Raw genomic sequence first — 72,089 nt, forward strand, 5'->3', positions numbered from 1 at the left:
CCTTTTGATTTCCACTTTTATTCCTAAACTAGGTATATCCCATGGGCTAGTCCCACAGGATAGACGTCAGTGCTTCAGCTTACTGGAGCTAGCCTCCAGGGAGGGCTTGTTTTAACTCCGTTACCCAATTTGAGAACTCTGTGGTTTAGCAAAGCCTTCAGCGCTTAATGACACAAATTATAGTTGTGACAGCGGGTGAACATCTTCACATGGGTGTTCACTAGAGTGCACAACTTTTGTTAACTCATTTTATTCGTTTTTTACACATAAGCAAATAAGGATTACAAAGCATTAAGATTTTAAATGCAGCATAAACAGCGAAGTTTAGCAATAATATTTGGAATAAAGCTTGAATTATATCCTGGCATAAATCTTGGCATCTAGATAATCAGTGGCTTTTATTAATTTTTTCCACATTTGCATAAGCATTGGATAGAACTTAAAGCAATTATAGCATAAAAGCAAAGATATTTTAACTTTTTTTTTCATTTTAAAATTCTAGTAAATGCCTCGGTCCATATGCAATTATTATTCCAGCTGAATAACCCCTGATGGGTAAGGGTAGGCCTAATGATCCTCATTAGAGATGAGCGAACATGTCCGTTACGGACACATCCGCACCCGGACACCGGCTTTGCCGAACACTGCAGTGTTCGCGCGTAAAGGTCCGGGTGCCGCCGGGGGGCGGGGAGATGCGCGGCGGCGCGGGCGGCAGTAGCGGGGAACAGGGGGGAGTCCTCTCTCTCTCCCTCTCCCCCCCACTCCCCGCCGCACCCCCCCGCGCTGCCACGGCGGCCCCCGAACTTTTTTCGCCCGAACACTGAAGTGTTCGCAAAGTTCGGTGTTCGGGCGAAAAAGGGGCGGGGCCGAACGTGTTCGCTCATCTCTAATCCTCATCCTTTCGGCGAATGAGAATAAAGGTCTTATGGTTCTCCATTGGAAAAGACTGCTATCGCTTCATTAGATTGCCATAACAGACACACTGTCAGACCATTTTAGGCTGTGTCTTAAGACATAATGTACAGTTGGCTCTGTCTCTTGGTTGGAGATGAGTCCTCTTACAAAGAGGAGAGGTGCTTGTAAGTATCGAACTGGCATCATTGACAGATCTACTGTAATGAAAAGCAAACCCAGGTGTAAATATTTCAAGTATACATCTGATAAACAATCTAACAATAACCGTGAAGCAGACTTGTGCTGTTATCAATGTCTGAACTAATATATATCTCTATCCCCTATCTATCCCCTATCTATCCCCTATCTATCCCCTATCTATCTCCTATCTATCCCCTATCTATCCCCTATCTATCTCCTATCTATCTCCGATCGATCGATCGATCTATCTATATTATTCCAGAAAATCATCTTGCAATGCCCTAACCCAATTTCATAGGTGCTTTGTACCATTCTTCTGTGTATGACCTGTGTCTGTTGTGGGAAGCACAACACTATACCAGGGACCTGGCCAAACAAAATCTCAAAGGATTAAGTGACATCTTTCCATTGGGTATATTCCTGATAGAGTATAAAGTAATGGGTAGACATTATCTATGGTTTCTGTTTCTTCTTTTTGGCCTCGCTAATCTTAAAGGTTGAGACTCCCATTGAGTCTATCTTCCTTGCCACTAGTTTGTGAACCGTGAAGTATGCCACTTGTACAATCATCAAGACATTCTGAATCTTCTCAAGAACTCCATTACCAAATGTGGTCACCTATCACTCTCTATTACCTCAGGGAACTCCGTACTGACATACTATCTCAGACAATAGCTTCTTAGCCGTATTATTTTCTGTTTCTGTGTGGTCACAACCTAAAAAGAGATCAAAACAGACAAAGATACACTTGTATCAGCCTGCCTCTTGCACTTGGATGAGGCTCACTTGCAGTCTCTGAAATGGGTAAGATGATTATACAGTGGGTTGGGTCGGTACCTTTACTATTTTACCTGGGCTATGACCGGCACAGACAATACCGGCCTGCACAAAAACCTCTGTTGCGACACAAACCCTGGGGCATTTCAAGTAAAAGACACAATGCCACACATTGCCTACTTTGACTGATGTGTCAGTCCATGGATTAGATGCGTCATTATGGGTTAGAACACTCATGGTAGACAGGTCAGTGTACCTCTACTCAAGATACCATTATCTTCCTGTTCAGCTCCTTTTACTTTCCACTCCTCTACCTCACTATGTGATGCTTATACCTGCAAGACAGATAACAAGGAACGATTCACCCCCCTTTTAAGGGGGTGCTAGAGCAGCCATTGCTACCTCTGTTAGAAGCAAGAGAGCTGCAGCCTTAGCAATTTCATCTGTCCTCCTGTTTCCTCTCACCTCTGGAGAGGTCTTGTTCGTGTAAGCCTGGACTTTGACAATTGCAACCTGTTTGGGTAGAGTTGGTGCTGACAACAAGTCTGATACTGCTTCTGCATTTCTGATTGACTTGCTCGAGGACCCACAAAGCTTCTACTATGCCAGTGGGCCCATAATTGTACACAGTGCTCAGAGTACCTGGACCTTGTATGTAGCTTACAGTCTTACCTCCAGCCATCTTACCCATGCCTTTAAGGAGTGCTGTTAGCTCCACCTCCTAGGCTGATGTCTTGATGGGAGTGGTTGTCTGTATTAGTGTATCTTGATGCCACCAGGAAGTCCTGGCATCAAGACTTCCTGGTGGAGACAACAGTGACAGGCAGGTGATGCCCCCTGTAGCTGATTGGTTAAAAAATATGGGTTGGCTGCAGGTCATGGCTGCTGTGTAGAACTGTTTTGTGCCTGCTCCCAGGCCCTTAAATGTTCTCCCCGGATCTCTGCAGCGAGCTACAGTACTTGATTACCCGACGCTGTGTTCTTTTGTCCCAATTGGTCTGCTAAGGCCTCCTGCTGTTGCCTCCCCTTCGCTCTGCTCCCACGTGTTTGAGCTTTATGAGTGGTGCTGCGGTAGCGGCACGGTAGTCTTGTCCCCAGCGCAGTGATCCCCGCTAGTGCAGAAGCCTTGCCGCCCCTCTTGACAAGCATCTGATCTTGGTTAATTACCCGCGCTATGATCCCCACCGGGCCAGTGCTCCCCGCTCCTGCTCCTTTGTCCCCGCCGCAGAGCTCCCTGCTCCTGCAAATTACTCACCTAATGTTTGCCACTGAAGCTCCTCATCTCCCCTGTGTGCCAAGTTCTCAACTGGCGTCGCGGCTCCTCTAGGCGCTTGAGGCTGCAGCAGTGTATTTGTCTCCGCTTGCCGCTGCGGAAGCTCATCCCCGGAGACCCTGTCCCCTCTGACGTGCCCGGCGGTGGCGGCTGCAGATCCACAAGGCAGGTTCATGTGTTGCTGCTTAGTGTGTCTTCACTGTTGGCTGCCATGGACTCTTAGACTTACGGATGTTTTACCTGTTTGCCTTACATTCTTACCTGATTAACTCACAATGTAAGGCAAACTGGTGAAACATCCCTAACCTTAAGGGTCCACGGTAGCCAACAGTGAAGACACAGCTTGCTGCTAGGACCTTAAATAAGTCACTTAATAGGAAGCTAGGGGTGTGAAAGGAGCATTTCTCCTGTCAAACCCCTAGCTTCCTGGTGGCGTCAAGGTACACTAATACCGTAGTTGTCATAGTAGTACCTGACGTTGCATGGACAGTGCATATCCTGTCTTGTATAACCTGTCTTTGAAATATCTGAAGCCATCTACAAAACAAACTTAAAAACTACATTGGCAATGGAATTATCTAACATTTCTTAATTTTTGTGATGTCAGAAGTTAAAGAAAGTTGTGATTTTTACCATTTTTTGCTTACTCTCATCTCCTCCCCCACCCCCCACTCCCTTTGGACCCATAGAACGCTGCTTCTATGACCTTTGGACAATTGTATAACAAGTGTAACAACTTGAATAACAAGTGTAAGACAGAATACTTTCACATAGTCTACAAAATCTACAATCAGAAGATAAAAACAGATTGGATTTCACTATGTATTTTTCATTAATAAAAAATATGTGATACATTCCCTTGAACATAATTGTTCATCTGTGCACTGCAGTAGTATTAGTAAAATTAGGGCTATATTTTAATAGCCATTAAAGGGTTGTGCCAAGATGGCATCCCCTGTTCATGTGCCTTATTAGGGCATATGAAAATCATTCAGTAGAGTCCCCTGCTCAAGACCCCCTTCTATATCCCAGAATGGAAGTTTTGTAATTCTACATTTCTGCTGCATTGGCTGCCCTCTCTGGTTCCAGCAAACCTTCTGCAGTCATGTTATTACAGGACCACCATTGATGTGAATAGCCACCCTGCAATATGACATTTCCCCTACAGTGACTGCTGCAGGGAAAATATGTGACAGGCCAAGAGGTGCATCTTGGCACAACCACTTTAACCCCTTAGTGACCAAGCTTGTTTGTGCCTTAATGACCAGGCCAAATTTTGGAAATCTGACATGTGTTACTTTAACATGGAATAACTCTGTAAAAGGTTCACATATCCAAGAAATGCTGACATCGTTTTTTCGCCACATATTGTAAATCATTTAGGCTGCCTGCAGACGGCCGGGTCGGATCCCGCTGCGAGAATTCCTGCAGTGGGATCCGACCCGAGCCGATGCAGGGACCAGCGCGGCACTCGCCTCTCCCGCGGCTTCGGCTTTTTGATGTGCCGGCTGCTGGCCAGCGGACGCATGCGCAGAGTGGAGCCAGCGGCCGGGGAGTGACACTCTGCGAGCCCCGCACAGAAATAGAGCATACCACGGTTTGCTTTCCTGCGCGTGATTTCACGTGGACAAATCGCGGCCGTCTGCCTGGGATTGCGTTTTCTAATTCAATCCTATGGCAGCTTCCACTGGCGGAAATTCTGCGGGAAATCCCGCTGCAGAATTTCAATCCGTGTGCAGGGGGCCTTAGGTGGTAAAAAAAGACCAATAGAATTTGTGTACATTTATTAAAAGTGCCATAGTTGAGAAAACTTTGAAAATTTGTTTATTTTTTTCACATTTTCAACTGCAATATGTGCAAACATACTGTACACATTTTTGATAAGATATATATTTCCATCTGTTTACTTTATTCTGGACGTACATTTGAAAAACTTTCATTCTTTTTAATCATTTAGGAGACATACAAATTCAACATTGATTATAAACATTACCCCAGTTTGTCCAGTGTTCAGAAACATACCCATCGTGACCCTAATCTTATGTCCGTATGCACAACGGGGCCCAAACTGAAAGAAGCAGCCGGTGGCTTTCAGAACAGACATTTTGCTTGAACTTGTTTTCGGCCCCATTGCACACTGGCAGAGCCCTTGAGCAGTCAAAACGACAGAGAACCCCCACAAATGACCCCAAAACTAGACCCCTCAACAAATTCATCTGGGGGTGTACTGCGTATTGTCACCACACAGTTTTTTAATGAATCTAAGCAAAGCAGGAGGAAAAAAAATTACGATTTTCGTTTTTTTGGCAATTGTGTCATTTTAAAAGTTTTTTTTGTACAGCACACATATGAATAAAGACTTTCCCCTCAAAATGGATACCCCTGTTTCTCTGTGTTCAGAAACATTCCCATTGTGACCTTAATGTCCTGTCTGCATGCACAATGGGGCCTAAACCGAAAGGAACATCAAATTTCAACTGTCTTAACTTTTACATGATGACTATTATCCATTGGATAACGGCGCTCACATGATCAGGGACCGCTCACAACAGCCCTCAGTCACTGTTCCACGCTCTCGGGTACCTTTAGTAGCCAGGAGCAAGGAGATTTTAAATTTCCTGAACCCTTCCCAGCTTCTGTGCTTGCGTCCGCCATTTTGGCGACAGGCGCATGCGCCTAAGCTGGGGAAAGGTCCGCAGATAAGGATCCCATTGGGGGACATCGCCGGAGGCTTTAGGTAAGTAATTTCACCTCTCCTCACGGATCGGATCTATGACAGGAGATGAAACTTTAACTTTTTTTACTTTTATGTGATCGCCGTTATCCTTTGTATAACGGCGATCACATGACCAAGGACTGCGTACCGCGGCCCCTCCATGAGATCTCCAGGCTCGCAGTTATGTTTGATAGCGATGAGCGGGGAGATTTGAACCCCTTACGGACATGGCTTATTTTGGGCCTAAGGACGCAACGATTTTTGGCAGATTTTCATCTCCATTTTTCAAAAGCCATAATTTTTTTATTTTTCCATCGACACAGCTGTATAAAGCCTTGTTTTTTGCGTGGCGAACTGTAGTTTTTATTGGCGCCATTTTTGGGTACACAGACTATATTGTAAAACTTGTATTAATTTTTTTATGATAGGAGGGAGAGAAAACGCATAAATTCTGCCATCGATTTTTAGGGGTTTTTTTTAACAGCGTTATTCATGCAGCATATTTTTTTAGGGGTCTCCACTGTTTCGCAATAAAAACCCTTTTTTGGAAATTATAACTTTATTCTAAATCACTGCATTCAAGGTCCAATAACGTTTTTATTTTTCCATGGATGGAGCTCTACAAGCTGTAGTTTCTATTGGTACCATTTTAGGGTACATACGGCTTTTTAAATCACTTTTATTGCATTTTTATTGAGAGGCAAAATGATAGAATTAAGTATTTTGCCTCAGTTTTTTAGGGTCTTGTTTTACGCTTTTTTGCTGTGCAGGATAATAAGTGTATTAAATGTATTGTATTCATCGTTACTGTAATGACAATGCCAAATATGTGGGATTTTAATTCTTCAAATAAAAATTTTATGCTAATATGGGAAAAAGCACAAAAAAAAGTTTGTTTTACATTTTTGTTTTTTACATTTTTCTTTTTTTACATTATGTTTATCTTTCTTTTTTCCACTTTTTATGTCCCTGTAGGAGACTTGTACAATAGCAGCTTTTATTGCTATGATAAACTATTGCAGGACTTCTGGAACTGGCAATGCAAGACACCTGTAGCTGGCGTCCTGTTGCAATGGCAACCCATCACTTCCCCCGTGATTACATCGCGAGAGTCCGATGACGTCAGAGAGAAAGCGCGCTCCCTCTATGAACCCTTTACATGCCACAATCTACTTAGATCGATGCAGGGAAGGGTTCAACAGCGGTGGTCGCTGTCCCGATACACCCCCGCTGTTGCAGGGGCAGGCCAGCTATCGATGACAGCCAACTCCCACTGCCGGATAGTGCGGGATCTCTTCTGATCTCGCACTATCCTCAGGGCATAACTGTACATCCTGTTGCATTAAGTACCAGGGAGCTGGGATGTACAGTTACGCCCAATGGTGGGAAGGGGTTAAATTACCCCGGTAATATGCGGCTTTTGCACATGCGTCCTCCATTTTGGCGACAGGTGCATGTGCACAAGCCGGGGTAAGGTCCACAGACCACCGCGGTCCATCATCATCGAATGTATCTCAAATCCCCAAATCCATCTCTAGCATCCTCTAGTTACTGAAATCCCCTTCGCAGAGTTGATATAACCTAGAAAAGCAATCGTGGAAGGAAAAGAGTGAGAGATGAGTCACACCATCGACGCCACACTTTCTGAAATTTATCTGGGCGTTTGCATGCCTTATAGACCAGGTTATTGAAGGGAATAGTTGTGTTGGTGAGTTTTCTCCACAGCGCCAGGGAAGGGCCCCTCGGATCCATCCACCTCAGCACAATTACTTTCCTAGCCAGGAACAGGACCTCTCGAAGAAAGACTCTGTCATGGTGTTGCTCTTCATCAAGGATACCGAAAAGACAGACCTCTGGGGTAACAGGAACTGGGATGCTAAGAATCTCAGAGAGCAGACTTATGACCTCACCCCAGTACGACTGGATCGATGGACCGTCCCAGATCATATGCCAGAAATCAACAAAAGTACATGTGCATCGGATACAATGTGTAGATGGATTCCTGCCCTCACCGAAGGGACAAAAGGTTTCAATAATTAATGAGTTATGAAAAACCCTGTGAACCCTCCATGTAGCTGACAAATCAAGTTCATAAGCAAGCGGGTTTACTACACGCGGAATGACAAAGGGACCCAGGTAACGCAGCGCTAGTTTCAAAGCTGGAACCTTCAATTTGAGATTTCTAGAAGACAAATATACCTTCTGTCCCATCCTTTAAGGTTCAGATACTGACAGACTCCTCCCACTACGCAACTGCATACGAGCCCCCGTTGCTTCCAGGTTCTTCTGTACTTCTTTCCAAACCCCCTGCAACACATCTGTGGTGACATCAGCTGAAGGACAGGCAGACGGCGCAGAAATAGCGATAAGTAAGGGAGGATACTGACCATATACGCAAAGGAATGGAGATACCCTAGTGGAAGAACAAGTACGGTGGTTTAGCGCAAACTCTCCCAATGGCAGGAACTCTGCCCAGTGATGAGCCTTTTTGCTAGCAAACAACCGTAAATATTGCACTAAATCCTGGTTCTTCCGCTCAGTCTGACCATTAGTTTGCGGGTGGAATGCTGACGAGAAGAAAAGCAACGTTCCCAGGTTTCTACAGAAGGCTCGCCAAAATTGCACAACAAACTGAACCCCGCGATCAGATATGATGTTCTCGGGAACCCCATGGAGACGAATAACTTCTTTTACAAAAATCTTGGAAAATTCTATCACAGAAGGTAGCTTCTTTAACGCCACGAAATGTGCCATTTTTGAGAAAGTCAACCACTATTCTAGTTGTTGTAAACTTCTGTGACTCAGGTAGATCGGTGATAAAATCTACCGATAAATGCGACCACGGATGAGAAGGCATCGGTAACAGTCTCAGAGGACCCTTCGAAGGACGCCGCCGACTTTTACTGCGTGCACAGACAAAGCATCCCTTAACAAAGTCACGGATCTCCCGAGACATGCCTGGCCACCAGTAGTGTCTAGTACAAAGATCCAGAGTCCCCTGAACCCCCGGATGGCCTGCGAGAACAGATGAGTGAGACTCTTCAATGACTCTAAGACGCAGGGTCTTTGGCACAAACCATCTGCCATCCGGCACCCCCGAGGGAGCGTCCTGCTGACAATTTTGTAGATGAGGAATGAGATCAGATTCTACAGCTGCCACCACCACCCTAGGTGCCAAGATATTCTCGGGAGCCACTGTCTCACTTTCCGGCAAACCGAAACTCTGTGAGAGGGCGTCTGCCTTCACATTCTTCTCCCCTGGAATATATGTAACGACAAGGTTAAACCTGGAGAAAAACAACGCACACCTGGCCTGACAAGCTGTGAGTCTCTTAGTGTTGGCGAGATATACCAAGCTTTTATGATCAGTATACATGGTAATGGGATGCCTTGCCCCCTCAAGATGGTGATGCCACTCTTCTAGAGACCACTTAATCGCCAATAACTCACGATTACCCACGTCGTAGTTACGTTCCGCCGAACTGAACTTCCGCGAGAAGAACGCACATGGACTATACCCAGATCTCCCGCTGACTTCCTGAGACAATACAGCCCCTGCCCCCACCTCAGACGCATCGACCTCAATGAAGAATGATCGGCGCGCGTCAGGCTGTACTAGCACCGGGGCAGTAGTAAACGCCCTTTTGAGATGACTAAAAGCCTCTAGGGCCTCTGGCGACCATCTTACCAAGTTGGCACCCTTCTTTGTAAAATCGGTCAGAGGTTGAGCAATAACAGAATAATTCTTAATGAATTTACGGTGAAAATTTGCGAAACCTAAAAACCGCTGGGGAGCTTTCAGGTTATCTGGTCTGACCCATTGGGAGATTGCTGCCACTTTATCAGACTCCATTTGAATCTCCATGGGTGAAATCACATAACCAAGGAAAGACACTTGTTTAGTACCAAAAATGCCTTTCTCCAACATGATGAAAAGTTGGTACTCACGCAAACGGGTCAGAACCATCCTCGGGTGCCGCACATGTGAATCCCAGTCTGGGGAATACACCAGAATATCATCGAGATATATGACCAAAAATACCTACAGGAAGTCATGGAAGACCGCGTTCATAAACCCCTGGAACACAGCGGGGGCATTACGAAGTCCAAAGGGCATGACTAGACATTCAAAATGTCCGAACGAGGTGTTGAATGCAGTCTTCCACTCATCTCCCTCTCGAATGCAAATTAAATTGTAAGCCCTCTTTAAATCCAGTTTGGAAAACCAGTGGGCCCCTACCACCTGATTCAACAAGTCTGGAATCGGGGGCAAGGAGCACTGGTTCTTCACTGTGATTTTATTCAAAGCCAAATAATCCACACAAGGCTTTAATGTCCCATACTTCTTCTCAACAAAGAAGAGACCTGCCCCGGATATGTCGCTTGGCCAAAGACTCCGAGATATAGGACTTAAGAGCTTCATGCTCACGCCCCGACAAATTGAAAATGGCTCCCTTAGGGATGGAACTGTTGGGAATCAGATCAATACCACAGTCCCACTCCCTATGGGGAGGCAAAGTCTCAGACAGTTTTTTTGGAGAATACGTCCTCAAAATCCGACAAATACTCCGGGGCCAGCACGGTATCTGCTGAGCACGCAGCTATAGTAGTTAAGTAATTATGACAGGATGACCCCCAATGTGGCAATTCCTGGGTGGACCAATCAAATTGGGGGTTGTGCAGTGCCAACCAGGGCATACCAAGTACCACATCAACAGACATCTTTTCCATAAGCAGGAAAGACAATTTCTCAGAATGGAGAGCACCCACAGTGAACTGTAGAATGGGAGTCCTCCATTGGACAACACCTGCGGAGAAAGAGGTCGAATCAATACTGATGAAGCGTATGGGGGGCTTCAGCATGGAAAATTCTATCATCAGAGGTCTAACAAAATTTAAATTAATCAGATTGGCGACAGCACCCGAATCAATAAAGGCTTGACCGGACCGAATAAAATTCCGGAAGCCAACCTAACAAGGCGCCAACAACTTAGGGAATACCTGTGATCCTAGTTCCCGAAAAAACGAATCAACAGACTACAGGCAAGCCAAACTCTCAGGTAAGGAGTATGCCCATGTCTGGGGGGGACCCCGCAGTAGGGACATAATCAAACCCCACCTTCTGGGACTCTGAGCCGGAGGATCCGGGCCGCATCCAGAAATATAGTCTACATGCCTGCTGAAAAACAAAAAACTTACTTCTCTCCCCGGAAAACACCTCAGGGAGAGGACACTTAGGCTCAGGACTGGAAGGTTCGGCAGAAACATGCACATACTGCCGCTGCTCCTGCGCCACCATACGACTGGACAGGTCTTGGATTATGCCCACTAAACCCTGCAACTGACTTGCGAGGTTACTCAAGGCCTCCATTGGAGAGAACCCCTGTCCCTGCCTACTTGCCTCCATTCCTGGCTAACCCCAGGCGGGCAACAGGGCGGCGGTCCCTACTCTCGCTAGGGACTGAGGAGGGAGGCTGGCATATCAAGATAGAACAGGGTAGAATACCGACAGGAAGAGCAGATGAACAAACCAACAGAAAATACAAGCAGACCAAGGTGGATGGGAAAACCAGGCAGATATAGCAAAAGCTGAAAAAACAGGAGACTGAAAGAGGGTGGATGCTAGCACACTGAACAGAAACCAATAACTGGCAGTGAATGGACCTCACTGCCAGCCTTATAAACAGAAGTCTCCACCCAGGGGCGGAGAGAGGGAGGCGACTACCTCCCAGCAGAATCCCATAACCAGGGCTCATGCATAGAGCTGCACTCACAGGCGCGCGCACGTCGCCGCCCGGACCCGTGAGTGCGCGCACCGCGCCAACCAGACACCCGGGCCCCCGGCAGCCGCCGCATGGTAACAGTCCTGTTCCCAGTACCCAGCTGATTTTGCTGCAAGAACTTATGGGCAGTCAGGCATTTACCCTTCGATGTAGGGAGCGCACAAAAATGAAATCATTTACCTGTGGCTACATTTTTTTTGTATCCAAATGCACAATGCAGAAATTATGAGAGTTGTTATATTAAAAGGCATCTTCAAATCCCAAAGGGGCAGGTGACTGTGAGAATACAAATTTATGACCATATTTATAAACTGAACACAGGACTGAACTTGTCCCAAAGATTTAGGGAAAGCTACATCATCTAAAGAATCTACTTCAGAGATAGTAGGGTCTTCAAGGCCCTGAACTAAACATCAATTTAAAGACAGTAAAACTCTAATACTTTTATCTGTGCACCAATTAAGGATTTACTCTTCAAGCTCGTTCTGTTTTTTTAAATGCATTTTTACCATGTCTCTGATGTTTAGTGTGTATATACGAGGGGCTGCTGATAAGTCTTTGGCTTTACCCAGAAAGAAACGAGATAGAAAGATGAAACTTTACATTTATTCCACATACTCCCCACTGATGTCAACACACGTCTTACATCGGTATTCCAAGTTCTGTAAGCCTTGCAATAAGAAGGATTTCGGTTGTGCCTCAAACCAGTCATCCGTAGCACCCATGGCATCAGAAATGGTGTGAGGTGTTTCTTCAGGTTTGGAAACAGATGATAGCCGGAGGGAGCTATAACTGGTGAATAAGGTGGGTGGTCAACCAGCTGGAAGCCTAGCGCCACCAGTTTTGCTGTGGTCACTTGTGCAGTGTGAGCGGAGGCGTTGTCTTGCAGGAACAAGACTCTTTTGGACATCTTGCCGCGCCTTTTGGCCTTCAGAGCTGCCTTCAATTGGTCCAAAAGTTCAATGTAATACCTTGCATTTATGGTGGAACTATTTTGAAGGTAGTCCACTAGCAGCATTCCCTTCTTATCCCAGGACACAGACGCCATCACCTTAGTGGCTGATTTTTTTCACCCTGAACGTCTTTGGGCGAGGAGAACCACTGTGCCTCCATTCTTTTGACTGCTCCTTGGTTTCAGGGTCATACAAATAAATCCAGGTCTCATCCATAGTAACCAGTCGATCCAGGAAGTTCTTATCAGTCCGGAAACGCTGACAAATGGACAGGGAAGTTTTCACTCGCATGCTTTTCTGATCTGTTGTCAAACATTTGGGGACCCACTTTGCAGATAGCTTCTTCATGTTCAAATGTTCATGGATAATGACACAAACACGTTCACGAGAAATGCCCATGATGTTTGCTATTCCTTTAGCTGAAATTGGCCGATTCTCCAGTATGAGGTTGTGCATAGCATCGACGATCTCCGGAACAACAACCTCTCTCGGTCGGCCAGGACGTTCCTCATCATTGGTGCTGAAGTGGCCCGTTTTAAACTTGACAACCCAGTTCTTAACTGTAGAATATGAAGGACATTGATCCCCCAATGTCTGCGACATCTCACCATGAATATCCTTTACAGACTTTCCTTGCAGAAAACAGAATTTTATCACTCCTCTGCTCTCATTTGCTGTGAATACTGCCTTAGACTCCGCCATTTTGTTTTCCCGCGTGCCTAGATCACTGTTGCCATAAGCTACAAACACAAAATTTTGAAAACATATATTAGACACATAAGGCTTTCATGTGACGTAACATTCGTTACCATAGAAACAAAAAAAGAACACAAAGCCAAAGACTTATCAGCACCCCCTCGTATATAAAGTATGTGTGTGCGTTTCTTCAGAGACGCTATTATACCATGCCCGATGAAGAGACCTAAGCAGTCTCAAAAGCTTGCAGTTTTAACATCACTTCGTTTTGTTAGCTATTGAAAGTTGGCTACGAGATTATTCTGCTTCTCTTAACAGAGCAAGAACAATATTTTCTACTGGCTAACATGTACCAAACTTTTTTCTTTTCATCTGAGTCCACCAAAACAGGAGTTGCTCTCACAGAACGGGCCTCAGTTTGAGTTCATAGAGGGCGAGTTTCAAGTGGGGAATCTCTCTCTATGACATCCATATGCCCTAATAGCACAAATGAACAGGGGTTGTCTTCTTCATACAAGCTCTTTTATAGGATAAAAGGAACCATCAATAAGGTACTGTATACTACCTAACCTATAACTTATTAACAACTAATCTCCCACCACCAGCATCCACTCCAAATATGCAGTACATAATGCAGAGTCAGACAACTATAAAAACATGTATCTGCAGTAGGGTCTATCAGCTTCTGCTGCTCCTCTACTAAGAACATTGTTCACCTCTCTCAGGGCTGTTTCAAACATGTCTGGCCCTCCTGTCTTTTTTTCACTCAAGAGAAGTACAATACCGCTAGAGGTAAAATGATGACACAATGGATCCTATGGTTTCCAATACGGTCAATTATATATCTGCTTGCATGTCAGATTTCTTTGTCCAGCTTGACACCAGAAAAGGGAACACAGTGTAGGAATTTGCCATCACTTATACCCGGAAGGCACAACTGATATATGCAGATATAGTGATAATATATAGTGGGTCCAGAAAGTTTTCAGATACTTTTACCTTTTTTTGTTATTTTGTGGCCTTGTGCAAATTTAAAAAAAATTCACGTTTTTCCCCATTATTCTGCATTCAATACCCTATAATGACAAAGTGAAAACAGAATGTTAGAAATCTTTTAAAAAAAAATAAATATATGAACATTTTGTATTGACATAAGTATTCAGACCCTGTACTCAGTATTTGGTTGAAGCAGTCTAGTCTTATTCGGTATGATGCCACTAGGTTTGGACACCTGTATTTGGTAATTTTCTGCCTTTCTTCTCTGCAGATCCTCTCAAGTTCTGTCAGGTTGGATGGGGACCATCTGTGGCCATTTTCATATCTTGTGCTTAGGGTCATTGTCTTGTTGGAAGGTAAACCTTCTGCCCAGTCTGAGGTCCCTTCTGCCCTGGATCACGTTTTCATTAAAGGGGTTGTCCCGCGAAAGCAAGTGGGGTTATACACTTCTGTATGGCCATATTAATGCACTTTGTAATATACATCGTGCATTAAATATATGCCATACAAAAGTTATATACTCACCTTCCCTGCGCTGGCGTCCCCGTCTCCATGGTGCCATCTAATTTCAGCGTCTAATCGCCCGATTAGACGCGCTTGCCCAGAAGGGTCTTCTCCCTTCTGGTCGGTCTGGGCACGAGTGGCGTTCTGGCTCCACCCCCTTCTACGCATCATCGCGTAGCTCCGCCCCGTCACGTGTGCCGATTCCAGCCAATCAGGAGGCTGGAATCGGCAATGGACCGCACAGAGCCCACGGTGCACCATGGGAGAAGACCCGCGGTGCATCGTGGGTGAAGATCCCGGCGGCCATCTTGGAGGAAAAGAAGGAAGAAGTTGCAGAGAGGGGATTCGGGTAAGTAAAAAATTTTTTTTTAATTTCAACACATCCCTTGGGTTTGTCCTGCGCTGAATGGGGGGCCTATGCAAAAAAAAAAAAAAACCATTTCGGCGCGGGACAACCCCTTTAAGTGTATCTCTGTATTTTACTACACTCAGCTTTCCATCAACCTTGACTAATTTTCCTGTTCCAGTGACTGAAAAACACCCCCACAGCATGATATTGCCACCACCATGCTTCTCTGTAGGGATGGTATTGGGCAGCAGATGAGCAGTGTCTGGTTTCTTCCAGAGATAACGCTAAGAATTGAGGACAAGAAGTTCAATCTTTGTTTCATCAGACCAGAGAATCTTATTTCTCACTGTCTGAGACTCCTTTAGGTGCTTTCTGGTAAACTCCAGGTGGTCTTTCATGTGTCTTTTGGTCTGTCTGTATATGAACGGTTTTGCATTGGGGAATCTGCGGTCGGCACCAGCACTGCGGATCTGCAGGAAATACCATTCAGAACATGTTTTTTTGAATTGCAATGTCCGCAAGCGGAGGAAATATCGCAGCATGTTCATTTTTTGTGCAGTATCTGTTGAAGTCAATGGAAGCCACTCGAACCACGGCCCATCTGCAATTGGCATTACGCATAGGTCTCGGGTACCCGCGTCATCACCTAGTAACGGCGCAGGAAAACACAGATTTTAAAATAAATCTGTACTGCACATGTCCGACAGTAAGTGGCCATGGCCATCCGCAATACTAATTTAAGCCCTTCCCGCTCCATGATGTAAGGGTACGTCATGGCAGGCTGGTACTTCGCGCAAAATGACGTACCCTTACGTCATCGGTATAGCACGAGATCATGACTGACCTCACGCTATCCCGCAGCGGGAGCCTGCTGTCAGTCACAGCCGGCGACCCGCTGCAACAGCGGGGGGGCATCGGAGATGCGCCCCCTTGCTGTTAACCCTTTTCCTGCCGCGATCTAAGAAGATCGCGGCAGGGAAAGAGTTCACAGAGGGAGCGCGCTCCCTCTGTGTCTCCGGCAAGCTCTCACGATGTTATCGCGAGAGCACGGCCTATCGCCATGGCAACAGGATGCCAGACACTGGCGTCCTGTAGTGCCAATGCCTATGATCGCTGTATAAGCGATAAGGCATGGCAGGGCAGTAGCTCTGCCATGCCTTATCACAGCAATCATAAGTGCAGTGATGTAAGCCCTTCAGAGGGACTCACATAGAATAAAAAAAAGAAAAGAAAAATGTAAAAAAAAGACATGTAAAAAAAAATGTAAAAAAAACCCTTTTTTTGCGCTTTTTTTATTAGCATAAAAAAAAGGTTAAAAAAAATTAAAACCCAACATATTTGTTATTGACACGTCCGAAACGACATGTACAAAAAGTTGAACATGCTTTTTATTTTGTACGGCAAAAAGCGTGAAAAAGGCTAAAAAACAGAGGCAAAATGCTAATTTTTAGCATTTTGCCTCCCAAAAAATGCAATAAAAGTGATCAAAAAAGCCGTACATTCCCCAAAATGGTACCAATAAAAACCCTCATAGAGCTCCGTACATAGAAAAATAAAAAGGTTACAGGACTGTGAATGCAGCTATAGAGAAAAAAAAGATTTCCAAAAAAAAAGGGTTTTTATTGCAAAAAAAGTGTAAAAACCTAAAAAAAATATAAGAATTTTGGTATCGTTGTAACCGTACCGACCCGCAGAAAAAATTTTGTGTGTCATTTATGCTGCATGATTAACGCTGTAAAAAAAAAATCTATGGCAGAATTGATGCGTTTTCTCTCCCTGTTATCATAAAAAAAATAATAAAAGTGTTTTGATATTGTCTACGTACCCAAAAGTGGCACCAATAAAAACTACAGTTCACCACGCAAAAAACAAGCCCTTATACGACTGCATCAACGGAAAAATAAAAAAGTTATGGCTTTTGAAAAATGGAGATGGGAAAAATACTAAAAATCGCTTGGTCCTCAACGCCAAAATAGGCCATGTCCTTAAGGGGTTAAACAGGTACGCACGATCACCGGCCGCGGTCAGTGCCGGGTTCCGCTCTGGGCTCTAGCATGCAGAATCCGACCGGTCTGTGTGCAGTCAGCCTTGCTGAGGAGAGGCTTCTTTCTGGCCACTCTGCCATAAAGCCCAGGTTGGTGGAGTGCTACAGTGATGGATGATATTCTTGAAGTTTCTCCCATCCGCACACCAGATCTTTGGAGCTCAGATAGAGTGACCATTCAGTTCTTGTTCACATCTTTTACCGAAGCCCTTCTTCCCCAATAACTTAGTTTGTTGGGTCTGCTAGCTCTAGTAAGAGACTTGGTTGTTCTAAACTTCTTCCATTTAAGAATTATGGAGTCCACTGTGCTCTTTTAGTACACAAATTATTCATCTTCTTCAGATCTGCGCCTCCAATCATGTCTGTGAGCTCTACGGGCAGTTAGTTCCTACTCACATCTTGGGTCTGCTATGCATTGTAAGCTGTAGGACCTTATACAGGGGTGTGTCCAATCAACTGAATTTACCATAAGTGGACTCCAAAGTGTAGAAACATTTCAAAGATGATCAAGAGAAATTGGAATTCCCCAGAGCTAAATTTCAATTGTTATACTAAAGAGTCTGAATACTTATGTCAATGCAAAATGTTAGTTTTTCATAAAAATTTTTTTTTACAAAGATCTCTAACATTCTGTTTTCACTTTGTAATTGTGGAATAGTGAGTGCAGAATGATGGGGGAAACTTGATTTTTTTTTACATTTGTACAAGGCCACAAATGAAGTGAAAGGGTCTGAAGACTTTCCGGTATATGTATATGTATGTATGTGTGTGTGTGTGTATATATATATATATATATATATATATATATATATATATATATATATATATATATAAATAAATTTATAATATTTCAACTCTTTGGAAACATGGAATGCCATTCCTAGTAGTAAAACTAATAGGGGTACTAAACTAACTAATAGTACTAAACTAACTTTTTCACTTTTGCATACCTTTTGGTTGAGCTTCTACTCATTTATGTAGAAAATGAATTATGAACTGCGGTCACATAGGTATTGACAACCTGAAATACCTTAATTTGCTTTAACTATAATTTCGTTTCTGCTCTTTGGTTACATTGTCTCATATGAGGTATGTCAACCTGAAACCATGCAACTTATAAATGTTGCAGTAAGGGCTTAACATGAGATGGAGCCTGTGTTATTTTATCCGTCTGTGATAATGCCCCTTCTCAAGTATATTGTTACCTGGTTGTCTCTGCAGGAGAATAAAGGCTGAATATAGAGTGTGCCCAACTAGGATCATTACTGAACATTGCTCTGGTGAATTCATGCAGCAGACTACTCTATCCTGCTCTTACTTTGGAGAAAATGATAAAAAATATAAATATGGTGGGAAACTCACGTTCCAGTTAAATTAAAAAAAATTGTTTGTATGTGTGATAATCAGATCATGTTTCTCTTACCTTATACACTACATAGTAACAAGTATGTGGACACCTGTTCATCCCTCCTGTATGAGCTTGTTGGCCATCCAATTCCCAAACCATGGGCGTTAAACTATAGTTAATCCTTTAAAGCTTTAACAGCCTACACTCTTCTGAAAAAACTTTCCACAAGATGTTGAAGTGTTTTTGTATAAATTGTGTTTTTCACCCAGAAGAGCATTTATGAGGTTGGGCACTGATGTTGGATGAGGTCTAGTTCACAACTGACATTACAATTCATCCTAAAGTTGTTCAATGGGGTTGATGTCAGGGCTCTTTGCCGGCCACTGGAGATACTCCACACCAAACTCATTAAACCATGTCTTTACGGACATCCCTTTCTGCACAGGGAAAGTCATGCTGGATAAGGAAAGGACGAAACTACCAAACGGTTGCCACAAAATTGCAAGTATACAATTGTCTAAAATATCTTTGTATGCTCTAACATCAACATTAGACTTCAATGGATAAAAGGGTCCTAGCCGAAACCCCCAAAACAGCATAATACCTTTATCCTTCATCCACCAAATATTACAATAGGTACTATGCAATGTACTTGGGGTATCTGCGAAGCCCAGATTCATCCATTGGATTGTCATTTGGTGAATGTGGCTCATCGCTCTAGAGAACAGATTATCGCTGCGTCAGAGTTCATTGGTAGCATGCTCTACACCATTACAACCAATGTTTGGCATAGTGGATAGTAATCTTAGGCTTGTGTGCAACTGCTCAACCATGGAAATTAATTTCATGAAGTTCCTGAAGGAAAGATCTTATACTGCTGTCCAGGGGTGTAACTATAGGGGATGCCGGGGATGCGGTTACACTCGGGCCCAGGAGCCTTGGGGGCCCATAAGGCCTCACTTCTCCATATAGGGCATCCAGTACTATGAATAAAGCATTATAGTTGGGGGCCCTGTTACAGATTTTGCATTGGGGCCCAAAAGCTTGAAGTTACACCTCTGCTGGTGTCACTTCCAGAGGCTGCATGAAACATTGTAGTCAGTGATGCAATGGAGGAGATGCATTTTTTTTTACATGCTTCTGCTCTCTGTAGTTTGTATCATTTTTTTTCCAAAACACAGCATTTTTTTGTTTTTTACAGCATTTTTATCCATAAGCTTCTCCATAGGACTTGAATAATACCAGATAAAATGCATGTTACAAATGCAATGAAGTAAAAAAAAGCGAAGAAAAACTCTTGCAAAAAATGCTATGAACAATGCTTCTACTCATTGCCTTCACAAACATTCATACTGCTTGCTCCCTCTTTTTACTTGCATTGATGTAGTTAGTGAATGTTGTCATTGTAGGTTTTTGAGGTTAAATTTCGAGGAGAATATGCAAGCACTTGTAATAAACAAAGAACAAACAAGTGGCAGACTTGGGTGTTCCTTGTTTACATTTTATGAAGTCACAATAAAGTATTACCTTAATTTAACTGGAGCTGGAACATACATACAGTTTCATGCATCCTACTATGTGAGCTGTGTGTTATTATTGTATAATATCCAAGCACTGACATAACCACTGAGGGCTCCTGCAGACGAGCGTAAATGTAGAAACGCTCGAGCTTTTTGCACTTTGAAGGTCGTGCTGTTGTGCGCATAGTTGTGACTTTTATTGTACTTTCTACGCTGCCAGGGACCATTCACATCGGTATGGACACACCCACGCTGTGATTTAAAGGGCAATGCTGTCTAATAAGTCACCGGTCCGGTGTTTTTGATTTGCGCACCCCCATAGACTCCTATGGTGCCTTTGGAGTGCAAATGCAAACTAAAATAGAGCATATCACGGAAAGTGAGAATGAATCCATTGAAAACAATGGGTTCTCTTCTCTGCACAAACACACTCGTGTGAGTAAGCCCTGATAGTTTTAGTTTCTATTTTGTTCCAATGTCTGATCCTGGTGTTCCAACAGCAATGCATCCAGCAGTCCTTAGGGTATGTTCAAACACTTTAACCTGTAGGTCTTTATGATTACGGCGATATTAAATTTATATAGTTTTATGTTTTACTACTTTTAAAAAAAATAAACTTTTTTTTAAAACAAAAATTGCTTTTCATGGCATATACTGAGACCCAAAACTTTTTACTTTTTTGTCCATATGGCTGTGATAAAGTTTGTTTTTTACGGGGCAAGCTGTAGTATTTACTACTACAATTTTGGGATGCATGAATCTTTTTGAGTAAATTTTTTTCAATTTCTTTAGGAGAGTGGGTAATCAAAACTGGAATTCTAGAATATTTTTTTAAGTTATTCACTGTGCAGAAAAAATTAAGTGATATTTTAAGAGCTCAGATTTTTACAAGCAGAGCAATACCAAATATGTTTTATTGTGTAGATTTTATGGGGAAAATGGAAATAGGATTTTTTAAACTTTTGAAAAATTTTTATTAAACCTTTTTTCTACATTTTTTGAAATTCCCATTGTAAATTGAACTTGGGATCACTTAATTGCTTGTTAAATAGTAATTTTCAGTACTGCATATTGCTTGTTTCCTACCCCATGATGCATGTATACATCCTGGGTAAGAAGGAGTTGCCGTGAAAGGACATATGGATACATTCTATGGATGGTGTGAACTGAGCCTGCACTATCTGCAGCAAGAGCCAGTTGTGACTGATAGCAGACTTTATGCTGCAACAGCAGGGATTGTGTAAAACACCAAATCCTGCTGTTACCCCTGACATCGTTGGCCCTCAACTATAAAATCGTAAAGGGCCAATGGATTACCATGGCAACTGGACACCAGTCAATGGTATTCGGGCCTTCCTTGGCCTGCCTTTGGCAGAAGTAGTGATGAGATTCTGAAGTATAGAAGTAATGGAGTGTACTGCAGATCGCAGGTTCAAGACCTCTACAGGGACCTAAAAAATGTAAATAAATTTTAAAAAGTCCAAAAAAATCATGTAAAAAAAGTAGTTTAAAAAAACCTTTTCGCACAATTTCCCCATTTTTGGTTTAGAATTCTGTTTAAAAACAAAATGCCACATGTTGGGTATTGTCACATCAGTAACAATCTGTACAATAAATTGAACACACTTTTTATCCTGCCAGGTAAGTGCTGTAAAAAAAAAGAGGAGCCAAAATGCTTTTTGAGTAATTTCGGCTTCCAAAAACTGCAATAAAAGTGATTTTAAAAAGCCTTATGTGCCACAAAATGGTGTACCCATAAAAACTACAGCTTGTCACACAATAAACAAGCCTCCATACAGCTCCATCAATTGAAAAATGAAAAGTTATGGATCATTGGATGTAGCAATGCCAAAAAAATATTTTCCAACAAATACGTTTAATTGACAAAAGTGGGGAAAAAAATTGGCATCGTAATAATAGTACATGTAGACAGATTCATAAACTTTGATTAGCTCCATGTTCTGCAAGCTCTGCAACACACAGATTAAATATAGATTTTAAAATGCGCCCATCAGCGGTTCAGATTCTTGCTGGATCATGGGAATCTGAACTATTATTCAGTGTAAGTTCCTGTCTGATCTGAATGATGAATGATAATTTGTTCGCTTATTATTCGTCGTTCGGATTCTGCGGACATGATCGGCCTGTGTAAACAAGCAGTTGTTCATCTATGAATGATTGCCTGCTTACTGTGCATGAAGGAATGCAGCCCGAATGATCCCCGGCCGCTCCGACACCATTTACTGAGCAATGATCTCTTCTATGTAAAAGCAGAGGCGCGATTATTGCTAGGATGGCTGTTGGGCACTTCTGCTCCCAACAGTCATCTCATATAAAAGTGCCTTAACTAAAATTGGGAACCATCAGACCAAACAATTTATTCAGTCTTTAGCAGGCCTATGTGTTTATTTGCTGCAACTTTTTCTTGCTGAAAGCTAAAGAAAGCTGAAACTTGTGTGGTGGTTATAGCTTTCTACAAGTCTACTGTGTTTTGTGCTCCCTTAGGCTAACCTTACACAGGCGAGTGCGATATCGGGCTGTGAATCGCGGCCCAATATCACGCTAAACAACATGCGTTTTCCCTGATGATACAAGGCTTCTTTATATCAAAACTGTCTCGCGGCACTTTGGTGAAGAGGCAATCCTCCACTGTGGCTGACATGATGGCAGAGTTTCCCCCATTGTTCTCAATGGGGAAAGCTTGCATTGCACCGTGTGCACCCAGCAGGTAGTGTGATGCTGCCTCTGGCTCCATTGATAGCAATGGGCATGCAAAGGCAATCCAAATGATAGGATGTGCCGCGATTCGATGTGATACGATGCTGGAAAAAAATTGTCATGTATATGACCCCTTCAAAAAAATGGGGTTCATATTCATGCAAGATTTGTGCGTCTTGCAACGCACAAATCTTGCGTGGTTTTCTCGGCTGTGTGAAAATGGCCTTATTCCTGCTTGTTGCTGTCTAAGAGTCTTGTTTGTCTTTTTTGATCACAGACATCAAGCAGGTATTTATGACCAGTAATATGTATTACACTCAATATATCATAGAATCAAGGAATGGTAGAGTTGGAAGGGACCTCCAAGGTCATCTGGTCCAACCTCCTGCTCAATGGAGGATTTACTAAATCATCCCAGAGTGATGTCTGTCCAGCCTCTGTTTGAAGACTTTCATTGAAGGAGAACTCACCACCTCCCATGGTAACCTGTTCCACTCATTGATCACCCTCACTTTTAGAAAGTTTTTTCTAATATCTAATTTGTGTCTCCTCCCTTTCAGTTTTATCCCATTGCTTCTAGTCTTTCCTTGTGCAAATGAGAATAGGGCTGAGCCCTCTGCACTGTGACAGCCCTTCAGATATTTGTAGACAGCTATTAAGTCTCCTATCAGCTTTCTTTTTTTCAAGCTAAACATTCCCAGATCTTTTAACCATTCCTCATAGAACATGGTTCACAGACCGCTCACCATCTTGGTAACTCTTCTCTGAACTTGCTCCAGTTTGTCAATATCTTTTTTTAAATTGGGGTGCCCAGATCTGAACACGGTATTGCAGATGAGGTCTGACTAAGGAAAAGTAGAGGGGGATAATTACCTCACGTGATCTACACTCTATGCTTCTCTTAATACATCCCAGAATTGTGTTTGCCTTTTTTGCTGCTGCATCACAATGTTGACTCATGTTCAGTCTATCATCTATTATTATACCCAAGTCCTTTTCACATGCGCTGCTGCTTAGCTCAATTCCTCCCATTCTGCATGTGTTTTTTTCAGTTTTCCTGCCCAGATGTAGGACTTTACATTTCTCCTTGTTAAATATCATTCTGTTAGTCGCCGCCCACTGTTCAAGCTTGTCCAGATCTTTTTCAATCCTCTCACTCTCTTCTCCAGTGTTAGTCATCCCTCCTAGCTTTGTGTTGTTGGCCAACTTGATTAGTTTCCCTTCAATTCCCTCCTCCAGATCATTTATAAAAATGTACACCAATCCAAAAATTGGAAGAAGCTTAAATTCATGAATGGGTGTGAGTGAGACCTGCCTCTGATTGGCTCAGCGCTGAGTCAATCGGGCTGGTCTGACTCACACCCCCTTCACACCCACTGCAGGCCAGCCGCGCTGAACTCCGTCTGCCGGGACAAGGTGAGTATATTTTTTTTTTTTTACACATTTCTGGATGAATTGCAGGGAAGGGCTTATATATTTAAGCCCTTCCCGACAATTCATCCTGCGCTCGCCGGTAGCCCATTGCTTTCAATGGAGCCGGCTGTATTGCCGGCTCCATTGAATTCAATGGGCAAACATCGTTCTTCTCTGCCACAGCTGTTACAGCTGTGGCAGAGAAGAATGATTTGTCTTCTATATGTTCTCAATGGGGTCGGCGCTGCTGCCACCGGCCCCATTGAGCGCATATAGAGAGGAGAACAGGAATCGCAGATCGCAGATAGGTGCGATCTGCGATTTCTGTTCTATAATTTATCGGACGAGCGCATAAAAAGCGCTCATGTGTCCGATACCATTGCAAAGCAATGGTTTTAAAAAAATCACCGGACGCATGCGCATGCGCAAATCGCGCGAAAAAACGCCCGTCTGACTAAGGCCTGAAACTGAATGCCGTGAGGAGTGTGGTGGTGAGCAATGTTTTTTTTCTTTTGCATTTATAAAAATGTTGAACAACACTGGGCCAGGAACAGAGCCCTGGGGTACCCCACTTGATACATTCTTCCACTAGGATGTGTAGCCATTTATGACCACTCTTTGAGTATGATCACTCAGGCAGTTGTGAATCCACCTAACAGTTGCCTTGTCAATCCCATATTGGGTAATTTTTTCAATAAGTATGGTATGAGGTACTTTGTCAAATGCTTTACTAAGGTCAAGATATACTATATCCACCGCATTTCCCTGATTAACCAAGTCGGTGATACTATCATAGAAGGAAATTAGATTAGTATGGCTTGACTTGTTTGTTACAAACTCATGCTGGCTTTGGTTAATTACTCCATTTTCATCCAAGTACTTGCATACATGCTGTTTAATAATTTATTCAAAGATATTTCCTGGTATAAAAGTCAGGCTCACAGGCCTGTAGTTTCCTGGGTCCACCTTCTTTCCTTTTTTGAAGATAGGGACAACATTTTGTACATTCTCTGCACTGTGTACATAAGAGTGCTTTCATACGAGCAGAATATTTCCGCAATACATACCACAAGACACAGAAAATTCTGCACAAAAATCTTCTGCCTCCAAATCTGCATGTAGACATGCGGGGTTTTAAGCAGAATTTTGCAGCTACATCTTCTGCTGTGTATTGCAAAAATATTACACTTGTGTGAAAGAACCCAAAAGCTCGGAGGGCTGTGGCAATGTCATATTAACTCAAATTGAATACTACATATTTTTAATTGAATGTTGCCTCACAAACTAAACACTGGACTCACACCACACTTGTGGATTATAGTTGATTAGACTATCTGAAATAGTCCACTGAATGTATATCCCATATATATGCCACTACATGTCAATAAAGTTACATTGTATAGGCATGTACTCTGGCCTTGGTTCTCATTACAAAAAAAAACATACCTTGCAGTACATTGTTTTTGCATGTAGTTATTCAATATAGTTGAGGCTATGCATGCCGGCCATATGTCAAAAGGACATTTTTTAGCATAAGTTTGGATGATAAAAGTCTACGGGCACATTAGCTGTGTATGTTTAGAGTTTCTCCTAGCACTTATATGGAATGCAATTTACAACCATAGTGTGAACCTAGCCTTACCTATACTTGACAACCTATCTATGCTCACAGCAATACTGTAGGTAACTATATTTTGAGATCTGCGTTGGTGCACTTGTTCAAGTGTACTTTGGACGTCTACTAGTTCCATTTTATTTTTTTACATGGCGTAACACACTGACATTTCATGAAGGTGCCCTAAAGTACTCTACTTGGCTTTGGTAGTTTCTTCCCCCAAGGGTATCATCATAGAAGAAGTGATTGGTCTCTTGGGGTAACTTTAAAGAATCTACTGCACAAATAGTGTGTTGTAATAACATGTAACAGAACTACCAGTGATGGAGGAAAGTGCAATTATAGAGGATGCTCCACCAATTTTATTAGTTTAATTACATAAGTATTTTGCTTGCACACAATTGGGTATTTTCCCAACATTTCTTCAAAATCAATCAGTTTCATTTTGAGTTGTTAAATGCTAAAACCATTTGCTTTTAGCAAAGCTATATAAAGACTATATTTTTCCACAGTAAAATTCCACAAGTATGGACAGTACAATCGACGTGAATGCTGATTTAACAAACCCCATTCACTAACACTGGAAAAAATCTGTTGCGGAATCGAGTCGTGTGAATTTTCATATCCACAGCATGTTTGTTGCCGAAAATCCTCTGCGGATTTCATTCATTCCAATGTAATAAGCGAAATCCTGCAGCTAAATTTAGGGGTAATGCACAAGGGGGGCGGATGTAAATTGACGAATCCGGAGTGGGTGACCGCCTCTATGTTCCGCAGCAAATACCGCCCATACCATTTAATGCGAAAGTGATTCTTCATATACACGAGCGGAAACCAATTGCGATTTCTGCTCGCTGATGAAAAATCGCAGCATGCTCCATTTTACTGCAGATTCTGTGGGAAAAGCAGGAATTGAAAAACAAAATCTGTACTGTGCATGTCAGACATGCGAGCCGTGCGGACCATCCGCAGTACAGAAAAGAAGAAGAAAATACGGGTATGCGCGGATGCCGGCTGGGCACAGGGTCAGATTCAGCTTCGGGCTCCCACCAGTGGAATCCGACCCGCCCGTGTGCATGCGGCCTTACACCAAATCCACATCGTCATGTGCAGATTTCACTGTGGATTTACAGTGTATATTTTCAGGTGTGTGTATAACTAGCCTAAGGGCTTCTTCACAAATCAGCATCTTTCCTCGGTATTCTGTAAGCCAAAACCAGGTGTGAATTAAACATCGAGAAAGAATAATGGAAATATTTGCATTTCTTACGTATTTTGGACCCGCTCCTGGTTTTGGCTTACAAAATAATGATGCAAAATACTGGTGTGTGAATAAGCCTCAGGGCTTATTTAGACGACTGTATATTGGCTCGGTTTTCATGCCGAGCCGATATACAGTGTCCTTGTCTGCAGGGGGAGGATGAAAGAGCCAGGAGCAGGAACTGAGCTCCCGCCCCTTGCCACTATTTGCAATGGGAGGGGTGGGATAGGGGCGGAGCTAAGTGCCAGTGCTTAGCTCCACCCCCATCTCACCCCCCTCCTATTGCAAATAGTGGCGAGGGGCGGAGAGGGGGCGGGAGCTCAGTTCCTGCTCCTGGCTCTTCCATCCTCCCCCTGCAGACAAGGACACCGTATATCGGCTAGGCGTGAAAACCGAGCCGATATACGGTCGCAGAATAAGCCCTTAAGGGCTTAAATACATGACCGAGATTTTGTCACGCCCGCAAAACGTGATGAAGCAAAACCATTGATTTCAATGGTTTTATTTTCACTTTGCTCTATCCTCCTAGGTTTTTTTTTCTGCACGCAATAGCGCAAAATTTTAACTGTAAAAAAAAATTTTTTTGACTTTTCATGCGCAAATATGCTCCGTAGTGGTGAGCTCATTTACACATGCACTCTTCTGTTTAAGCCCTTAGGACACAGATGACTGTGATTTTGTCCCACTATTTGGCTGCGAAAATCACGGCCGCATAACGAGATGAAACAAAGCCATTGATTTCAATGGTTTTGTTTTCACTATCGGGATTCTCGGGCATTAATACTATGCCTGAAAAAGGATAGGGCAGGACCTATCTTACCACTTTTTTTTCAATCTCACGCGGATTAGTGTGGAGTTTGAAAGTTAAAAAAAAAAAGTATCTTGTTCATGCGCGACTATGCTCCGTAGCGGCGAGCGTAGTAGCACATACACCCGTGTGAAGAAGCCCCAAGGCTGTAATATTGTTACACTTGTGTAGCGCTCCAGTCCAGTATTTCCAGGGAGCAGATGTTGCAGGAGAAGCAGCCTTCGGTCTGGGCTGGTCCTTTGCATACACCTCTGAATCAGCACAACACCTGAGGGAGTTCATGCCTCCTGCACACAAGTATAAACACAGTCATGGAAATGATCTTGTTCTGAATGTATGGATGGCTGAGTTTGTAAAGATTCAAATCTATCTCAAAGCACATGTGTGTGGGGGAGGGGGAGACACATTCACCTGTTTTAACCCCCTGAGCTCCTGCCACATATTACACTATTCTGCAAAATGTCATATAATAACATAGTATGTAAGGCTGAAAAACATACATGTCCATCGAGTTCAGCCTAGTACTCCCCAATGTTGATCTAGAGGAAGGCAAAAAAGACACCTAATGAGGTAGAAGTATCTTTATTTATTTATATTTTCATTTAGTCAAATCTTTTCTATGGTAACTAGAACACCATAATAAAGTATTTCTGTCTCTGTCTGGCAACCCAACAGTTAAAACAATATCAGAGTAGACAGGATTGATACCATGACATGTTCATTTAACATATATTTCCATGTTTTACATAAACACACCTTTGACCGTTGATAGGAATTAAAGCCAATGACATAAATTATGATTTGGATAGGTAATTTGGGGAGAGAACATGGTTATAGTTCAGATGCTAATATTTCCTAAGACTGTGGATACATTGCCATTACTATACTGTTACGGCTTTGGTTGTTCTGCTGCATTATAGGAGCAGAACAATGAAAATGATGGTGGTTCCAGATCCATCGTGTGTTGGACACTAAACAGCACCCGACAGACAACTGACTCTAAGGCCTCATGTCCACAGGGAAATTCGGGCCTGCGCAGATTCTCCATTCCCGCAGACATGAGACCAAAAAATAGATAATACTCACCTGTCTGGACGCTGCGGGTTCCAGTCCGTCGCGGCCGGATCTTTTTTTTTTTCCGCCCAGCGGATGTGCTTGGCTCGCTGGCAGCGTGCACACTTTTCTTTTTGACACAGCAGAAATACAGCTGCGGATGTGCTGCGGGATCGGACGGCTCCCATGGGCTTTAATGGAAGCCGGGGGAGCCCCGTACGAAAATGGAGCATGCTGCGGGTGCTTTCCCGCATGTGCGATCCGTGCGGCAGGGAAAAATGACATCTGCAGGTATTTAATTATCTGCGGGTGTCCAATGATTCCCTATGTGCGCGGATGACGCGTGCGGGACACCCGCACGGATTTGTTAAATCCATTTTACCAGTGGACATTGGACTTTAGTCCTCATGTCCACGGGGAAAATCAGGCCCGCGCGGTTGTCTGCTGCGTATGCACTTTAATTGTCTTTGATTTTTCATGCGAGAGATCAATTGAGATAGGAGCTCTTTGAGCTCCCAAACATGTGATTCGCACTAAAATTGAGCATGTTGCATTTTTTTTCCCCACGCATGAAATCTGCAAATTACTTAAAATACCATCTGCGGCTATTTAATTACCCGCGGATGGTCAATGCTTTCCTATGGGATGAGGATTTGCGTTTTTTTTCACACGCGGATTTGCTAAATATAACTTCCCCATTGACATGGGGCCTAAGGGACCTTTAACATGGGATGTAATATTCAGCAACAGCCATTCCTGAAATCCGCTCCACAATTTGCACTGCTAACTACTGAGTGTGATGCAGAGTTGCCAACAGGAATTTGCAAGCAAAAGAAAAATTGCTGTGTATGGATGTGTGTAACGCCAGTTTCTAATGTTGTTTACTGCTTGCAAGTTTTGTTCCGCACGGATGATACGCTGTCCACATGCGTATATCCGTGTGGAAAACCACACAAGCACACGAGCATTTGCAATTCGTTTCCACAATCACCCGCAGGTCTTCCGCTGTGGATTTGACCCGTTCATGTAAGCCCAGCCATATACTAGGCCTAGCATGTCGTTTAAAAGGATACTTGGAAGGGCCTATGTGAGATGTCTGTTAGGCTGCCTTTATACCAGCATGAGAATCACACAAGATTTGTGCATTGCGAAACACACAAATCTTGCACAAATATGAACCATACATATTAGTAATGTTTTCCTGCATGGCACCGCGATGCGGGAAACAAACCACGGCATGTTATATCTTGTGCGTGCTCTCGCATTGCAGACGCTTTATTTTCAATAGGGCTGCAGCGCTGGCCCCGTTAAAAAGCAAAGGGAGAACTCCGCAATCTTCTGCTTCCGCTGTGACAGCTGCGTCGGAGGATCCCTTCATCTCTGAAGCGATGCCAGGCTATTTCCACATGAAAACGTCTCGGATCCACGGGGCTTTCACATATTGGCAAGTGCTATATGGGGGTGGGATTCACGGCCCGATATCGGCCCTAAATCAAGATTACCAGCACTGTTCTTTGTTATATTGATTGGCTGAGAACAGATGAGCCAGGGGTTTTATTACAATGCTCCATCCGAAGGTAATCTCAAACTAGATGGAGACACATTTGAGTTTCAATCAAAGCTATTCAATTGACAGCATGGTGGCTCAGTGGTTAGCATTGTTGCCTTTCAGCACTGGGGTCCTGGGTTAAAATCTGACTAAAGTCAACTTCTGATTGGAGTTTGTCTGTTCTCCCTATGTTTGTCTGGGTTTCCTCTCACACTCCAATGCATGCTCCAACACATTGTGGGCCCCCATGAGGATAGAACCTAAGTGATGTACAGCATTGTGAAATATGTATGTGCTATGTAAATGAGTAAAATAAATAAATCTTCAATGCAAATTAAGTTTATTTGGCAAATTTACAAACTTTCAGCTGTTGCAGTTGTTCAAACTGATCACACATGTTCAATGATCTTTCTGGGGCCATTCTTTCAAAGAAAGATCTCTCATCTGATAGTCGGACAAGAATTTCAAACGTGGCAGGCTTCTTTCCTTTCCGTCTTCGGTCGGCTAAAATGATCAGTCATTGTTATAGTTCACCTGACAAATTATATTTTTAGATGATATTGTCCAATTTCATCAACTTTAGCCTAATGTGTATGGGCACATTTATTACTCCATGAAACCTTAATTTCTCATTTCAGATGTACCGATACTACTTCTCTTCTGTTTCATTATCTCAGATGTACAGTTTTGGTGTACCGATACTACTTCTCTTCTGTTTCATTGATTCCCTTGTCTTAGTAATAGTTTCTTAATTTCTTTCTCAAAGATGAAAGTTTTAAATACTTTAAAAATGCAACTTTTAGAAAGAATTTTATAACGCTAGTTTTAAGAATGTACTTCCCCTGCCTTATACTAGATTATTTTATGCCTAATCTCCTCAAAGATATCTATTTAGCCATTTTAGATGCACATAGAAAGGAACTTGCAAAGCAGCTAAGCCAAGGCTGAACAAATTTAGTTACTAAGTTATCATGGCACCACTTATTGCTCCCTGCCCTTCATGCTTTTGGCAGACTGATGCCAAATGCATAGAGGTAGATGTTGTCGCTGACTGCTCTTGCCAGTCAAGAAAGTACAAAGTAACTGTCATGCAATGATAGTGCTGTGTATGCCTTCCACAGGTTACAGAGAGGACCAGCCCTACAATGTGTGGTAGCAGGCTCCTAACTTTTACAATTGGCTCCTAGACCAGCTAAGATTTGTTTAGCTTTGATATAATTTGCACTTGAATAGTTACTTGTTTGACTGTTGGAGTATACTCACCTGCAAAGTTGGTGTGCATCTTTAGTGTAGCACATAGGAGAAGTCACCGTGGTTTTCCTCACCCTATTCATATACAGAAGAATATGTATATTGCAAATAAGGGAGATGGAACAATACCAATATGTATATAGTAATACAAAAACTGCTGAAAAATACACTTGTTATTTTTTTCTTAGCAATCTGTGGAATGCACAAATCAACATTATAGCTGCATAGAACCTCCGAGTTGTATAGAGCTCATATATGGCAATAATGCATATGTATGGGTCCTTACTAGGGATGAGCGAGCACCAAAATGCTCGGGTGCTCGTTACTCGGGACGAAATTATCGCGATGCTCGAGGGTTCGTTTCGAGTAACGAACCCCATTGAAGTCAATGGGCGACTCGAGCATTTTTGTATGGGACCTATGCTCCGCTAAGGTTTTCATTTGTGAAAATCTGGGCAATTCAAGAAAGTGATGGGAACGACACAGCAACGGATAGGGCAGGCGAGGGGCTACATGTTGGGCTGCATCTCAAGTTCACAGGTCCCACTATTAAGCCACAATAGCGGCAAGAGTGGGCCCCCCCCCTCCCAACAACTTTTACTTCTGAAAAGCCCTCATTAGCATGGCATACCTTAGCTAAGCACCACACTACCTCCAACAAAGCACAATCACTGCCTGCATGACACTCCGCTGCCACTTCTCCTGGGTTACATGCTGACCAACCACACCCCCCCCCCCCCCCCGCATGACCCAGTGTCCACAGCGCACACCAAAGTGTCCCTACGCAACCTTCAGCTGCACTCATGCCACACGCTGGCCTCATGTCTATTTATAAGTGCGTCTGCCAGAGGAACCGCAGGCACACACTGCAGAGGGTTGGCACGGCTAGGCAGCGACCCTCTTTAAAAGGGGCGGGGCGATAGCCCACAATGCTGTACAGAAGCAATGAGAAATATAATCCTGTGCCACCGCCATGAGGAGCTGCACACGTGGGCATAGCAATGGGGAACCTATGTGCCACACACTATTCATTCTGTCAAGGTGTCTGCATGCCCCAGTCAGACCGCGTTTTTTTATAAATAGTCACAGGCAAGTACAACTCCGCAATGGGAATTCCGTGTGCACCCACAGCATGGGTGGCTCCCTGGAACCCACCGGCGGTACATAAATATATCCCATTGCATTGCCCATCACAGCTGAGGTAATGTCGTGCTTAAATGCAGGTGGGCTTCGGCCCACACTGCATGCCCCAGTCAGACCGGGGTTCTTTAGAAGTGGACACATGCAGTTACAACTCCGTGTGGACCGACAGCATGGGTGGGTGCCAGGAAGCCACCGGCGGTACATAAATATATCCCATTGCATTGCCCAACACAGCTGATGTAACGTCAGCTGTAATGCAGGTGGGCTAAAAATTAATTTGATTACACTGTAGGCGAGGGCCCCCAAAAATTGGTGTACCAACAGTACTAATGTACCTCAGAAAAATTGCCCATGCCCAACCAAGAGGGCAGGGGAAACCCATTAATCGCTTTGGTTAATGTGGCTTAATTTGTAACTAGGCCTGGAGGCAGCCCAGTTAAAATAAAAATTGGTTGAGGTGAAAGTTTCAACGCTTTAATGAGCATTGAAACGTATAAAAATTGTTTACAAAAATTATATGACTGAGCCTTGTGGGCCTAAAAAAAATTGCCCGTTTGGCGTGATTACGTCAGGTTTCAGGAGGAGGAGGAGGATGAATATTATACACAGATTGATGAAGCTAAAAGGTCCACGTTTTTGATGGTGATAGAGAACAATGCTTCCATCCGCGGGTGCAGCCTACATATTGTTTAGGTATCGCTGCTGTCCGCTGGTGGAGAAGAGAAGTCTGGGGAAATCCAGGCTTTGTTCATCTTGATGAGTGTAAGCCTGTCGGCACTGTCGGTTGACAGGCGGGTACACTTATCTGTGATGATTCCCCCAGCCGCACTAAACACCCTCTCTGACAAGACGCTAGCCGCAGGACAAGCAAGCACCTCCAGGGCATACAGCGCGAGTTCAGGCCACGTGTCCAGCTTCGACACCCAGTAGTTGTAGGGGGCAGAGGCGTCACGGAGGACGGTCGTGCGATCAGCTACGTACTCCCTCACCATCCTTTTACAGTGCTCCCGCCGACTCAGCCTTGACTGGGGAGCGGTGACACAGTCTTGCTGGGGAGCCAGAAAGCTGTCAAAGGCCTTAGAGAGTGTTCCCCTGCCTGTGCTGTACATGCTGCCTGATCTCTGCGCCTCCCCTGCTACCTGGCCCTCGGAACTGCGCCTTCGGCCACTAGCGCTGTCGGATGGGAATTTTACCATCAGTTTGTCCGCCAGGGTCCTGTGGTATAGCATCACTCTCGAACCCCTTTCCTCTTCGGGTATGAGAGTGGAAAGGTTCTCCTTATACCGTGGGTCAAGCAGTGTGTACACCCAGTAATCCGTAGTGGCCAGAATGCGTGTAACGCGAGGGGCACGAGAAAGGCATCCTAACATGAAGTCAGCCATGTGTGCCAGGGTACCTGTACGCAACACATGGCTGTCCTCACTAGGAAGATCACTTTCAGGATCCTCCTCCTCCTCCTCCTCCTCAGGCCATACACGCTGAAAGGATGACAGGCAAGCAGCATGTGTACCCTGAAGCGCTGAACCACCAAATTAAAGACGTGGGCCAGGCATGGCACGTGCGTGAGGCTGCCGAGCTGCAGAGCCGCCACCAGGTTACGGCCGTTGTCACACACGACCATGCCCGGTTGGAGGCTCAGCGGCGAAAGCCAGCGGTCGGTCTGCTCTGTCAGACCCTGCAGCAGTTCGTGGGCCGTGTGCCTCTTATCTCCTAAGCTGAGTAGTTTCAGCATGGCCTGCTGACGCTTGCCCACCGCTGTGCTGCCATGCCGCGCGACACCGACTGCTGGCGACTTGCTGCTGCTGACACATCTTGATTGCGAGACAGAGGCTGCGTTGGAGGAGGAGGAGGGTGGTTTAGTGGAGGAAGCATACACCGCCGCAGATACCACCACCGAGCTGGGGCCCGCAATTCTGGGGGTGGGTAGGACGTGAGCGGTCCCAGGCTCTGACTCTGTCCCAGCCTCCACTAAATTCACCCAATGTGCCGTCAGGGAGATATAGTGGCCCTGCCCGCCTGTGCTTGTCCACGTGTCCGTTGTTAAGTGGACCTTGCCAGTAACCGCGTTGGTGAGGCCGCGTACAATGTTGCGGGAGACGTGGTCGTGCAGGGCTGGGATGGCACATCGGGAAAAGTAGTGGCGACTGGGAACTGAGTAGCGCGGGGCCGCCGCCGCCATCATACTTTTGAAAGACTCCGTTTCCACAACCCTATACGGCAGCATCTCAAGGCTGATAAATTTGGCTATGTGCACGTTTAACGCTTGAGCGTGCGGGTGCGTGGCGGCGTACTTGCGCTTGCGCTCCAACACTTGCGCTAGCGACGGCTGGACGGTGCGCTGAGAGACATTGGTGGATGGGGCCGAGGACATCGGAGGTGAGGGTGTGGGTGCAGGCCAGGAGACGGTAGTGCCTGTGTCCTGAGAGGGGGGTTGGATCTCAGTGGCAGGTTGGGGCACAGGGGGAGCGGCAGCGGTGCAAACCGGAGGCGGTGAACGGCCTTCGTCCCACCTTGTGGGGTGCTTGGCCATCATATGTCTGCGCATGCTGGTGAGGCTGATGGTGGTGGCTCCCCGGCTGATCTTGGCGCGACAAAGGTTGCACACCACTGTTCGTCGGTCGTCTGCACTCTCAGTGAAAAACTGCCAGACCTTTGAGCACCTCGGCCTCTGCAGGGTGGCATGGTGCGAGGGGGAGCCTTGGGAAACAGTTGGTAGATTCTTCGGTCTGGCCCTGCCTCTACCCCTGGACACCACACTGCCTCTTGCAACCTGCCCTGCTGCTGCCCTTGCCTCCCCCTCTGAAGACCTGTCCTCAGTAGGCGTAGCAAACCAGGTGGGGTCAGTCACCTCATCGTCCTGCTGCTCTTCCTCTGAATCCTCTGTGCGCTCCTCCCTCTGACTTACTGCCCTTACTACTACCTCACTGATAGACAACAGTGTCTCATCGTCATCGGCCTCCTCACCCACTGAAAGGTCTTGAGACAGTTGCCGGAAGTCCCCAGCCTCATCCCCCGGACCCCGGAAACTTTCCAAAGGTTGGGCATCGGTCACGATAAACTCCTCTGGTGGGAGAGGAACCATTGCTGCCCAATCTGAGCAGGGGCCCGAGAATAGTTCCTGGGAGTCTGCCCACTCCTCAGAATGTGTCATTGTAATGGAGTGAGGAGGCTGGGAGGAAGGAGGAGCAGCAGCCAGAGGATTCAGAGTTGCAGCAGTGGACAGCGCAGAACTCTGGGTGGACGATAGATTGCTGGATGCACTTTCTGCCATCCACGACAGGACCTGCTCACACTGCTCATTTTCTAATAAAGGTCTACCGCGTGGACCCATTAATTGTGAGATGAATGTGGGGACGCCAGAAATGTGCCTCTCTCCTAATCCCGCAGCAGTCGGCTGCGATACACCTGGATCAGGAGCTCGGCCTGTGCCCACACCCTGACTTGGGCCTCCGCGTCCTCACCCGCGTCCACGTCCTCTAGGCCTACCCCTACCCCTCAGCATGCTGTATTACCAGTAGTGCAGAAACAGAACGCTGTAATTAAATGTGCCGCTTATTGGCCTGTGGTTGGAGGCTGACTTCGCTTACGGAACGCCAGGAAATAATTTTGCGCAAGCCTGCTGTAACACTTAGCTGGCTGCGTATGAATTAGGAGGACTACTACACCCAGCACAGACCCAGAACACTGAGGACAGTCACAGGCAGCCCAAATAGATTTTTTTCCCCAAATGTTTTAGCAAAGGCCCACTGCCTATATTCAATAAATATGTCTTCTGTCCCTGCCTCACAATATATGTCTTCTGTCCCTGCCTCACCACCACTTCTGGCCCTGGAGTATTACTGCAGGGCCCAATGCTCTGCACGGCCGATATACAAAAAAAAAAAATGTGCAACACTGCAAAAAGCAGCCTCCACAGTACTGCACAATGTTAGATGTGGCCCTAAGAAGGACCGTTGGGGTTCTTGAAGCCTAAAATACTCCTAACGCTCTCCTAATAGCAACTCCACCAAGACAGCACTTTCCCTAAACTATGTCAGAACGCATCTGTGGCGAGCCGCGGGAGGGGCCGATTTTTATACTCGGGTGACACCTGATCTCGCCAGCCACTCACTGCAGGGGGGTGGTATAGGACTTGAACGTCGCAGGGGGAAGTTGTAATGCCTTCCCTGTCTTTCTATTGGCCAGAAAAGCGCGTTAACGTCTCAGAGATGAAAGTGAAAGTAACTCGAAAATCGCGTGGTACTCGTCACGAGTAACGAGCATCTCGAACACGCTAATACTCGAACGAGTATCAAGCTCGGACGAGTACGTTCGCTCATCTCTAGTCCTTACTGTATCCATAGGTCTCCAATGTCATATTCCTCCATGCACTTCCATACAGGTCCCGTGACTGTGTATATGAGTCCACAGTGTCTGAAGGGTGATGTAATGTCTGTATCATCTGTGGGAACACCATTTGCTGAAAGGACAGCTATATGTCAATTATTTTAAAATGAGAAGGATTGAATAGTTAAACGGGTTTTGTCACTTTTCACTACTGATGACCTATCCTCAGGATATGTTATCAATAGCAGATCAGCAGGGATCCATGACTCGAGATCCCTGCTTATCAGCTATCAGTGCAGCGGGCCAGACATGGTCATTGGTGGTCAGGGCTGGAAGGGTAATAGCTGTCTTCACCTCCATTGAAATCAATGGAAGTGAAGCCACCTATTACACTTCTGGCCCTGACCACCGATGTGGACATCCGGCCCCACTCATCAGAAGTGTAATAGACGGCCTTGCTCCCACTGATTTCAATGGGAATGACGTTGCCTATTATACTTCCAGGCCCAAACATTATGACTATGTCGGCATACTGCACTGACAGCAGGCCAACCAATCAGTTGATTGGTGGGGATCTTGAGCAGCAGATCCTTGCTGATTTTCTCTTGATGACCTATCCTGCACAAAAGGAAACAGTGAATACATAAAATATTACTACATGTAGATTTTATATATTTATTGGAGGCTTTTGAGTTTTAGCTAATTTTTGCATTGAGAAATAATTTAACTCTTTACTTATTGGCCATTTGTACTGGAGCATAGGTAAGCACAGGAGTGTATTGAGATAAATGACTAGATATTGATCCAGATGAGTGCTATTTGGGAAAGTTCAGATTTTCTTATGTAGCAAACTGCATAAATGAACAATCAAACAAGTAACACTAACAGGGAGCAAATAATGACATACCTCCTATACTGGCAGTATGAATCATATCGGTTCACACAATGTATCGGCTACAGTTATGCTCGTGTACATTGATGTTCGTGTTTAATGCTCACATGTTTTATTTGTGTACCAAGTTTTTTTCCAATTAGCATTTGTTTACTGTACAAAGAAATGAATTTCATACGTGTAACATTTGCATCACTCTAAACCCCTGAGAATGTAAAGGGAAATACCCAGGAGAGATCTTCACTGTGCTGAAAATGAGTTGCTAGGAGTTTAAAAGCATCTTTCATCTGTAAATTGTGGAAGCTGCCATTTTGGAACAAAATCAGAATTTATGAAAATTGATACATTAACAATAAGGACAATAAGGCCACATTCACATTTCCACTCAGAATCTCTCGCCCAGATCTTCCACAGAGTCTTGGACTAAAGACGTCTTATCACAGAAGAACTTATTCATTGGAGCTGAGAAGGGAAGGATAACAACAGAAACACAGAGAGGCCTCTAATTCGTCCTCGAAGTTGAACTAAAGCTGCTATACTATTGATTTCTCACCCATAATTACTGTTTTCGATGACTTATTGTTGTAAGTCACTCTATTTATGTGAAACGAAAGACTGTGTTAGGGCACATTCACATCAGTGTCGAAGGCTCCAGGTGAAACCTCTGTCGCTGAACTCCAGTAAAACGCATTATAAAATAGCGTGGCATGCTGCACTGTTTCATCCTATAAAATACCAGAGTTTGAATGGACCCCTTTACAGTCAAAAGGATTCATTTAGTGCCAGGGGCGTAACTATAGAGGATGCAGGAGATGCGGTTGTACCCGGGCCCAGGAGCCTTGGGGGGCCCATAAGGCCTCTCTTCTCCATATAGGAAGCCCAGTGCTATAAATAAAGCATTATAGTTGGGGGCCCCGTTCCAGGTTTTGCATTGGGGCCCAGGAGCTTCAAGTTACGCCTCTGTTTAGTGCCATTCAGTTTCATATGATGGTTTCGGCCAGCTACTGGGAACTGCTTCCTGCTCCCATAACAGAGCAGAAAAATGGAACCGAGAAGCATGAATGTGAATGAGCGTTAAGACACTGATCACAAGACAAAGCTGTGTAAAATCTAATCAAACGTGTTGGACTATTTTGATCGCTGTCATTTGCAGTTGTTGGTAATACTGGTAAAGTTGTTGTGTCAAAATTTGCACCTTTTCAATAGAAGTCCAGATCGCAGATCAAGCCAGGTCATTAATATGCCATTTTAACTTATGAAGTTGTCATCCAAAATGACATCCTTCACAGAACAAGTGAAGTGCTCTAAGGTTCATTAAGATGGGTCGAATGTTGGGCAAACGATGCCAGGCACTCGTCCCTGTGTGTCCTCGCTCCCATGCTGCTGCACAGAAGCTAGTATCACTGGCTTGCTCACAGAGTAGCCAGCAGGGGGGCGGGGAGGATACAGGAGATTTCTCTCCTTGCTCTCCCCCACCCCTCTCCATTGACTTAACATAGCGGCCGTTCAGTACTGAACAGCTGCTATTTACACTGAGCGATCAGCTCATTATAAACGATGGATGCTGAGCTGATCGCTGATCGCTCAGTGTAAATAGCAGCCGTTCAATACTTAACAGCCGCTGTTGCTAAGTCAAATCGAGAGGGGCGGGGGAACTCAAGGAGAGAACTCTAGTGCAGCCACCCTGCTGTGAGCCAGCGATACTAGCTCCGATGCAGCAACACGGGAGCTAGTATGTGCGGGGACGAGTGTCAGGGATTGTTTGCCCGACATTCATCCAGTCTAAATGGGCCCAAGGAGATGTTTGTTAACCATTGTAGGCAATGAGCTCTTTTATAATTCTTATCTACCTGTTTAAAAAAGATGCTAGCCTACATGTTTCTTTTTTCATCAAATGACTAGATCTAGTGATTAGGTCTAGATATTCAATTTGATTGTGTGAATAATGCTAAGTAAACATTAGGCCATCTCCAGACCATAGAAAAAATACCTATGAATTTTTGGTAATGAATAGTTTTATTTCTTGTCATGGATGATTTGCTTTAAGTTGTTTATCCTCGAAATTCTCATGTAGAGATTTGCATAAGATGGTGCTTCTTTGTGCCCATGGCACGTTTTTTATTTGCTGGTAGATAGTGTTATTACATTCAAACCGTTGGTATGTAATATGAAAGTAATGTTATCCAAAAGAAATATCCTTTGGAGTAGTGGCATTGAAAGATCCTGACTCAGGCAGTAATCTGTTGCATTTAACCCTTTCACATGGGAAAGTTTGTATATAAAACAGTGACATCTGCTGTAATAAAACTAGTTCCTGTGCGGTCCAAATAAGGACTTGTAGTACGCAGATTAGCTGCATAGAATCTTTTGGATAAGTTGGTTGGGTAAGTACACATTTCTGAAAATGAAGATCAATAAATAAAAATAAATTTCATTTTTATTATTTAATATTTATTTTTGTTTAATGGTTTATTTACTTTTTAAATGAACTAGTTTATAATAATTTTGTACATTGATGTAGCTTTTAATGTGTTTAATCGTGGACATTACACCCAATGATATACTCATGACCTCGCTGGTCCCTGGTCTCCAACTCCTATCTTTACCACAAAAACTATATTTTAAATAGATCCATTTCACTGTGGCTTTGTAATGTTAGATGAAGGTACTTGTCCAGCACTGGAATTTCCAGATTAACAAATTGTGTTCTACTCAGGACCTGTCAGAGGTCTTCCAGTAGTTCCCGATCTAAAGGTAGCCAACTGACATAGGCGGATTTCTTGAATAGTCTAGAAGCAAACCAAGGTTCAAAGCGGGCAACAAGCAGAACAATTGTGGTCAGTAAATCAGCCAAAGTCAGGAGAGGAGAAACTGGGAAAGTCAAGTTGTACAAGTTTGGGTCATACACCAGGAGATCAGACAGAAACATTTTAGCACCTTTGCACAGTAGAAGACAAATTGCTCAGGTACCCTCCATTTGGGGAGGGGGAGGTGCATTAAATAGACAGGAGCCTGCCTGGATCGGCTGGGGACTTGAAAGCTGGGTGTGTGTGCTGGCTCCACTTTCTCTCTGCTTCCCTAAAGACAGATTGGACACCTGTAGTCCTGGTCTGCAGTACATGCAGCTCCCTTTTCCTTTCCCCTTTACAGGTGTGGCCTCCAAACAGCTTATGTCTCGCTCTGTGTGTCAGTTGGTGGATCCCTGACACAGCTCCCTATGTCAGCTCAGTGGCTGACTGTCTATTTCCCCCTGGTATTTGGACACATAGACTTGCTGTGAGTTTCATCTGTGCGCATGTGAGTTCTGGGTGGAGTCCGTGTAGTTTCCACTGTATGTTGTAGTCTGCTGAGAGTCTTTGCCGGTAGAGTCTGTGCCCTGGTTGTCTGTCTTGCTGCAGCTTGCTGTGTGATCTGTGTCTTGCTGGTTCATGTCCGTTTGTACGTTTATGTTCTGTCAGTTTTGTGTTAGCTTTCTGTATGACCTGCGATCTGTGTCCGGTTCTGCTGGACTCCTTGTTAGTGTAGGGACTAGCGGTATAACCAGGAGCCGTGAAGTTGGCCTGCTAGCTTCCATGTTTTGTACAAAATGTCAACTAATACCTGGTTATTATATTCAACTTATCATCTGTTACTAGTGGTTGCATTTTGGCTGCTGTATGGTGTGTTCTCTGCTCTGTGTGTTCTGTTGTTCTGTCCCGGTCATATGGCATGTGTATGTCTCCTGTTCTGTGGCGTGGTTCCTAGGATCAGCTAGGGCCCAGTTTTGAAGACCGCTGGGCCGCCTTTTATTGGGGCGATGTCCCCGCTTAGGTAGGGCCATGTCATCATCCCATGTAGCACAGGGCCAGTTGACTGAAACCTGTGCGTATCCATCTCTCCTCTTGGTCATGATTGTGTGGGCCCCGTGCTTAGTTTGGCACACACGATTGTAACAGGAACACAATGTCAGTCATGGCAAGCGGCAGGAGGAAATAAGAGATGCCATCAGCCATGGTCAGCAGCCATAATAGTTTCAAAGATACAGCCATACACATTTTAGTTCATATTGGTGAATGCTGTCATTCAAACTAGCCATGCAGGATCAATGACAACAAACAAAGGGCAAACAATTTTTTTTAGAAAAGTTCTTTTCACGAAGGATTGGTCACGGACGAAAGATCTTCATCCAAAAATTGTTCCTTTTATCCAATATAATGGTGCTGATTGACAAACATGTGGATCAGCAGTTGTTCACTTTTCTCTTACACGGAATGAGAATTACTACTAATACAATTGTTTGGCCCTATAAGTCGGCTGTACATCTCACCGTTCACACAAAGAGATGTACAGCCGACCAGTAAGCATGTATATGAAAATGAACGATCAGCTGATGAATGAGTGTTCCCTCGTTTATTGGCTCATCATTGTCCCTTTTACGCAGCCCAGTGATTGGGTGGATGAACGTTCCTGCCCAATTATTGAGCCATGTAAATGGCCCTTAAAAGATGAAAATTTTAAATAGGACTGACTTCTTTCCAGATGATTATGACCTTTCATAGAACTACTAAATCAATCATTCATTCTTAAGTTTCACCTGAAGAAACAATAGTTTTCTTTGACATAGTCCATTTTCATCAGCAGTAGTCTAATGTACAGTATATGGGGACCTTTTAGATTGTTAGCTGATAATCTAATGAGTTTGTTCAGTTTTAGTTTCAATTAAACAATTTCTGGGGTTCCCTGCTGTCAGAGATCCCCACATGTTTCATTTCTTTCAGTGGATAATGTACCAGTTATATCAACAGGAATTTCTCCAGATCATCGGATGTTGACCCGCTGTGCCACACACTGATTTGACTTTGGGCCAAATCTAGAGGTGTCACCCGAGGAACGCAGTATTCCCCTTTTCAACCCACCAGTTAGGATCTGGACTTTGCTGCAGGGTCCCAATAATGTGGCACTTAATGCAACAACAGACCGTGATGCGGTACTATAGTGTGTGAACAGAGGCATAGTCAGAGGAGTCTGACATCGAAGCAGGCAACATAAACCTCAACATGAGAGACAGTCCAGAGGTCAGGGCTCATGGTGTAGGACCATCATGGTACAAACAGGTCGAAAGTCATGGCAGGCAACAGACAGTAGAATGGTCAATACAGCCAGCTGCGGTCAAGAGTGCAGAGTAGTCAGGTTATAGTCAGTAACCAAAAAATCAGCACAACCAAACAACACCTTCAACTTGACAAGGAGAACAAAAATTTAGGCACCTTTCTTAGGGTAAAGGTGCCATATATAACCAGAGGTCCTCTAGAATTGGCAGAGGACAGAATTATAGAACATGTGCGGGTCCTTTAAGACTGCAGGCATGTGCTCTTCGGGCAGAAGAGAGACTGGCAGGAGGCCGGTGCAAAGGGTCTGCCACTGACAGGAGGGTAGTGCGCTGTGGCCATCAGTAGGGACAGTTGAGGCAAGATGACAGCTGGGAATCATAACAGAATTATTATTCAGGATACAAGGAACATTGTATTTGTTCCATGCCATTTTTGTGTTCTACAGAATTCTGTGTTAGGGTCCTTTTACATGGGATAACTTGTTGGGTAAAGATGCCCAACAGGTTGTACCAGCGATAATTGTTGCTGTGTTTCTACACACGAATGATCATTGCTAGTGAATGCGGGCGGAGGGGGCCAGGGATCATTCCGGCCTGCCCACTTCCATTCACAATAAACAGGCAGTCCTTCATAAGTGAAAGACTGACTGTTTATATGGGTCGATCCATCGTTTAGTTTTCTGCATGCAGAAACTGAACGATGAATGAGGAGCAAACTAATTCTTGTTCGTCGTTCAGTAGGGGCATGCATTTACATTGAACGATATCATTCTGATTCCCTCTGGATGCAGGAATCTGAATAATTTATCGGCCTGTGTAAATAGGCTCTTAGGTTTCTTCCTGTCCTAAAATGACTGAAAGAGAGGAAACTGTCATAACTACTCACATGGCTTGAAGACTTCTTATTATGTTCATGGAGCTAGGAATGAAGAAGTAACAAAATCTGTCCCATAATAGATATCGTAAAAGATCCAACAGTGAGCTTATAGTATGTACAAAGCAAAAGGTGGTGTCCATGGAATGCGCCTAAAGATCTAACCTGCTCACCCCTATATTTCACAGATGGTGCTAAATACGTTCTTGCTTTTCCCTGGGTAATCCCTACAAACATCCCTAATCATTCAATTCCTCTCAATCATATATGCAAGAAAACCATTATTACTGCCATCTTAACCATATACCTACTTTATATAAAGTCTTTCCTTGTAGACTAGTGTGATGCATAAGCTTTGTTAAGTTTGGGTTTTATAAATACATAATATTCCATAGCAATTCATAGTCATCCTACTACTTACAATATTGCTCTTGTAGAAAAATAAACCAAAAAGCAAGGAAATTACATAGTATATAAAGTGATATATCCAGTTTATCAATAGTTATCTTTGGACAGCACCTTGCAGTGGATGCCGCTGCCCATATTTTGTTACTACATTATGCAATATTTAGTACCTGCCTGACAGCTATAGGATGTCTTACATATATAGGTCATTTTTTGAAGGTGTGTATTTGCGGATAGGAAATAGATACAGAGTTCTGCTGAGTCCATTGGCAACCTGTTACTTCCTCTCTTGCCATAACAAGGGTTAAAAGAACAATACTGCAGTGTCCATGTTTCCCTGACCTCTTTTCCCAGCTTGTAGGATTATCCATGTCAGCTGGGCTGTGATCTAGAAACCTAAAACAGGAGCAGCCTTGCAGAGGGACTCTAGGATAGTGATTGCACTATGAGGGGGGTTGGGAAGACTTGGTCGTAATCCCAGGTTGCTGGCTTTTAGCAATATGATCCTAGTGCTGGCAGACCTTGCAAAAACTGGTCAAACTGGTTTTATTATCCCACATCCCAAATTCCCTTCTGGACACATTTTGTCTACAAGACTCTGGATGAAAGAATCAGAAATGAGAATTTTTGTTTTTGATTCTATCTAGAAAGTAGAAATGATGCTGTGGCTGGAAACTGTTTTCAAGTGCCTCCATCTATTATATGCATATGGGAATCCTGTTTTATTTAATATGTTGGATTTTGAATATAATTATAATTGATAAGGAAAATGCAGCGTATGGAAGTGGTAGTAATGCCTTGTACAGTGCAAAGTACTGATGTGTTCCGTTAATGATATCCTTTGGTTGCTATAGGCTCAGCTGTTCCAAACATGCCTTTGTCACACCCCAGGGATGAATCTCCTGAAACATCAGCAAAAGATTATATCAACCATACAGATGCAGAATCTGCTCCATGTGTAATATCATCTACAACCTAGATACATAATGTAGGTGGGTGGCTATGCAAATGGATAGGTTGTATATAGTTTTCAGTTCTCTCTCATACCAGATTATGCAATAAAATGAGTTCCATGCATTGAATTACTAAGGGTGAAATCTGCAGTGAACATCCACAGAATATTTTAGCAATACAGATTTAAAATCAGCACCACATGTCAATTTATGTGTGGATTTCATGCAGCTTTCTTCTGCAGCACATGAATGAAATTTGTGGAAATCTCATCCACTTCGCTGCTACAGTAAATGCTGAAGATTTTCTATGCAGTGAAAATCCTCAGCAGACCCACTGGGTCTGAACATACCCTTAAAATCATGTGATTCAAAGATGCTGTAGTTTATATATTCTTCTTTGAATCACATGATTTTTAGGCTAGGGTTTAGAGATGAGCGAACGTGCTCGGCCACGCCCCTTTTTCGGCTGAATACCGCGATTTTCGAGTACTTCCGTACTCGGACGAAAAAATTCGGGGGTCGCCGTGGCGGCGCGGGGGGTTGCAGCGGGGAGTGGGGGGGAGAGGGAGAGAGAGAGGGCTCCCCCCTGTTCCCCGCTGCTACCCCCCACGCCGCCACGCCTCTCCCCGCCCCCCGGCGCACCCGAGTACTTTTCACCCGAGTAGTGAAGTACTCGAAAATCGCGGTATTCGGCCGAAAAAGGGGCGGGGCCGAGCACGTTCGCTCATCTCTACTAGGATTGCATGAAAAAAAAAAATAGTTTGAAGCTTGTCAACTTGTTGTGCTGCGATTCACCTGTTAGCCCATGGCTACATGGCAACGTTTGCCACGAATCATGTTGCTTGGCCAAATTCACACTGTAGCCGTGCAACATTAAAGAGGTCCATGGGGTTGTGTTGTGGCTCGCAATTATCTGTGACCACAACAAAGCTATTGTTTTCTATAAATTATTCTGATGTGTAGGTTGTGGCGCCTTGCGAGCCACAATGTGACCACATTGGCCTTTATTACACTGTGAGGTCTCAGGGTTACTCTTCACCTTGAAAAACAGTCAATGGCAGATAGATCGTGCAGTGTCCCGTAAGGTAACTCCTGACACAGGGCATACATTGAGGAGCTGGGAGGGTAGAGTGGACACTTGTCACTGTGGCAATTACCAGGCTCCCTCCCGGAGGGACACATCTAGCCTCGACCAGAGCAGTGCTGGGCCTCTTCAGGACACTCCTAGGAGAGGGATGGCCAATAAACATGGAAACATGATATAAGGTTGTCACGGGTGACGCCACCATTCCATTACCCACCAGAATGACCCTCGGCGGTAAATAAATAAAGGAGCTGCAGACAGTATTAAAGTACCTTAGGTCCCTGGGAATGGTCAGGGCTCGGCAAAACTTTACTTGTAGAAAACTTGGTACAAGGCACAACTTGCAAAAGATGGCCGTGCAGTCAAAACAGCAGATTTGAGGTCAGGGAGGAAACACAGGATGAAACCGGTCCTGCAGTCTCAGTTATCTGACAGGAACAGCTCCTGGCAGAAGAACTCTCCAGAGGAGGACAGGGTCACTCTACAGACACTCACGTAGGTCAGTACGTCTGCACAGCGATCTCGGCCTTTTCTGGACACACTCACTCTCAGAGCTCATGTCCACGGGCAAAATAAGAATTAAAATCCGCAGCGGATTTTAACTCTTCTCCTGCCCGCGGATCCGCACCCCATAGGGATGCATTGACCACCCGCGGGGTAGATAAATACCCGCGGATGGTCAATAAAAGGGATTTTAAAAAAAATGGAGCATGAAAAAATCTGGACCATGCTCCATTTTCATGCGGGTCTCCCGCGGGGACGGCTCCCGCGGGCTTCTATTGAAGCCTATGGAAGCCGTCCGGATCCGCGGGAGACAAAAATCGGGATTTACTCACACGCTCCGTTTCTTCTCTTCGCGCGGCGCCATCTTCTCTCCGTCGCGGCCGGATCTTTTTTCTTCGGGACGGCGCATGCGCGGGGCACGTCACCGACGTCATCATGCGCATCCGCCGAGCCGAAGAAAGAAGATCCGGCCGCGACGCAGAGAAGATGACGCCGCGGCGAAGAGAAGAAACGGAGCGGATGGGAGGTGAGTTTATTCTCATTTATTCCTATTTTCAGCGCTCATGTCCGCGGGGCAGGAGGGACCCGCTGCAGATTCTCCATGTAGAATCCGTAGCGGGCCTGATTTTCCCCGTGGACATGAGGCCTCAATCTCTCTCTCCCTCTTACTTCTCTTGCTCTCTCTCCTCCACAGTTCCTGGCATATGAACCCTCAGGAACCGCTCCTCTTCTTCCATACTTCACCATATGAAGGTTGAAGGTACCCCCATGTGGCTGGAACTCTGAAGACTCTAGACTCTGTGATGAACTGCAAACTCACTCTTGCTGACTGACTACCACACGCAAATCACTTATTCTTATCGTCTCTCACATACCACATGACAGGACATAAATGGATACATTGCAGGCATCTTCCAGTCTCATGCAAACATTAACCTCTCACTTGCTGCAGCTGTGCAATAACACATAACAAAATTACTAGACAGCTTTGCACAGCGCATATACAAAAGACATGACATGTATGACATTTATGGAGGGGCCAGCAACTTAGACTTCTGGCCACTACAATCGCAGGCAGTCACATTCTGAGTGCTTAAACATATGGCCATGTTTTTGTCACATTTTGCATCCATGAAAATCATAGCCACAAAACTGGGCGAAATGAAGCCATTGCCCCCACCCGGTAACCATTTGATTGCAATGGTTTCGTTCTCACTATCGGGATTCTCGTGTGTCAATACTGCATGTGAGAAAAGACAGAACTTGTTCTTTTGTTTCAAACTCCTGCGCGATAGCGTAACATAATAGCACTGTGAAGGAAGCGCTATTGAGCGCGTATCTGTTCATTCTACTCTACTTTTCTATTCTACCGGGCCCACTTGCATCGGTGCGGGACACACCCGCACCATGATTGAACAGGCTGTACAGCCTAATTAGTCCCCAGTATTATCGATTAACATAGCGAAATCACGCAGCTCAGTGCACGATTTTGTGCATATAGGGTGCACATTTTTGTACCCCCATAGAATCCTATGGGACTTTGGGTGCACAAATGTGCACAAAAATTGAGTATTTTGCATATATTTTTGCACGCACGAAAGTTGAGTACAAAAATGCAGAATGTGATTGGAATGAAAGTTTTGTATTTGCGCACGTAAGTGTGTTTTTTACTGTACTTTTTGCGGGCAAAAGTCGATACTCCCAGCCATTGAAATGGCCAAATTCTTTAATGAGTGCCAGATGTGTTGCTTTCCAGTACAACGTTTGCACTGGGAGGGGGCGGGACGAAGGCGGAGCTTAGCTCCGCTCTGTACTGCCCACTCCCATTGGTGGCTATGGAAAAGGGGTGGGAGCCTAGCTCTGCCCTAGTCCCGTCCACTCCCATTGCAAACTGCTCAGAGGGGAAAAGAGAGATAGAGAGCTGGTGAGTGGGAGGGAAGGGTGGAACTGCTTAGCGCATATCGGCCGGGTGCGAAAGACCGACCGATATATGCTCATGTAAATAAGCCCTAAATTTTATTTTTTTTAAGCAATGACATAAAAACAATGGATATATTCGGAGAAACCGGCAGAAACTGGCTGCAAAAATGCTATCCCTAGAGCTGCTTTTGTAAAAAGAAAAGCCAGAAAGGCAAAAAACCACTAGACTAGTGAAGAAAGGAAATGCATAGTGTGCCTAATATTTTTCCATTGACTTTCAGCTAAAATCTCTCCACTGCAAGAGAAGACAGGAGATTGCCAGATAAAAACACTATAAATGTGGCATTTTGATACAAAATCCTATATGTGAGACCAATCTTTCACAGATATGTTGTTTTTTTTTAGATTCTTTGAGCCAGGAGAAGAAAGAAAGAAATCCTTCCTTTATATCTCCTGTATCACTTGAATCTATTTCTGGCTTTGACACAAGAAACTGAAAACTGTGTATGAAACAACCCCAAGGGCGCTTTCACACAACAGTTTTTATGTTTAGTTTTTTGTGAGCCAAAACCAGGAGTGGGTCCAAAATACGGAAGACGTGCAAATCTTTCCATTATACTTTCTCTCCATTCCAGATTTTGAAAAGCATATTCAGTACAAGCCATGTGGGGAGATTTTTTAAATCTCCCCACATGGCTTGTAATGTATCTGTTTGGGATTTTCAAAGCAAAATCCGCTGTGGAAATTTCACAGCACTTAGAGACTGTTTGAAGCCTCCATGTTTAAATAGTCCTAAACAGTGGCAGATTTAAGGGGCCAAGGGAGCAAAGGCCCGGGGCTGTTCATACAACTTGAGCCCCCCATCTCCACAGCAAACCTGCAGTGTGTAAAAATACCCTAATAGTCCTAATATGATTTCCCCTAAGGGTATTATTAGGTTCTGATTTTGATGTGGATTTGCAGAAAAATTCATCCCTTTAATTCAAAGGGTAAAATCTGCTGTGGATTCACATCAAAATCTGCACCAATAATGCTGTTTTTGGCACGGAATCACACCAAAATCCACTATGTGTGAATGTACCCTGAAGGTGTATTCACACGGTGGATTCTGCTGCAGAAAACACATGCCCCACACACAGTAAAAGTGCTCCCCTTATGCCCTCACTCAGTAATAATGCCCCAAAGAGGTCCCACTCCGTAGTAATTTTCCACATAGGCTCCCACTTAGTAATAATCCTCCTCAAAGGCTCTAATCAGTAATAATGCCTCATATAGGCTCCCAATCAGTAATACTACACCTCACAGGCCCCACTGAGAATAATGCTGCATATAGATTCCCACTGAGTAATAATGCTCCATATGGGCTCCCACTCAGTGATAATTCCCCATATAGATCCACAGTCAGTAATTATGTTTCTCACAGGCTCCACTCAGTAATAATGTTCCATATAGACCCTCAATCAGTAATTATTGCCCTCACAGGCTCAGTAATAATGCACCTTACAGGTCACCACTCAGTGTTAATGCCCCATATAGACCCCAGCTTCTCTTCTCAGAGGCAGTGCCTCTCATAGGCTCAAGTCTTCCAACTCAGCATTGGTGCTGCTCATAGGTCCTAGCCCCTTACTCAGTGGCAGTGCCCCTCCACTCAGTAGTAGTATATAGTGCCTCTCCTCCTGCTCCCAGCTTCTGCAGTTCACACTGCCTGCAGAGCTCGCCTGCTCACTTCCGTCTAGAGTGATCATTGGACCTATTATAATCCTCCATTGTTCCTAAGGATGAATTCATATGCGGAAGAATTGTTGCAGAAATGTCCGACTGAAAATCAGCTTTATTCATCTGACTCGGTGCACAGTAATGGCTCAAATGCTTCTTGGCTCTGTCATACAGGTGTACTGAATGTGCTCACCCACAATATGATCATTTAATTCCAAGGGCTCCCTAGTCTCTACATTGCACAATACACAAATGCAAGGTCCAAATGTTCAACATTCTGGATGAAACTGTATCCTTTAAGTAAGTCACATTTCATGACAATCCCAATGCCTTCTGCTTGCTGCCAGTCCCTTGCTTAAAATACACACGTACATTCCTTTTGATTGTGCCTTGGGTCTTCCGAAATTCTGAAATTTTTCTCTGGTGCTGTAATGCAGTTTCCTTAGCCCAGCAAGTCACGTTCTCATCAATTTTGTCTCCCTTTGGTTGATCAGACCAGGGTTCTTTAGAATCCAAATAGTACCAGAGTCCTGGTGAGCTCTCGGGGCAAGACACTACAGCAACTCCCTAAAGTTCCTTCGTCTCTGGACCTGATGGTTTGACTGGCCACTGGATCAACATTACAGGACTACAGTCGAACTTGATGGATTTGTGTATTTTTTCATATTTACTAATAAGTTACAATGTGTCTGCTGCCAGCCACTTTACCTATGGAAAATCATATAGCTAGGACATACATGTCTGAAGCGGGAAGGTCCCTACAAAGAATTTGCGCATAATTGGTCAACCCATCTTTAAAGATGGCCACCCTGTTAACAAGAGCTGGGTCCTCAAACATTTCTTTGGCAGTGATGGTACAATGAAACATAAGTGATGCCAGGGAGCCAAGACGCAGTACAATGCAGCCAAAAACTGCATCAATGTGGAAGTCAGCGAAGTTTTCAAATTCCCTTTTAAAATTTGGCTGCTGAAAGTTAATGGATGCACAGTTTGGGGGTTTATCTGCAAAACAGCATTGTCATTGCAACCAACAGTCAACCAGCAATCAATTTTTAATGGTTAATTTTAAAAAATGTGTCATCCATGTTAATTTTTCTTCTCTACCTGGGCCCAGACAACCATGAAGACTTCCTTCATCCACTACTTCTCTTTGAAAACTCTCTCCGTTCTTCTGCTGCCTTAAGCCCCTCTGTGTCCACGAAAAGTAATAGTGCCTCCTCTGTGGATTCACAAAGTAACAATGTAAGAGTTATTTTTTTAAGATGAACATGCAGGTCAAGAGCAAAGTGCAAATACTGATCCTGATTCCCTCTTTACCATAATGTAAAAATGTGTCTTCTCGTTTGTACAATGAAAAGAAAATAGTTTTGGTATCTACTGCCTAAGATCTTGCCCGTATGAACCTGAACATGATTTTGAGCAGTGTTTTTTTTTTTTGCTTGGACATAATTCAGCTATTTAAAGTTAATTTTATGAACCATACAAAACACAACATGTAATGCCAGGCTTACTTCACATAGAACAATCTTTATTCTCCAACATAAGTAACATAGTCAAACCATTTTCACTCTGGTCTTCTTCAGGCATAACAAACATTTCAAACATATCAAACACACCCTGAAGATGCTACCAGATAATGTCATCAAAACCTAAAATGTTGTGGTCATCATTGCCAACAATGGTATTACAGGATCATCAGTAAGTACTACATACAATGCAATCAAAATAAACACAGTAGCTGAATGGATACACATAAGAAGCGTAATATATAGCATCAATATATAATTGATAAAATCAAATAAATTCAGAGATTAGTGGAAATTAAAAAGTGCATTTTGAATTCATTATCTCACAGAGTGATTCATAATGATAACTTAGCCATTGTTGTTAAAATTAAAATGAAAAAAAGTTTGTCACAAATTCATCGATTCACTAAATAGTTTATAGTTTAAATAATTTTTAAAATAAAATTAATTATCAAACAATACCAAATAATCGTTTTATTTTAATGAATTCTAGCTGTGACATTTTTCATAAATCAATGAATTTGTGATGCACTTTTTTCTTTTAATTTGACAATAATGGCTGAGTTATGAAATGTTACTTTAACACAACACAATCTGAACTTATTTGTGTTTCAGATAATGCAATATATGGTACACCCCAGGGTGAAAGCACAATACTAATATTATTATAGTATATGAACAACTCTCTCTTCTACTGTATCTTTTTATTATACAAGTACACTTGAAGCTTGGAATTTGTTCATAGTGGCAGTGCAAGCTACAAGGTCATCGTTAACATTTTCAGCAATCTGGTTAAAAAATATGGCTAGATTCTGGATACATTAGTAGGGTCTATCATTGGTTCAGCCTGCCAAGAAGGCAAGGGGTATGTCATAGATAACTCCACACTAGGCATTGTATCTAAATTATAGTTCTGTCCTAATAAAGCTGAACTAAAAACAGCCAAGGAGAAGCACTAGGAAAAAATACATAGCAGGTAATCATCCCCTTAGGTAATGACTTCCATATCAATTTTAAGCTCCTAACTAGAGAGCAGCTTGAAAATATAAAACCTCCTATGTGTTAGACTATACATAAGTTGCATACTCATGTCAGCTTCACACAGGTGAGAAAATTGCGTGAGATTTGTGCATTGCGAGACGCACAAATCTCGCACAAATATGGACCCTATTCTTTTGAATGGGGTCATACACATGAGCGATGTTTTCCTGCATGACACCGTGATGTGAGGCAGGAAACAAATCGCAGCATGTTCTATCTTTCTGTGTGCTCTCGCATCATAGTGCCCATTGTTTTCAATGGGGCCAGCAGTAGCATAGCGAGGTCTCCCATTGAAAACTCCTCAATCCTCCACCACGGCTGACAGCCGCGGCGGAGGATCCTGTCTTCCCTGAAGTGATGCAAGGTTGTTTTGACATGAAAACAACTCTCATTCTCAGGGAATTCATATGGTGGGGAGAGCGATATGGGGGCAGGATTCACGGCCCAATATCGTGCTCGTCAGTGTGAAGTTAGCCTCAATTGAATTCTGATAGGAGAGGTCGGTATTTTCTGCATACTGTTAATTACTTTTTTATGATTTCATCACTGAACTACATTGCTCAGCATATCTAGCTGCCAGACTGGAGAATTACCTTTAGGGCGCATTCACACGAACGTATATCGGCTCGGTTTTCACGCCGAGCCGATATACGTTATCCTCATGTGCAGGGGGGGGAGGCTGGAAGAGCCCAGGAGCAGAAACTCAGCTCCCGCCCCCTCTCTGCCTCCTCTCCACCCCTCTGCACTATTTGCAATGGGGAGAGGAGGAACGGGGGCGGGGCTAATTCCCGGAACTTAGCCCTGCCCCCGTTCCGCCTCCTCTCATTACAAATAGTGCAGAGGGGCGGAGAGGAGGCAGAGAGGGGGCGGGAGCTCAGTGCACTGCTCGTAGGCTCTTCCAGCCTCCCCCCCCCTGCACATGAGGACAACGTATATCGGCTCGGCGTGAAAACCGAGCCGATATACGTTCGTGTGAATGCACCCTGAGGGTGCATTCACACGAGCGCATAAACAGCGCGTTTTTGTGACCAAACGTATATACGTGACCATCTGAGGCAATGGTTTCGAATGTATTCGTTCACATGGGCGATTTTACGGCGCGTAAAAACGTCAACCCGCGGAAAAACGGACATACGCGACTGAAATACGTGCCGGCGAATATTCGATGGCCGAAAAGACTGTTTGAAAAGTAGGAACAAACGAAAATACGCTTTCTAGCTCTGGTCGTGATCGGCGAAAAACGTTCTTTTCAGCGATTATACGCTGCGCTCGTGCGAACGTAAATACGCCTACGCTCGTGTGAACGCACCCTAATCTATATATTCAGTATGATTTTTCAATAATTTCATGCACTTTGTATATATTTAACTATATATCAGTTGACTTTATACATCCACCTGATTGATCTACAACCTTGTGCTTCCTTTTACCTGCAATATCAAGTTTTTTACAATATGTGGACAGATCCTAGTAGAAATGGAGGGGATGAACTTTGGCCCAAAATTAATAAAACTTTCCTCTAGGTAAAGGTAGTCATTGGCTAATTACTAATATTTGAAGAGCTGTGACCAGTGTGAATCTATCCTTAGGATAGGTCATCAACAGTTGATCAGCAGGGGTCTGCCACTTGGGATCCCCACTGATCAGCTGATTCCCAGGCCCACTGTCATTGTGGACAGCACTGGAAGCAGATAGCACTATCAACATTGCGGCAGCCTGGATTGGTACTGCAGGCACAGCTTCTATTGAACCAGGCTGACAGCGGGCCTGGGAATCAGCTGAACAGTGGGGATCCCAAGTGGCAGACCTCTGCTAATCAACTATTGATGTCCTATCCTGAGGATAGGTCATCAATAGTAAAAGTCCCAGAGAACCTCTTTAATTGTTAAGCCATTATGTTTGTGTCTATAGTCCCAATGATATACTCACAATACTTAACCTACTGCTAGAATGATATTCCTGACATAACAATATGAAACCCTGATGCTCCCACTCTGTAACACTAACTGTTGGAAAATGCCAATTGACCAATAAAGTGCTCCGGATATTTTTTAGTATGACAGATTATATTTAAAGGGAACCTGTCACTGGGCTCACGCTACCCCTGTCACCAGGTTCACGCTGACCGAACCACAAAAAGGGAGAGAGCTATCATTCTACATGCTGCAAGTGAGATGAAGCCAGTGCAGCCCACCTCTTTGACTTGGAGCTCCATTCCGAGTCAAACTTCAAGTATGTTTATTCTGAAATGCTACAGTGTTTTAGAATAACACATACACAAGGACAATAGGCATGCCTGTTTTAGGTTCACACCCTTATAACCTGGACAGCATGAACCCAGTGACGGATTCCCTTTAATCATTTAGGGTATATTCCTATATATAAGGACGTCGGGTTTAGGCTCCCAACCACATTAGATTGTTGGGCAGCCCTGCAGAAATCTGTGGGTTCGGCCAATATACATATAATGTGTATAGATAAATTTAGTTCCTTCTGTCCTTTTATATAAAAGTTGGAGGTAAACTGTTTATACAACTGATCCCATTTTCCACCAAAAACTGTCCAGCATTTAGAGTGCATTAAATAATATGTACCTGTCAGGTGAGCCATAGGGCCTTTTGTTTTAATATTCTGTCAGATGGTAATGAACAGAACCTCATATTGGTTCCAATCCAGCATAGTTTATAGTAAGCTAGAAATAAAATTATCTATCTATTTACCTATCACACCATTCCCACCCTAGTAACATGTATGTGTATTATAAAGTTGAGCAGGGTCCTAGTTTTTGATTAGTGCAAAATTCTGCCGTGTCTGCCCCATTCAATAGCCTCTCTTCTACAGGTATCACACAACAGCAGCAACAAAGGAGACCTGATGCCACTGGTGTACTAGTGTTACATGCCCCCACCTAGCCTGACAGACAGGCAGCACAATGGCAGACGTCATGTGGAACAAGCCAGGCTAGGCACACAAGCATGGAGCACATGAAATATTCACAAGAGGCTTTGCTGCTCTCCTGTTCTTTCATTGCGATCTGAAACTCAGATGAAGTTTCATCTTCTCCAAAAGTTAATCAGCTATAAACAAGGGATGTGGCAAAAGATGGCAGTGATGACTGGGGGTGTGAGGGTGAGGGGCTACTTATCTGATTGTTCCTGATCAAATGTTAACCTGCCTAATGAAGGCAATAAGATCCTCTTACAGGCTTTCTTTTCACTTGCTGGTAACTGGATCCCCCCAGACTCCTGCCACAGCTGGATCGGGTAGGAGGAGGTGGGCAGCCTGGATTATGCTTCTGAATGATTAACAGCAGGTACACGGGGCAGTGGGCAGGGAGGAGTCTGGGTGCTGCCACACTTGTATAAATTCCTCCAGTAGGACCCCTCACCATAGCATAGCCCACTCTCCCGTGGATGTCTCTTCATTCTTCTCTATGGAACTCAATGGGACTGGATGCACTTGAAATAATGACAACAGGTATGAACACTGGGGAAAAGTATCCAGCATGTAACTGTACCATATATGGAAAGATCTAGAAATAACATATAATAAATAATAATTGATAATACATTTTAAAAGATATCAGTATATATGGCTGTATTTTATATACCGCAGGATACATGTGAAATGAAGGATTGTGCTCATGGTTTGTGTGGTGGCCTGGGGGTGGAGTGGTCTCAGAGCTGCCTGGGTGTATGTACTCTGTGGATGAGAATGTCCTGATGCAGTTCAGACCATCTGGATACAGACACTTGATCTTCCTAAATTGCTGAACGCAGGAAGCTTCTCTTAAAGAAACAGAGCCCTGTATGACATGTACATATGCTGCTGTGGGAGGGCTCACTACAAGCATAAAAATTACTACTGCATTTACATTTTCTTTTAGTGAAAGCCCTGAAACTGTATGACTGCAAGATTCCATAGAATCAAACTAGTCACTACTACAACCACTATAGATTATAATGCAATAATGTGTCCTCACAAGAGCTTTAAAATAAGGGAAGTGATGTTAGGAAAATAGATATAATTATAACATTGAGCTTACTGGCAAAGTGTATGGATAAGATGTGTTAAATATAGAATCCAATTTAATAGTGTATGATGAGGAGGAGTACATCCTATGGAGAAACGCTTTACTTGATCACATTGCTCTAACACAGGACTTGTTCCCTTTAATTTTTCGTTAGGGACAATTTGTGGCTAATCCAAAACCTTCGTCCTTTGTAGAAATGAATACTACCATACATTCGTACGTGCATGTGCGATCAAAGCAACAGCAATGAAAGGGTCATTTTGATGAAGGAGCCATATGCTGCATTTATTGATGTATCAGTGACCATCTTTTCGATAGACAATAATCCATTTATTTGCCTTGAACATTGCATTTGCCACTACTAAATGTTGCTTACCCATTAACAAAAAGATATGAATTGACAGATTATGTTCTAATGACAATATCGCACTATAATAAAAGGTCCATTAAAATATTTTCCCAAATCATATAATATCGAAATATATTACACAGTAATAGTATGCTACATACACATAACAGAAGGCAGCTGCACATTGTATAATGCAGAGCGCAATATTACAATAGAATAATTATAGCATCAGTGTTATTGCCTGTCTTAAAGAATTGTGAGGAATGGCAAGCATTGAAATAATGCATATAAGTGCAGAGCAATAGGTTATATACACATAGATTACATGTACATTGCTGCGAGGATCAGTGATAGTACAAGCAAGATCTATTACTTCATCAACCTAAATCTAGACTCGGACTTATCTGCAGAGCCCTTTCTGTATGCTACAGCTGTTGTCCAGTACTAAACTATTCATTTGTTCGTGCATTTGGTATTCATATTCTTTCTTATTTCGTTCTGATTTTATGATACCTTAAAATAATGAAATTATAACCGCCTCATTGTTTAATGCACTTTTTCATAATCAATCATCAATATGTATAAACTGTCCTCATTAAGTCCAGACCACATTAGTTGGAAGCCTTCTATACGTAAATGACAGAGCAGCTACTAGCTAGCATATGTTTTGTCTTCATACTGCATGCTATGGCCCCTCCATATGGTCAGTGAGTGCAGGTAGCCTCCTCGGCGCTGGCCGCACCGTGTGCAGTATTACTACTGGGAGCCGTTCACCCCCGGGGCAGACATTTCTGAATGAAGTTGGAGTTGTTTTGCTACTACTGATGTTTCGGTGAGAAGAGGAAAAGAGAGGGAGGGGGAGATGACAGATGTGCAGTGCATCCATCTCAGCACAATACACTACAGTGTACTCTACACCGCCGCTTATCTCCACATACCTGCTTGTCTCCTACCTACAAGTCCCTGGACGTTTATATAATACAGGTTCAACATCAGGTAGTGTGCTCACCCCCTTTATAATTGTTTATAAGGAAAGTGTGTGACCTGTAGGTAGCAGCCTGGTATGGAGCTCAGTACCTGTGCATACAATCCCCCATTGTCCTCGGTACAGAGCTGCCCCTTATTTAGCAGAGCAGAACGGGTGGAGGTGCATTGTACAGGGAAGGAGAGTGAGGATCCAGAGCTGCTAAGGGACATGACCAGAAAACATTACCAGGGGGTATATCTACATCAGTGCTACTCTAATATACAGTGCTCCAAACACCCAGACTGCAATCTGGAATACACTGTATATAGGACAGATCACCTGAAAGTGCAGAGACATGGGGTCACCATGTATTTTTCAGAGCGTTAGTTGTTCTATATGATTTATCGGGGAAATTCGTTAAATGAAAATTGCCTAGATCTGTGTGGTCTATAGCTATCAATTTATATATTTTCATCTATCTATCTATCTTCATTCATGTGTCAATTATCTATCTATATGTATCTAGTTAGATAGAATATATATGTGTATGCATATAGTTAAATAAGTTATACATTTTATATCTCTAAATAACTGTTATTTATTACATAAAATGTATCCGTATGCATAAATGCTTCCTAAATTTAAGTCCTAAAGGATACGATAGCAGTGTCTTCACAGCTATGAATAAGTACAAGCAGACTTAGTCCTGTTATTCTTAACTACAACAGATTATTATTTTGTAGTGGTAGTATTTTTTCTGCATATGTATGTTAGGCAGTGAGTGCTAGTGAATGCTAGAGCTGAGCAGGCCTATCTGAGGTGCCCTAGAAAGGGTTAAAGTGCTTTAAAGGTATCCGAGGGATGCTCAGATGGACAAACAGATCTCCATCAAAAGGCTTTGGAAATTACATCAGACAGGGGGTTGGGGGTTACAGACAGACACTCCTCCACAGCCAATCCATTGGCAGCTTGTGTGTAATTAGCATATGACTCTCAAGGTGAGCCTGCCTCCTTCACTTCCACCTTAAAAGGCACCTGGGCCGGTGACATTGGAAAATGAGAGGCTCCTCCAGGCTCAGGCTGTGTGTATGGATTATGTCCGGGCTGTAGAGGTAAGGGGATTATAGGGGTATTATCTGTTCCCGGGGTTGTGGAACATTCAAGTAGGCACAGTCAGGGCACAGGCTGGGACTAGGGTGAGGAGGATGTTGGTAATGATGGGTCCACTCAGTGATCATCCTATGGGAAGATTGCAATGCAGGGTTCTGTGGGAGTCTGGCAATGAAGAGTTCCCATCAGCAGCTAGAAGCAACAGGTACTAGTAACAATGATGCCCCCCTTCACATGGAGCAGACGCTGCCCGGGGCGCTGACATCCGATAGCAGGGTGGATTCTCTGCTCTTGGAAACTGGGCTCTTTATTGTGTCTCTCTGATGTTCCTACAGATCTGCCTCTTACAAGTGCTCACATCTCCACAGACTGCAAGGAGGGGGGCAGTCTGCTCCTTCATAGAGCTTTAGTCATGAAAGACTCAGTGTGAGGACTGGGCAGGTTACACCTGAAACACCGCACATCTGTGGAGCAGCAGGGAGGAGGCTCTGACAACTGCAGTGTAGTGATGGTTCAGATCTGCACGTCGGGGGTGCAGTACTCCTCACATGGGGAACATGGATCATGGCATGTAGTAGTATTCTGCTCATGGGGCGTATGATGTATAAGCTGAATGTTATTTTTCAATTGCTCTAGCTTGGAATTGTTGAGTTTATTCCATAAATAACTGCACAACTAATGTTACATTTTAGATCCACAGGTTACCATTGCGTTAAACTGCGCACCTGAATTATAATGTAGAAGACTGCATTGTAAATTCTTGTTCGGTAGGGGTTAAAATATTCTGCAGATGTCTAATGTGCAACACATTTTATATAGTGAAAGATATCCAAAATTCTAGATCCATCCTATCTGGGGGTGTCAGGTTTCAGCTTCTCTGGCAACATGTAGAATAGCCGCATCATCATCATCATCAATGATCAGCACTTCTCCAGCCCCTGGAGACATCGGTTCATCATACAATACCATTTACAGTCATTCTTAACAATGTAGCCCATCAGATTGTATGCACAACAGGCAATTTAATCTACATCTTTGGAAATGATGCGATGCCAAGATTTATATCGGCATTTTCTAAAGCTTTTTAGACAGATTCAGTATTACCTCCCCTAATGTTTTAATATGTAAGAACTATTTTACGTTATATAGATAGGCTGCACTGAAATGTATAAGGGTGCTGTCACTTGTGCAGGTTTTGTTCAGGTTCTTTTATGCATCTTCTGAAGTCAAAACCAATAAATCTTGTATGTGCGACAGCACCCTAATAAAAAGTCCTGCTTGCATTATTGCTGTCGTGTTATAACGAATGCATAGCCTGATTATTGTTGTTATTGTAAGGATGGATGGATAAATTATTGTATAGTTGGTCCAAATACATAGTAGGGATTAGCCATATAATGGCAGTTTCACAATGGCCGTCAATTCTGTTAAACTAAACTCTTTGCATAAACATTGTAAATAAATCTCTCATTTGTTTTACACATTTTTCTCATTGTATCTGCCGTATAATGGGGATTCAAATGAGCAGATTTCTATCAGTTGGAAGGTGCAGGTAGGGCAGGGCTGTCCAGGTGATGTGCTTTATTTAAAAGCAACTGGGGCTGCAGGGGTTAATTCAAAGCAGATTACGCAGGGGTGGCTGTTTGGTTTATAGTTCGGATTATGGAAGCCTTAACAAAGATAACAAAAACTATAAAGAGACAGTGGTAAACACCTGTCATTACCTTTAGGTCACCTCAGCCTGACCCTCCCCATTATTATAAGGAGGGTTGAGTTTCTTCTGCATCCAAACTACCAGAAACGAAAATGTACATGTATTCTATGAAGTCCTTTGTAAGGTCGTCGAATGTATCTGAATGTTTTCGACACTTGGTTGCAAGGTCATTAGACTGAGTCAGCACAGGAATATAGATTAGATAGATTATCCATGGAGCAATATTGTATAGGTGATAAGCAAGTATGTAGCGCAATGGAATTTAGTAACCATAATGGAGCTATAGTGGTATAGTGATTTGTAGAATTGTTACTACCATATACATTAGGAGATCCATGTGCAGGGAGGTACACAGGTGGCACTACCTGTTGTATAGTGTAGGGTACAGCTGGATGCCCTTTTGTAAGCAAGTAACAATTAGGGCAGGTTTTGTACTTGTGAGTGACAGAGACTGGGAAGCCGGCTACTGAGGCATCATTAATCCTATGCCCACAGGGGGTGTCATGTAATCCGTGTAGCACAGGGAGAAGGTTTTGTGCCGGCTGATGAAATGATCTGTTGCAATTCTCTGTGAAAGCTGCATGATCAGCCATGTCCTCTTCACTAGCCTGGATCCTAATGAGCCTGCATCATGGTAGGTGCCAGCCTTGCACAGGTGCCACTATTTATGGGGTTGTACTTAGAGGAAGGATTACTTTATAGTTACAATTTGCGGATGATATGTGCATTGATGAGGCAAGCGCAGGAGACCTATCCTAGAGTATGAGTGGGTAAGTGGCTTCACACGCAGCATTTTTGTGTTGCTAGGAGAAAGTATAAGTCCTTCCTTTATAGCAATTGTGTTTTTTATTTGTGGCTTTGTCTCAAAAAAACTGTATGAAAAACTGCAAGTACATTTTCCAAATGTATGTGAAGCCACCCTTATGTCGATAATACTAGTCCGTATCGTGTGTTATCCACATTCTTCATGCAGGGGTGCTATTCGAAGGAAAGTAAGGAGAAAGAAATGTGACTTGAGAATTTTTTTTGTGTGTGTGCAAAGAAATGGTCCGTAGATATCGTATGTCAAATACTAAGCAAAGACTGCAAATGATTACTAAGTTTCCTTATAGCACGTAGGTGGTAAGGAGAATATATACAGTATTATCTACATATATATGCTTAAGCTGCTGGGTAGGATATAGTTATTCTCGGGGTGCTGGATGAAAACTGCGGCATGGATGAAGATTGATTTTTCATGCGATATTAATGGTCGGCGCCATTTTCCTGTATTCTGCCCCTGCATTCCCGTCTTCCGCAGTCATTGCCTAATTCCATTAACCCTTGCGGTGCCTCTGCAATGCCGCCCATCACTGCCTGTATAGTATACGTGCAGTGTCTTTACTGTAGTTTCAAACTGAAATAGAATTTATGTATGGATTAAAAAACAATTGTAAGATTAGAATCAATGGAATAGGTATTATATTAGTTTATATTCTATACTATGGCTCCAAGGTAACTGGCTAAATACTATGGTGGCGAAATACGACTGCTTCTTGAAACCGTTACCCTGTGGCATGTAATGGTAAAAGGTCTTTTTTATACAGTTATTAATGTGAGAGGAAATTTGTAGAATGAGGTTTATGTGTTAATCTTGTAACAGATTTAAACTATTCTTTTATCCAGACACTATGGACAATGTCAGGAAAACTGTAGATGGGAAATAATGAAAGATGGATCGATTATACAGCAATGAAATATTAGACATGGCTTCATATAAGTGTATTTTATTAGTAAAGTGATGCAGTTATAATACACTGGATGGCTAGATAATGTACATATTCGTTATATGTAATGCTTTAGTGCCATTGGTAGACAGTACATCTTGGAATATAGTGAGACAGAGAAGAATAATAATTGAATCTTTGCATTAGTTGGGATGGTGGATAATGATTTCCTCTGGCTGCCTGGGCACAGAAGGCGCAGTACTGGGGGGGCAGGATAAGTAGCATCGTGCTGCTCCCACATCTTTAAATATTAATCATGTCTGATCTTCCTAAGTGATCCTAATTGCTGCCATGAGCAAGCCCGGGGCTGGGGCAGAAGCTGGGGGTCTCTATGGGGGAGGGTGGGGTTTCTTTCCATCCTTATGACCCTGACTGCTTTTAGGGGATATTGATCTTTGCAGGAAATGTGCAGAAGATGATGTCCTGCTCTGGGGGCCATTATAACCGGCCTAACCTCACTTATAGAGCACTATAGGGGAGGAAGGTGAGTGGTATTGTGGTATTTTCAGTGATGAGGGACAGGCTGGAATGTGGACCGAGTGTAATGGATACTTCTATATGTTGGTATATACTAAGCTAGTGTATAAGGAGGAGATAATCTAGGTCATTGTTTGTAAAGTGTGGTATGAATGGCTAGGGACACAGATGTAGCAGAGTTGAATATACTTCTCGAAGACTCACTAAAACGTTAATTTAGTAAGTTTACCTGCAGTCCCAAGGAAAAATCTGACATGAAAACGGTGTCGCAAGACACTGTGCACATGCTAGCCATCCTCCACCCTCCTGTTCATGTCCCGTTATGTGAGTGCTCTCAGATTGAAGATCTTCCAGTGTCTATCAGCAGTGCGCTATTACCTGCATGCTGTATGCTTCAGCCAAGCCTTGTTCTACAGCAGACTGGAGGCTCACTTACTATTTGTTAGGAAGCTGCCATATGCCAGCATTACTTCTTCTGACAGCCTAGTACAGTTCAATGGACTCTTTTAGAGGGGGAAAAACAATATATATATTTCTGGTAAATAATTTTTAATTCGTTTACAGAAGAATAGCGAAAAGTCTCTATGACCTGTGAGTGTAGAACAAGAATGGTAAGCAATACAATGTCGCAGTTGCTTAGTGCAGTATGTAAAACCTAATTGGGGCAGATATATGCAAAAAAATACGTTTGTCACATATAATTAAGTGGTATTTATTTTAAAGTCTATATATGATGGAATAGTGTGCGACAGACCTCATTCACCGTTTAATTGATAACTATACCGATGTCTTGTAGATTGGATAGGTAGTATGTGCATATAATGTGTGAGCGCATGGCAGATTATATATAGTTCTTGATGCTGCGGATTGTACATGATGGCGACTGTCTCTACTTCCATCTAAATTGCGTGATGTCATCCTGCCCAAGGTCAGTCCAAGGACACTGCACTGCTGCCTATTTTCAGGCATTGCTGGTTTATTGTTTTTACTGTAGATGGGGAGAAGAAATGATCGGAATTATTTAAATGGAGTTTATTAACAATGCGTCTCTGATTTGTGGTATATTGTTATATAGCCACTGCTATTTATGAGGATTTACTATATCAAGAATATGTCAACATTTCGGTAAACTTTTTCGGTGCTGAAAGATGAATCAGATGCGCACAAAGGGTGAATGCTTTTCTATATCTTTGTTTTACAGTAGGTGGTGTATAATTCATATCACTTGAGTCTTTTTTCCTCAGATGTCACACAGCCTAGTGTGTTCATAGAGGTAACGATTATATCTGATTAGATTGTCATTTACTGAAAAGCCTTGCATTTAACCAAGAAGCACTAACAAAATGGAAGCATGTGGTGTTGTCTCAATTTTTACAAGGCATTAAAACGCAAGTACATTTAGGTAATGTTTCTTTTTGTGCATTTAATTGTTAAAATACATTGGTATTGAAGAGCGATTTTATGGAATTTATATTTTTCTACTCTTTTGTGGGCGTTACATTGTAGGTGAAATACGAGGGGAGAGAGAGTACTCCATAGTTAATCTCATAGTCTAGAGATGTCAGTTATTGTTGGCTTATGTTGTAAATGATTGTACATTTAGGTAACTTGACCGAATCCTGAAAGTTGAAGTTGTTCGGAAATTTATTCTCGATGACATTGGAAATCATTGAGCTAGCTATCAGACCATTCTCTACACATTATGGCATTCTATACCTCTTCAATGCTAGAAACGACATAGGGCTCTTTGACATAGGCTCTTTAGACTGTTCATTTAGATTTACTATTTTGTATCAAGGTTGCTGTCGTACAGACCAGCATACACAAACCTCATAAGAAACATGATTACTTTTGTCGTCAAAAGCTTCTTTCGGACCATTTAACCTATTTTTACAGCTATATATAATCTCATTAGTCATTTGTAAAATATCACCTGGAGATGATCGGGATTAGGAGAAGAAACTGAAAATCTAAATATTGTATTTAAAATAAATCTAAAACTCTTTTTTCTCATTTCCATTTTGTTAGACGTTTTTCATAACTTCTAAATATTTTCGGCTTATTTCCCTATACTTTTGGCATAGTTTTTCCAGACTGATGTGCATGCATAGTCAGGATCGTTCATGGCATTGATGATGATCTAGTACCCATCAAGGCTGTGCTCTTCATCCCTTTCTGCAGTATCCCTGCATGATATGATTTTACCAGATTCAGATCACATATCTATCAGTGTTACCTCCTACTGCAGCTGTGCAATGTGATCCACATCTCGCAGTCCTATTATACTAAAGCTGCGCGTAAATAAATAATTACATGCAGAGCTATAAAGCTCTGATGGCTGAATGCAACAATGCTGCATTTCTTTAATCCTTCCCTGTATAAGCATTCCTTATATGAGCTCCTTTTATGTATAATAATCGTTTTTACTACCCTATAGTAGATATGATGATAATGTAGCTGACTCTTCCTAAATTCTCTCATGGACTACAATAATTCAATGCCATTGCCCTTCAGTTTAGTGCCTTTATCTGCATTTAAATGTACAGTCGACATGTAGGTACCATGAAATATGTAGATTTAATGGATCACTCTTGATTTTCTTGTATGCCTTTTTGATTTGGCATGAAAGATAAAAATGTCTTCCTGAAATATTGGTGACTTAACCCTGCAGGCCTGTGGCAAAAATGTTCACACAATGCTATTAATAAGGCTACAGAAACAGATTTGCAATTACTGTTAATTGTGCCCCCCACAAAATAATGGGCAGGACCTCTCTTAACACCCAACTGAAATATTTTGTAGTATATACAGCAAGGAGATATTTAATTATTACTTCATAAGGTATCTTAAGTGCCGCTGTCAATCCATGGTAGTTTGATATTATAAGTAGTGTATCAATGGACATAGATTGTGAGTAAATTTATCAGAAAAGATGGTCAGATTGGACACCATATTACTAACATTCCACCGATTTATTATTTTTTTTTACCTTTTTTAAGGGTATATTTAGGCACACACGATTTTTCTTGCTGTAAAAATTGGACTGAAATCTGACGGGAATAAAGCATACATTTTTAAATGGTTATATTCATACATGCATTTTTTTTTTTTTGGACAGTCTGAGCGAAAAACACAGCATGTCCTATTTTTTCGGACAAAAATTTCCTATTGCAGTAAAAATGTATTGCACTTAATGGTGCAATTATAATCCATTTTTATCACATGTAAGCATGGTAACTTAACAAAAAAGAGTGGGCAGAACCTATAATTTTTTTACATGCATAAAAATAAGAAGCAAAATGAATGAAAATCACAAAACAAATGCATGAAAGTTGCACAAAAAAATCAATAACTTTTTTCAGGACTGAAAAAAACCTGCTCTTGTTAATATACACTAATATAGTCCTATTTGCTAAGCAGTGCATATGTGCTGCATATACACATACAACTTTACCTTTTATAACACATCAATTCATATCTGTGGACACAGATCTCCAAGACACAACCCTTCCTCCCAGCTTTACAACTGTTGGTATATAAAATATAAGTGATGTTTACCATGAGTCTCAGTCCCTTTTATAGAGCAGATAGAATAAATTATGCCAGAAAATATGGTGTGCTGCACATTTCCCATATTAATGAAGTTATTTTACCTTGTATATCGACAGATCCAACTATTTTAAAACGTGATATGCCTATTTAGTTGTATTGCTCACTGTAACTGATGAAATATATAGCAATCTCAAAAAGTATTAATTGTGCCCTATTTTGGGATAATTTATTCAACCCATCCATACAATATTTTTGTTTGGTAACTTAGGATTTCCCATGCATTACATTTTAAAGTGGTTTTGTTATAGAAGAGTATTTTCATATTCTGTGGAAATCTTGTCTCTAGCTTCTATTTATGCTGTAACAGTGCTTATAAAAAGGTTGTCTACATTTGCACTACTGATCCTACTGTATAAAAATGCCCCCAAAGTAACACACCTTTCTTTACAGGCTGCAGCTGGGTGAGCATCCCTCCTGTTCTGTGTATGGCACTGGTAGAATTCACTGTGAAACACACAATCAGTGAATTACCATAGGGCCATAAACAGAGCAGAGAAATAACCACAGGAGGCTTCAGTGAAGAAAGCTATATGAACATACAGTATGATCTAGAAATGATGGCATGCTTCTGAGCAATCTTGATATGTGCCCTCTTTCCTCCCCCAATATTCATGTTTATTCCTGTCCTTCTGTAATGTGCGTAAACCCGTTTTCATATGCACAGTGCTCGTAAATTAGTGGCGCTTTTGGATAAATTACAATAATATTTGCCCCAGCTTCATCATCCAACTCAGGATGCCTTTTCTGTAATTATTCACTATATCAACTTACAAGAAAATGTGCCATAGGGCCTTTTTACCCAAATAAACCATTCATAGAGGAATCATAGAATGGGTTGCTTCTTTATTTTTTGGGGGTTCAGAAAATGATATTATGTAATTAGTGATGTCCTTATCTGGTTTCAGTTTTCAATATTCCAATTCATCATTACTTCATGTATATTCATCCAGTTTGATGTTTAAAGGGATATTCTCAAAACAGATTTTTCCCACTTCTCACCTTTCTCATCACTGCATGCTTTCTGCACCCATCCTCAGTGATGTCAGATTGAATGGAGCGGTGGCTAAGCATGTGTGGCTGCCACTGCATTCATTTGAATGAGGCTGATGGAAACAGCCAAGTACAAGTGCTCGGCTATCTCCATCAGCCTCATTGAAGATGAATGGAGCAGCACCACGCCTGCGTGACCACTGCTTCATTCAGTCTACTTCTCGCTGTGCATGGAGTACACTGAGCAGTGAGGCCCCCGCTGATCTGCCCTTTTATCACATTATCCAATGGCTGGGGAATAAGTCTATTTTGAGAATTCGCAGAACACAACAATTTTTTTAAAGGATATTCATCTCCACTTTTCAGAAGGCATCATTTGAATGTTGCATCAACATAGCCATGATTTCCTGTTCATTGCAGGGCAATCTGTAGTTTTTATCACAGCCATTTATGGATACATATAATGTATTCTATAACTGCTATAAATTTTTTGGGGGTAGAGGGTGGGATAAAGGAACTCGTCAATTCTGCCTTTTTTTTTTTTTTAAATGGCGTTCAGCACACAGAATAACTGACATGATGATTTTTTTCATGCCATAGTAGACGATACCAAAATTATATAATTTTTTTTTCTAAGGTTTTTCCACTTTTTCACAATAAGGGCTATTTTACATGAGCGTATATCAGCCGGCTAATATACGTTTCCATCTAAGTAGTCCCCCCCCCCCCTTCCCTCCCCCTCACCAGCTCTGTCTCCTCCCCTACGAGCGATTTGCAATGGGAGTGGGCGGAGCTAAGCTCCCACCCCCCAGCCCCTTGTCCATAGCCAGCAATGGAAGTGGGCGGGACAGAGTGCAGCTTAGCTCCACCCTTCCCCCTCCCATTGCAAAAGCCAAAGTGGTTGAGAGAGGCAGAGAGCCGGTGAGGGAGAGGGAACTGCTTAGATGAAAGCATGTATCGGACGGCTGTGAAAACGTCGGCCCATATATGATTGTATAAATAAGCCCTAAGGTTGGACTCACACGGGCGTTGGCATTTTTAAGTTCGCCCACCAGTAACATAAAAACGCATGAACGGGCGCACAAAACGCATGAACAGGCGCACTATCTTGGCCGGCCGGGTGCTTTTACATCACAGAACTACGCCCATATGCACTGCTGCATTCTAAACCAATGCATCAGAGGGGCAGCGTATATCGGCCTGGCGTGAAAACTGCCCGTGTGAATCCAGCCTAAAAGCCCTTTTTTGGGAAATATATATTTTTTTGGCATCTCTACATTCAAGGACCCATAGCTTTTTAATTTCTCCAATCAATAGCACTGGTAGATGGCTTGTTTTTTTTTATAGCTATAGTTTTTATTAATACCGTTTTGGGGTACACATGATTTTTTTACTACATTTAGGCCAGTGGCATTTACGCATGCATTTGCACAATGGGGGTTGCATATTTGCACTTGCATGTGCAAACTTTACTGCACTAAAAGACACCCAACTGTGCTCCCATTAATTGAAATGGGCAATTAAGTTAATTAGTTGAATATGTGCTATTTTCGTGAACAGATACACAGCCAAATAGAGCATGCTGCATATTTGCTCGAATGAAATGCATGTGCAAAATACACTTACGTGAATGAACCCATTGAAATCAATGGGTTCTATTCACTGTGTATTGCGCATGCAAATATTTAATGTGTAATACACTGCGAAATACGTTCATGTGAATCCGGCCTTAGGGCGCCTACCCACTGGAGTTTTTTTTCCTGCGATGCTAAATTGTGTTTTGCATTTTTTCTGAAGAGCAATTAGTATAGAATGTGTTCTTGTCCACTGGGGTTTTTTTTCCCAGTCCGTTGCAATTTTTAACATAGGAACTGTCAGTTGCATATGTCTCCTTATTTTTCTCTTAATGCACCCATGATTGTCAATGGAAATTAACGAAAAAGCCGCGAAAAACGCTGCGTTTTTCACGCACGAAAATCGGCAACGCCAGTGGGTAGGCGCCCTTACTGTATTTTATTAGCATGTGTTCATTTTACTTAATTGTACGGGTCGTAACAGATACCAAACATGTATTAACACTAACAAAAAAGTAAAAAGAAAAAAAAAAAGTGAGCATAGAAAAAAAGGAGGGGGAGGGGGGGTTAATAGGATATTATTTATTTTTTCACCTATTCATTTTTCACTTTTGTTCTTTTTCTATGTCCTTGTAGGGGACTTGAGCCTGTGATCCTATGATTCTCCTATAATACACTGCAGTACTCCAGTGTATTATCTCGTTTCATTCATAATACCAGTCACTGTCAGGCCCCCGGTTGTCATGGCAACCAATTGGTCCTCCACAGTTGGATGGCAGAAGGCTAATGACATCACAGTGGGAGCTACTTCCCTCTGTTAACCACTCACATACTACGATCAACTTTGATTGTGGCTTGGAAGAGTAAACAACCAGGATTGAAGTTGTTTCTGGTCCCAGATAATGCAGCAGAACCTTGGCAATCAGTTACAGCTGGCTCCCGAGGCAGATTCTCCTGAGCCCGCACTAACTATATGCCGTACACGTACGTAATTTTGCAGGAACTGCTTCCCCCTCATGACGTACATGAACGGTATGAAGGCGAAGGGGGGGGGGATAAACAATATGCAGATCAATCAACCATAGCATTAAAATCAACTGCCTAATATTATGTAGATCCCCCTTGCGCTGCCAAAACAGGCGTGATATGTCGAGGCATGACATGTGAATGTGTTCTGTGGTATCTGGTACCAAGACATTAGCAGCAGATGTTTTAAGTCCTGTAAGGCTAGGTTCTCCTTACATGAGGCATTCTGCTTTTCCTGTTTCATTGTGGAAGCAGGAAAAGGGAAGGATAGATCTGTCAATTGACAGAAACAAACAATGCCAAACGGACCCCACTGACTATAATGGGGTCCATGATGCTTCTGTCCTGCCCTCCAGCATTTTCCTGGACGCAGCTGTGCTATTTCATCTGGGATTTTATTCTGGAGCTACACTGGAGCCTCTAATGTAGACGTGAACCTTGGTTCTGAGGTGGGGCCTCAACGGATCTAACTTCTTGTTCAAGCACATCTGTCAGATGCTCAATCTGAGATATCTGGAATATGGAAATCAAGTCAACACCTTGAACTTGGTCATCTTTCTCAAATAATTTCCTGCAGTTTTTCTTTTTTTTCATCAGTGTGGCAAAGTAGACTAGCCAGGTAAAACTGCCCAATGCCATTAGAGAATACAGTTGCCATGAAGGAATATACTTGGTCAGCAACCTTGTTTAGGTAGGTGGTACTTGTAAAAGTAATATCTACATGAATGCCAGGACCAAAGATTTCCCAGCAGAACTTTGCCTAGAACCACATGTCCATCACCAATTTTCATTCTTCCCAAAGTGGATCCTGATACCATAGCTTCCCTGGGTAGTAAGCCCAGCTGTCCAAATGATGCAAAAGAAAAGGAACAATCGGACCAGGCACCTTGTTCCACTTTTTTTGCTCACATGCCCATTTTAGTGTTTTTCACTGGCAGAAACTGGTGAACATGGTCAGTCCGACTGACCTTTGGCTATGCAGCCCCATAGACTACAAGATGCGATACCCTGTGTGTTCTGAGACCTTTCTGTCATAGCCAGCAGTTTGTGTTTCAGTAGCTCTTCTATACGTTCTATAAGTAAGCCTTCACTCCTCACGCATATCAATGATCCTTGGGTGTCCATAACTCTGTCACTAGTTGTCCTTCCTTGGACCACTTTTGGTAGATACTAACCACTGCATAACCAAAATCTGCCATTTTGGAGATGTTCCAACCCAGTCATCTAGCCATCACAATTTGGTCATTGTCAAAGTCATTCAAATCATAAAACACTG

Source organism: Eleutherodactylus coqui, chromosome 2 (assembly GCF_035609145.1).
Source record: "Eleutherodactylus coqui strain aEleCoq1 chromosome 2, aEleCoq1.hap1, whole genome shotgun sequence".
In the NCBI taxonomy this organism is placed as follows: domain Eukaryota; kingdom Metazoa; phylum Chordata; class Amphibia; order Anura; family Eleutherodactylidae; genus Eleutherodactylus; species Eleutherodactylus coqui.